Source organism: Frieseomelitta varia, unplaced genomic scaffold (genome assembly GCF_011392965.1).
Source record: "Frieseomelitta varia isolate USP_RPSP 00005682 unplaced genomic scaffold, Fvar_1.2 scaffold_182, whole genome shotgun sequence".
NCBI classification, from domain to species: Eukaryota; Metazoa; Arthropoda; class Insecta; order Hymenoptera; family Apidae; genus Frieseomelitta; species Frieseomelitta varia.
Window position 1 is genome coordinate 1,311,706 of NW_025109550.1, and position 72,089 is coordinate 1,383,794.

A 72,089-nucleotide genomic window follows, 5' to 3' on the forward strand; every position below is an offset into this window, starting at 1 on the left:
GCTGCCGGAGTCCAGGCGAGGTTCCAGAATCTTCGAAGCAAATTTTTCGACAAAGGTGCTTGCCTCGGCGTTTCGGCGAGATTATCAAGACGACCGAGGAGGACATTCAAAGCTCTAAACCAAGTTCTTCGTAATTTATTCGCGACGAATAATTCGTACGAGCGAGAGGGAAGAGTTTCAGTTAGAAAAAAATCGAGGCTCTACCTCGACAAAATCGTACGATCGAGCGGCGTAACACGCGGTAACAACGTAAAATTCCGATTTTACGCGATCGTAAACAGCCGGTTGGTGCACGGTAGCTTGTTACAGTTTATGACGAAGCTCCGAAGACAGTTATGGTAGTGACGGCAACGATGTCACGTCGAATAACGCGTGGGTGCGAGCCAGGCGGCCATTGTTCCAAGGTGTCGCCTTCGTAATTTCTCACGCGCGGTCGCAGAAACACGCCGTTTTCCGATTCGCGGCGTACGTCGATCGTGCATACGACGTCCACATCCATAAAATCGAAAACGAAGGGTACGTCCGTTTGGGATCGTTGTTTGCCGAGCGTAAAATTTTAGCGAACCGCCGAACGGCGAGACGTGACTGTAACATAGCAACCAATAAACTATCATTAGTGTCCTAGAGTGTACGCCAGCCATTCAAAGCGGATCGCAAGGACGCAGAAGCCGACACCGCCGGATGGAGCGGCGAACGCGTCTAACACAGCTGAAAGGAGCAATTCCCGCTCCAGGTCGGCGCCTGTGATCGTCTAACAATACATCCTAAGCACACCGTTCGGGCGATGATCATCTTTCCCTTGCGTATAACCGTAGTATTTATGCCGAAACAGGTGCCCGCTTCGCTTCTACCATCGGACCATAAAAATCAGAATGTCCCGACAGATAGGAGAGAGGATAAGATAGAAACTTAGGAGGGCAGTTTCGTGTTTGCCCTGCGAACGGATCACTTTGAGCTTTCGTCCCGGGATTTTATTGCGACCGTTGTATACGACGAGATACGTCGGAGAGAGAGAAAAGAATCGGAACGGAAAGGAGAAGAGGAAAAAGGATTTTTTGTTCGATTCCGCCGGTCACGTTCGAGCGTTCGAGCATCTCCACTCTCGTTCGCGGCTGCTTCTTCCTTTTTTTTTTCTCTCTTTTCGTTTCAGGCCCATCTCTCTCTCTCTCTCTCTCTCTCTCTCTCTTTCGTGTCCGTGTACATCGTGCTCCGCGATGTTTGACTTAATGTTATCGTTAATCGGCGGATACGGTGAATTTACATGGCGGATTCGGCGCTGGCATTTGATTCCCAGCAACGTTTATAAGGCCTCCGCGGTGAAATTTCTCGTCACTCTCGATCGGATAAGTTTCTGTTACCCCTTCGATACATCTTGGCCACGAAGGTCACGTCGTGTTTCGAGAACCTGCTGGATCGAACTCGCTCACGGCAGCGTATCAGCTTACTTAGTCGTAGATCGTGCCCGCCAGGCCTTGTTCCGAACATTTATTTTCTTCTTATTGGCTATGTACTGTCGATTTCTGGACTACCTAATCGTAAATCACCGGGGGCCCGACGCTGCCTCAAGTTGTGTATACCTCGCATTCTTCGCTGTACACGGCTGTAACACGACGATCGGCGTATAACAGCGGCCATGTGTAAGCTGCACATCGGACCCGATTCGATAAGGACGATTAACGCGGCGCCGATATCGATAAATATGGCCGGAACGGCCGAACCAGATGCATACTGTTAAATCACACGCTATCGCGGCTTCCTGGCTAATTTTCTCTTACCCTCCGTCTTCATTCGAGCCTGCTACTGCCAAGGACCTGTCGTGAAGTGCATGAAACGAAGAAAATCTCGCGATTACGATTTTCATTTTCTCGGCGAGAAATAAATCGTTTTATAATTTACATTCAAACGAGTGGATTTACACGATTTATAGTAATTGAAGTTAAATCCACGCTTGTCCTTACTCCTAAAAAATTAATTCACCGTTTTCCCCGTTGCCACCTAAACCCAAGTGCTTGCAAAAAACAACTCGGTAATAACCAGTTACAAAACTGATAAATTTGTAACCTCGCCTTACGCTCTAAAATCGAGAAATTGTATTAACCGCGAAAGAAAGGAAGAAAAGGAAACAATCGACGATACTCGCGTACAGATGCAAACACAGAAAAACGATAGCGCGATCAAAAAAAAAAAAAAAAAACGTGGCCGAGGTCGTGTTTAAAAGGCCGCGCTCGTTCTCCAAGAATGGCGCGGGTTTTCGCTCTGGCGAGCAGCGAGAGAGCGGTGGCAGGTCGATCTCGATGGTTGGAAAACAGTTTCAAGGTCTGCGCGAGATTTCCGCACGCGAAGTAACGAGGGCGCGAAGCGCGTCTCCGCGCGCTCGCTTAGCTAGGTCAGAACCCTTGCACAACACCTCCTCAGACACGATCTGCGATACCAACGAGGCGATACAACAAGGTACACAGGAAGGGAAACACAGAAGAGACACGACGAGCGAAACGAAAGGGAAAGGTGATGTCAGGAGACGTCAAAGGCAGACAGACGAGGAAAAGAATCTTGGGAGAAAGCCAAGGGTGGTGAACGAAAGGGGAGAAATGAGAAAAAATGGCGGCGAGATTCGCCTCGTTGGCCGCGTTGCCAGGACCCACGCCCGCATTGTGTTTCGCGTCCAACTTGTCGTTCCCTCGCCTGTTTCATTGTGCCTGTTCCTCCTCTGTCAGCCCCCTTTCCCTAGCGCGCGAGTAACCGAGCAACCGAGCACCGGATTAGGTGGGCAGACGCGTATGAGTCACAGTGCTTGCTCGCAGCGCTGAAGCAAGTGAGATTTCCTTGCATACAGGAGAGTCGACGCCCTAACCCACATAAATCCGTGCCATTAGCCGGCCAGGAAAGGCCTTTTCCTCGCGCCTCGGCCGGAGAGAGTTCCGGACACGAGTGGCGAGCGAAACGGAGAGTCGAGCGAAACAGACCGGGCAGAGGTGGGAGGTCGGTCGACCCTTTTGTTCGCCCGCTAGAATCTCTCCACTGGCGTAATCGAAATTCTTTTATTAAGTCATTCAACGGTCGATGATGCACGGCCGAGGGGGCGTTCTATTATGGTTGTAATCGCAGGCGTTACGCTCGCCGTTTCGATATCGAGCGCAGATAGAGCCGGCCGCGAGAAAATTGCCACGACCACCCGAGTATTTATGGAAACGTTCGAGCGTGGCAGCCATTAACGAGACGGGCACAACGAGGTCGGAGATCACTGATCCACAACGGCGCGATACGTGTTCGACGTGCATGTGTATTCGTTCGTGGGTCCATGTGTATCGTCGTGTGGCTCTTTTCCATCGCAGGGTCTTCCATCGCGGGCCTCCTCCTGGTGAAACGCCGGGAAAAAAAGATCGGAACGTGGGCGTGTGTACCGAGCGTCCATTCTTCTCGAGTCGAACGCCAAGAACAATGATACTCTTCCGTCAAGTGCGGCGGAGATCGTTCCAGCCAGTTCGAACGAAATTCATCGTCTCAGTTGCAACGGTCAACTCTCGGACTGACAATTGGACTTGTTGAACCGAGATCAGGAGATTCTATCGATGTGTGAGTGCGAAAGGAAGGGCCAATAAATTGGTCAGAAATATTCATACACGGACAAAAGAATGAAAAAAAGAAAGAGAAGAAAGAAGCATCATTAAGGACAACAGAAAAGAAGATCGAGGGTAAACGGCGAGATTACGAGGCGATCGGAGCAAAAGTCCGGATTGAAAGCGAGCGGGTCGTGAAGGAACCACGTGGAACAATGGGCACCACTGTCAAAGAGTTGCTCGATGCGGCGCAACTCGGAGATTCGATAAGATAGGTACAGCCTCTCTCTCTCTCTCTCTCTCTTTCTCTCTCCGACTATTCATCGGCGCCGCGGTCGTGGGTACCTCTTTACCCTTTTCACAGAGCGCCGTATTAGAGCCATTGTGTTATCTGTCATAGCCGAGATATCCGAAGGGCCAACACCGACGACGGCTTTCGGTGCCTCGGCAAAGGAACTAGTCGTGTCAGAGGCGTGAAAAGCTCTCGCGTGGGTGGCACGAGGCAGCTCGACGTATCCGCCTGCGCCATTCACGATCCTCCGAAAACCTGATCCCTGCGTTTCCTTTACTTCCAATTCCCCGGGCATTAAATTATCACGGCATTTATGTACTAATTAATTGTGAAAGCGGTTCATTACTCATGTAATGCAGAAACGTTTTACCGTGCGCAACGAGGGGTCCGTTGTACGATTAATTACGCATTCGCCCGATTACGTAAGATCTTTCTAGTTAACAGTATCTCAGCGCCGGGATACAGACGTAACGAGCGTACAGTCAGTCTCTGCCAGTCGGCGATCAGAAAAGAGCACGGCACCAGCCTATCGCGCGCCTACTGTCAATCTGTCAGCAACGACGTCAGCGCGGCGTGCTGTAATTTTCACACCGACAACGATCTCGAGCACGACGTTGCTCGACCGTTGCGGTAGCGTAATTCTCGGAACAAAAGACAATCGATACCGATGGAAACTCGGTGGGTCGAATAGTTCTCTCCCTTCCCGTGTTACCGCCCCATTCAGAATTGATTTCAAGCTCGGGCCACCAAGTCCGGCACACACGGCGCAACACACCATGCCACGTGTGCGACTGTTAGGATACCGCGACGATACGACACTCCAGGGAGGAGCGTCTACCTACGTGAACACCTATCTATCCGTACGTCCATCTATCTATCTATCTATCTACCTATCTGCCTACCTACCACCTACCCACCATCTCTCCGTTCCGTTCGTCTATCGAGCCGCGTTACTTTCGCGCGCACCGAATTGTAAAAGGCCGTGTAACACTTGCAACGAAAACCAACTTGCTAATCCACGGCTCTCTCCCCGTCTGACACCGCGTCTCTCTGTTCCGTGGCCTGTGCGCCGGAGCAACAATAGCAGCGCGCGCTCTGACGTTTCTCATGACGATTAATCCGCGGACAATGCGCGATTACGCCACGACAATTAGCGACAATGGTTTAGTCAGGAGAGTGCAGAGGAACGACGCGAGGAACGCCGTGCCGTGACAAGAGCGAGTAAGGTTCGTTCCACACCAAGTGATATAACATCCACCTTTCGTCCTTTCTCCGAGAAAGAAGAGATCAACGGATCCTTGGAAATCAAAAGTTACCACCCTTGTTGAAAGAAAAGTCATGAAGTACGGCTGACGACGTACATTGACCAGTTTTACTCTCGAGTATTATTACAGGTAGCAGCGGTGTTTACGAAGAATAGCGACCTGTATCCTAATACTCTATCCTCTATTATAACGATCCGTGTGGAATCAGCCTAAGAAGCGCACGCACTGCTCACGCACAGCGCGAGCACGCAGAGCAATCACCTTCGCTCGTTCGCCTTTTGCGTGCTACGTCGACTAATATGCACGCGCGTGCCTGCCGTAGTTTGCGTATGTGGAGCATGGGATCGCCATTGTCTATTGTTGACTGCTTTATTGCCGGCAGGTCATGGTCGCTGGCTGACACTTTGCCAATCCGAATCGCGCTGCCTCCTCGCCAGCCACCTCGGCCCCTTTATCAAGATAGAAAGGATTACGCGCTTACGTTCGTTTCGTTTCGTTTCGTTTCGTTCCGTGACTCTGGCTGCCAGCGGTGTTTCGTATCTCGGTTAAATGCACCCATCCTGCCGGCTAGAGAGGATCGCGCGCCGCTGCCACAGCGATTCTCCACTTTCTTCTGCAACGAGCCAACGCGATGATTTATGCAATCCACTTTTCGGTCTGTCACGCAAATGTCGAGCGCCGAACCGTGCGGCATCACCTCGGCTCCTCCGCCTCATCCGTTCTTTTTCCTCCTTTTCGTCTTCTCACGCGAGATATACAGAGGCGTCATATTTTCTTTTCGATTTCCGACCCCCACGAATTTTCTTTCTTTTTTTTTTTTTCTTTTGAGAGAGTCGTACACACCAACGAATCAAAGAATTGAAAAAAAAATACCGCACAAGGAAGGCAAACATCTTCAACGAACGGTTGATTCGCGATAAAGGAAATAAGAAGAGAAACAGAGAGAGAGAGGGATACAAAGAGAGCACTCTTCGCGCGACCTGCCTTTTTGTAGGAGTGGACGCTCGTGATACTTGGGACGGGAGGAGAGGATGAGAGAGAGAGAGAAAGAGAGAGAGAGAGAGCTGACTCCAGGGCAACGGAATAAAAGAAAGAGTTGAAATGGAAGGGCAAAGGGTTCCCGATCGGTGCTCACTCGAGGGCGAAGGCGTCGGAGCGGTCGCCCGCAGTGCCGCTGACTATTTATCATAAGATCGATCGGTATCTCGAAACGATACCGGTCCGATCGGCGCCGTATCGATTCTTCTAAGGGCTTCAATTAACGTTATTAAAGCACCATTAATCTCCGGGTCGACACGACGGCATGCTCGGCATTCCCGTGTCCCTATCTCTCTCTTTCTCTCTCTCTACTCTTCGTGCTTTCCTTCTCCCTTCTTCGTCCGTTCGCGCTCGAGACGAATAATTCGCTGGACCGAGTCCTCTTCTCTGCTCCCTTCATCCTCCATCACGACCGGCACGTGCGAAACATACCAACTCATAACTCGCCCGTCTGCTCCACGAATTACGACGTGTCATGGAACGCATGAAAAAGTTAATCGAACAATGTGGAAGCGGAATTCCTACGCGCCAGAAAAATTTCATAACACACAGATACATTGATCAAACCAGTCTGAACTCTTGGATATTTTTCAAAAAATTGTATATATATATGTATATATATACTTTTTTGGTACAGGTTATTGATTCAGTCGTGTAAAGTGCGTATTTTGCAGAGAGAGAACAGAAGACAAGTACGCCGTCTGGGCCACGCGGAAATAGATGCCCGTGTCTGTTTCTTGCACGACGGAGTTCCGTCGAATAACGCACGGATAATCAACGTTTCACAAAGTCAGGATTCCTTGGAAAGTCGTGAAGAACCAGCGACTGGCCGCGCTTCAAACGAACGGATCTTTTTGTTACATTTACGCAAACGGGACACGGAGCGGCAGGTGCCCCGGCGCGGTTTAATTGCGGTGAAACGCGGTTACGCTGCTCGACCCTGGATCTCGATGCCTCTAATTTGCCAGCGTTGCTACGACCCATCGTAAACCTCTCTCGTAACTTGATTTACGTATCGTTTCAAGAAGCTGTGTCCTTTTACGCTTCTTCTTCACTCGAGAGAAAGCGAAACCGTTTCGGCAAATTTACTCGCGCCTTTCAATTGAACGTTTGTCTCGCCTTCAACTGTGATTGATAGCGATCCGTTGATGATAAGGGAACGTCAAAGTATTAAAAGATCAACGTGAGATCTTAAACGAGAGACAATCATAGTTTCGTCTGGAGACAGACGAAAAAAGCCTCCGAAAGTCAAACGTAGGTGGATGACTCGATTCATTTTACTAATCCAATGGCAACTCATTATCTCTCGTGCAGGTAGATGTTTCAACGAACGAAATATTGTCCGAACGGGGCGAGACGTGGCTGAACGAGGTGGTTCTGTCTAGCTCATGTGGTATGTAAAGTCTTGGCTAAGCGTATACGCTCGGTCTGGCAACGCTAATGAAGTAGATCAGACACCGGGGGCAAGAAGCAGACCCGGTGCTGCACTACCGGGGTGTGGCCGCATACATGAATACGAAAAACCTGAAACCACTCTCCGAACGAGTGCACGGGTCGCAGCAGGTCCGTCAAAAGCGCCACCTCCGAACGATCGGCTGAAAGAAAGTTCGAAGTTCGGTCACCTTGGCCGAGCAAAGAAACGAGGGAATGTCGTTCGCATTTAGGACTGGTTCTCGACGTTTTTAAACAAGCACCGGAGGATTTCTAATCAACAACTCGAAGACTCTCGTGCGTCAGTCTTTAAAAACGTGAAAACTGACAGTGGAAATCTAACGTTTTCCCTTCGCTGTATCTCTGGATCTGAAAGATCTTCTTTCTACACATTTGTAATCGCAAAAGAGAAGATCGACTCGAGAAGTTCTTCTCGCAACTGCTTATCAGCCAGTCTTTTCCACGAGTATTTCCGCCGGTGAACGATTGCACGCTTATGGAAGGAAGAAATCTGCAGTCAGTATTTGTCAGTCGATCTATCTTTCGCGACCCCGTTTTCCCGCTGCGTTACGAAAATCCGCATTATCCGTATTGTTAGCGGCGCATCGTCACGACAGGTCGCACGAGTGTACACTCTCGTGTTCATCGTGCCGCGAAGTTCCGTTTTCCAGCGGCCGGTCGCGGCACGTAAAAGAAACCGCTAGCTTGTGCAGCGGAGGATGCATCTGGCGCGAGGTCCCGTCTCGTCCTTGCCGATTCCGTCGCCGGAAACGCAGCCTCTTTTATCGCGGCCCCTCCCCTCGCGTCTCTGCCGTCTTGCTTCCGGTAACCAGGCGACGGAGACGCGCGATTGTTGGTCCAGGTAAGAGGAAACGCGCGCACAATGCCGTGACTATAACCGTATCTAGGACGGAGAACATATACCCGCGCCTCGTAACACCCCTCTCATCGAATATTCAACCAACCAGCCAGACAGCCAGCCAGCCAGTTTCTTCGGATTCCGCTGGATTTACGATTTTGCTTGGAAAACCGGGCTTTTACACGTGTCGCAGTCACGACTGAATTGGATCCACATACACGATTCCTGTAACGGTAACGCGTTTAGCAAATGATTTGTTACCGGATCGCGGATGTTTATGATTTTATGGAGAATCACAACCAGCGTGTTTCTCTTCAATGGAAGGAAATCGTGATGGGCTTGATTTTAACGCCATTTAAACGGCAAGGAAAGTGAGGTGACTTGTTGCAACACTGCGAGGAACGAATCCTCACAGTGCTCGTGCTTCGCGGCGCAAAAGTTGAAGAAGCGCGATTAAGAGTCTACTGGATTTGCCATCCGATACCATCACCCATCGTTGCTTAATATACACGGCATTAACATTCAAGAGGAGATTCTAAATATTAATCAAAAAAGAAACAATCACTGGAGAGAACTCCTTCCGAGGGAACAACCCAGAAACCGAGTTACGAAATTCACTTTTGATCGCGCGGCTTGCTGATTAATTACCTGCATGCATACATGCATAGGTTGTACGACCTATACCTGTGTGTACGTCGCCAAGGATTTGAATAGAAGTTTACAGAGAACGACGCAATTCCGCGACGGATGGAGGAAGGAACGAAGGAGACCAAAAGGATGTCCAAACGGAATCAGGATCGGCATGGGCACAGAACCGTGCACCAGCCAGCCTCGTCGACATCCTGCCTTTGCCAGGATTGCAACATTATCCGTGCCTTGGCTCGTGCACGGAGAACACACTGGTGCCCCGACAGCGGAAGGAGATCTTGCGCAATCGGCCGCCCATTGTCTCAGGATCCTCCGCGTTCGGGGTCGGCTTCGACGTCGTCTTCGTCGTAGCTAGGCACGTAACAGCATCGCGGATTTGAAAATCGGGCCAATGCTTGACGATCTTGACGATCGCCGGGCAGATCGGTATCTCGTTGCTTGAGAAGCGCAGGATCAGGATACAACAGCGAATCACAAAGTAATTGACGCTTCCACTAGAGTCTTTCTTTTTTTTTTTTTTTTTAAATTGAACGATGGTTACTTCTTTCCAAACGAACGTGAATTACTCTTTCCTATTTTTTCTAAGAATTAGGAATTATTAGTACCCCAAGGATAAAAATTTGCGTAGGACGGTGTTCTGATACCTGGTTTGTTTGCGTTTGGACATAGTTTCAAATTGGGACGGTTCCCCAAATATTGGTCAATTATAAAATCCGTCTGAATCTCCAAAAATAAAAATCGTTTTCGAAGAGTAGGTTTCAAGAGCCCAGAAACAGCTGCTAATGGGGAAAAACGAAATCAACAATGGCCGCGTACACGGTCAATTAAACGTCCGTAAACGATGGAGTTACGGGCTGTTACGCGACATCGTAGGAAACTCGTGTTCCAAGAACGTTTGGCATTAATGCCGTTGCGTAGAACGTGAATACTCGTGTTTCGTACGAAAATCAACTTTGATTGCAAAGGCAGACGCGGGAAGGCGCGCGCGAAACGATTGCCACACGGCTTCCACCGCGTGCAATTTTACATCCGCACGTGGTGGATGCGGATATGTGGGACGTCAGGCAGGGAAGCCTGAAGCGCGACCCGCTCGAAATCTATGAATCATCGGGCTGATACACATGAGCAGCGATACACACGAGCACCGGGCACATCTCCGTCGCGTCGCGGCTAATTCTCCGCTCGAAACTCGTTTTCCATTCGCCGTGCCGCGCCAGTTCGCCGCGTGGGAGTATTACGTAAAAGGCCGGCTCAAGGAAACACGCGATACAAGTAAATGGGTGCAAACCGGGGTATCTACGATGATACAAGCGATCGAATCAGCCGACTAACGAACACGATCCGAAACCGAAAGCCGACTAATAGCTTTGCCATTTCCCTCGTGAATCCCGCCGCCTTTCTAAGCCGGATACGCCAGGGTATACATCCAGAGTTTCGCAGTGTTTTTGACAAAATCGCGAAATAATTTATTTCAACTTAGCAACACCGATCATCGAGATGGTCACTAAGAACGATTCGTCGTCGAACGTGATTCGCTCTAAGAATTTTTGCAAATTTTTGCAATTAGAAAAGTTACACCGACGCAAATGATCCTATCGCGCCGTAATTGGCCACGGCATTCCTTCGTGATCCAAGCGCAGTTTCTTATCTCGCTTATTCGCGGCTACGAACTCTTTTTGCGATACTTTCTCCGGCGAAGACAGCATTGATTGACTCGATGATTTCGGCGCGTACCGTTCCGAGGGACACTCGGCGTCCAAGAGACATTCTTTCCGCTTTTCCCGTGTCGCGCAGCCGTCTCTACGGACGAATCGAACGACTAATTGCCCGCAATCTGTCCGCGACTCGAGCTCGTTACGCCACGAACGGTAACGCTAATTGGACCAATTTGTGACATTTCCTAACGACGTCGTCGCGGTGGTCTCTCCGCGATGGAAGCTGAATCGATCCGCGTGCTATTCGTGATTGAGACGTGCCCTATGCGAAATTATTCGAAAGCGAACGGTCGAACCGGCCGCGACTCCAGCTTGAACTTCCTAATGGCTCTCTTAAATAATAACCGCGACCCCGGAGGGCACGACGGGACTGAAGACGATGGAACAGACGTTTGGATTTCGTGTCGAGCTATTTTCAAACCCCGTGGAGAATTTAAACCCCAAACTAAACTCCAAAACTTTCGTTCCAACACTTTCTCTCCTTTCAGTTACCTAAAACTTTGTCTTTTGTCGTCCGTGAGAAATCCCTTTGGAAAACGTCGTCGAACATTCACCGATATTTTACCTCGGTACCACCATCAATATTCTTAATCCTCGATCGTACGAACGACCCTGTCCCTTCTGTTTCGCTGCACGAGCGATCGCGTGCACGCGCAGACCGAACAGCGTGAATAGCGTGTAATTCGCGAATCGAGCATAAAGTGTCGCGCGCTTTAAAATCAATTACTCACACACGGCGTAGCAGCATGCCTAACGATCTCGCCGCCCATTTTCGCAGACCATCGTACGTGTGTGTGTGTGTATGTGTGTGTGTGTGTAAGTTTTCCCGCGGCTAGATCGCGTAAAGTATCAATCTAGCATAAGGGGAGGGGAAGAGTTGACCCCTCGCACACGCATTTATATTAACCCTCCCGGGGCACCGAGAGAGAGAGAGAGAGATCGCGCTCACCAAAGCCAAAGACGATTCTATTTATGCGTGCAACCGACGGACCCGGGGTTAATGTGATGATATTACTCACGGGATATGCTTGCCTACCTAAGTCGATTAGCGGTCTGGAAAGCTCCGGGACGAGTTTTGCGGTCGAAAGCGAGCGCGCCGCGTGGAACACGGAGCGAGGAGGGTGGCCGTGAAACGAAAGGGACAAAGACGGCAACGAAAACTAGTTTCTCTTCTTGCCTGTTCCTTTCTCGCCGGTCTACGCGCGAGGCTCTGGACCTTTAACCGGTCATCTAGCAGTGCCAGGATTCCCTCGCCACTTGTCCTCGTTGGTTGCCCGTGATCCCTCCCGTGTTCGTGAAATCGTCGCGTTTAATCCCGTGGATTCACGTCTCCGGTTTTCCGTTTTCCATCGATTACCGTCGCTTTTACGAGTTAACGGCCAGACGAGAAAGACAGAGAGAGAGAGAGAGAGACTCGAGTAGAGACATAAATACCTGATCGATTAATAGATTTTCTCTCGGTGGATTGATGAACAGCCGATTTTCCGAGGGAATAAATTGCAAATTAATTACAAGGTTTCTTGTCGTGTACGGCTTGTATAATCGAATAGGCGACCATTAATACGCATCGAAGCCGCGTTAACGCTATCAGAGATTTGTTGCGTACCGTACGTCATCGACCAAGACGGCGTGCACGCAGCTTTTAACGTTACAAAGTGACTCGAGTCAAATTTGCCGCCAGTTGCGGCATATTTTCTCTCAAAATGGATACAAATCCCATACCACGGACATCCTCAATTTCGCACGGCGGAATGCATTCCACTGTTTCTGCTTCGATTTACAGCTTCAACGAAAACGAGACGGCGGGATTTATTTCCTGTAGATCTCTTGCGAGAAGTGTACGACAAAATTCGAGACACGACCGATAAATAAAATTGCACGAGACGTCGATAGTCATTACACCAACGTCTTTAAAAGGAGTATCGTCCCGACGAAGTTAAAAACGAATGGAAATTGCCTTCGTTTCGCTTCATCAATGTTTCCGGGTCCCTGAAAGGGATACTTTCATCGTCATTAATCTTTGTTTGACCGAGCGTCTTAATTATAACCCCCGATCGGCCGCGGTGCGATGCACGCACGTCTCATAATACGCTTTTCATCAGGCGGAGATGTCACGGACACTCCATAAACGTAACGGCCGTACTCCTGCACATGCTCGTTCTTCCTCATCGAACACAGAACTACACATCGTGGCTACATATTACACGAAGGAACAAGCGCACGTTTCATCCGTCCTTGCTTTCGGTACGAGGCAAATGTATACATACGCGGTTGCACCTGTCGAGAAGCGGCACACGTGACGGTGACTGTACGGTACCGGTGGCTGTACGGGGCCGGCAGTAAAATATATACCTTCGAACGGCGTGATTATACTGACGAGCCCTAAATATTTCTCCTCGCACCATCCTTTCGATCTCCTGGAATGCACTGTATCCTTTTCACCAACCGAGATCCATCTATCCTTCCCTTTCTCTATTTCACCACGCTCCCTTTTCTCCGTCCGACAACCGACGCGTCTAAATACATCTTCGCGTTAACGAATTTCGAGACGAGCCGAAGCGCAGCCAGGTAACCCTTCTAATCCTGACTAACGTCGAGTCGAGCATGCGGCATGGCTTAAGAAGGTGCTTGGCTCGCTTTGCTTCTGGAGGCGCAACCGATCCCCGAAAAAGGGAGGGTTGTTGGCTGACAACAACGTCTTTATCGGCTCTCATCTCCGGCCGTTGCCTCTCGCTGCCGCTTAATAGCGTCCATAAAGTTTCATCGTGCGACTACTATGTCGTTTAAATGTATATCGAGCGCCACGGCACGCAGCGTAGCGTGGCGCGCCGAATCGCGTGCGTCTTCGACGATTTATTTTATCGTTCGGCCGCTTTATGCCCTCTTCCGTCCGCCATTTGCATACCGGGCCGCCTTCTGACGTACCGTACACGCTGTACGAAATTCGTTTTATTCGCCAGACGGTGTACTGACGTTAATATCGCTTCTTGCCCTTTCCTCTGTGCCGTCCCTTTCTCACCACGCGGCCACGACCCATTGCTTTGATGCATTAACGAAGACGAGCCACGGGCCGATATACTCTCGTATAAATGCCGCGAGTTTTAAACGCCGCCGGTTATCATGGCGCTTATTAATAGGATTCGTGCACGTTTTTCAACTTTTTATTGGCGACGTAGTATCGTTCTTCGTTACACCCCCACTGGCTTCGTACATGCCGCACGCTCGTGTTCCGCACACGGAATTACGAGACCACGCCGTTACTCTTTAATTAAAAAACGGAGAATGTGTTCGCGAAATACTTTAGACGCAGCCGGAGAAAAAGTGTCAGAAAAGGATGGAAAAACGACTCGCGACGAGACTATCTCATCCCGCTACATACGTGTATTCAGCAATGTCGTAACTTTGAGAGAATCTTTCTGCGAGTAACTCGCTTTGCATATTTCTCGCACAAATAAGAAGGACGCTATCGTGCAAACAGACTAGAACCAGTTCAGTTTCTCCACTTTGTTGGCGAATTCAACGTGAACGTGACAAAACGAAAAGCAGAGGCTAATCTCACGAGAACGGGCACGCATGTGCGTGCCTACTTTCCAATTAGCCAGCCGTGAACCTTCGTTCTCCGTGAACCCTTTCTCTTCTATACAGTTCCGGTAAACGCTTCATATTTCCGTCGGTATCTGGAGGCAAGGTGTATGAATGGAAATTCATCGGGTTATCCTCCCGTGTGTGTTCTCTGTTTTCGGTGTCGTCTGCTTTGCATCACCATGCGCTCGGCTTGCATCGTTGCAACGATTGTTGTGTCGCAACATATTCGCACGGTAGCAGCGAGCGACTCCTTTGTGAGGACACTCGCTGCATTTTGTGGCGACACAATGGCTCGTTCCGACGACCGGATTTCGGGCTTCTTCGCGTCTCCGTCTGAATGGGCCATTGGAGCAGAAGGGCCAGCCCTGGCCGACTAGTCACATTAAGGTAATAAACGTGCATGGGTGTCAACGTATTAGCCGTGATTTCTGTTACATTGTTACCCATCCTTTTTCCATCGTTTCAGCGATCTGCGCGAGCCAACTCTCCAGGCACGCCCGCCACATCTTCTTAATTTTGCGCGCGCAAAAGAAGAAGAAGAAGAAGAAGAAAAAAGAAGAAACAAAATCGCGACAACCCGCGACGAACGAAAAATTGAGAATCACTTCCGGCAGCCTCGTCGTAGTCCACGTAGCGAATATGTGGAACGAACGATTTGCGTGTTTCGATGAAGAATAGCATCCGGGGCTATCATTTGTTTCTCAAGGAAAACGCCGTTCTCCTTCCACTCGTGCGTCGAACATTTCGCAATCTAATTAGTTCCCTGATAGCAGTTGTCGTCGCTTTTACGACGCCACGCGAGCGCGCGCAAATATTCATTTCAATCCCGGATAGATCAATGAGTTTCACAGAACGGTGTAAAAGTCTAGCGAGCGGAGTATAATAAACTAGGAGGTTTGTAACGTTGTCGTCGATGTCTATTGTTTGAAAGGGATTGCGGCAAGCAACTGGATAACTTGTATGCGATTCCACGTACATTTGTACACTCCCGTTCGTAAATCACGGGACGCTTACTAATTTTAAACAAGAGCTTTGGTAAAATAGTATCTCCGAGACACGGTTTAGGATCGATAAGAAATAATTTCATTTTGTGACTGGAATATCTATGTAGGACCATCTCAGGTAGTATCAAACGCGCTGTGACTTATGAACTTTGAATTAAGAAGGAATTGAAATACGCAGAGGGTGAAAGGCGAACAACCGAGTGGAAAATGAGATTTGATAAGTAGTAGAAAGTTTCGTGACGCATTTCAACAGAGAAACCTCGAAAATTCATCGAAAATTCCTATTCATCGTACAAAGTATCGTCTTGTTCAAAAAAAAATGCGCTTAGTCACTTAATGATCGTTCTACCTCGTACGATGCATGCTAAACTACAAATCGCTATCCGACGTTCATCTAACACGATACAAATTACCCTAATAAACAATTCGAGATACGGACTGCTATTATCGTCGTCTGCTAATTGCTCCCGATGTTACGTATCCTTCGAAACAATGAACGACATAAGCGCAACGAATAATGAATGTAGACCGTGACCATTAAGGAGCAACGTAAGACTTGTCTACTAATAACCATGTTCCACAATGATTTCGCGTTTCGTGTGGAAACATAGAAAAAGAAGAAGAAGAAGAAGAAGAAGAAGAAAAAACAGTGGAACTAGGTGACCGTCACGGCCGAAAGTATCGTGTGAATCCACCGTCTGAAACGTCACGGATCAACTCGACTTCCTACCGGAGAACGCCCACGCCGATTAAAAAGGAACAGAGGATGCTACGTAATGATAATTGCATTACGCAACTTTGATATCGTTTCGAGGAAAACGTTGCTCGCTGGCCAGGTCGATGTCAACAACAATATAAATCTCGCAGATGTCTCGTACGAATTCTACGAAAAATTTCAGAGAACTCTTCGAGCCGTAATTTTTGAAAGTTTAAAGTCTATGATCTACGAACCTTGTAGTAAGTAAGAAGCTACGCAGTGAGCTTGATTTGTACAATTTGGTGGACACACGGGAACAGTTACTACAGTTCGACCTGACGCTTGTAAATCACCAATCCGGGGACTCCACTCCGATTTCTTCGTGCGTCTTCGAAATTATCCCGTCTGGGTATTATCGCGGTGATTTAGTGACCGGTTTATCCGAATTCCTCCGTGGCCGTGGAATCCACGAAGCGGCGATTTCGAAAATTCGAAATACATTAACGAATGATATATATTTATGAACGTCTTCATATTCTAGCCGGGCGATCGGCCTGCCTCTACGTGCTCTCGAATCCTTGAATTGGAAATAAACGTTAATATATTAGCACGAATAACAGCGACGCCGTGATAAATGTTACGCTATGTCGTCTACACTATGTTGCTGGAGGATGTTTTAATAATTTAAAGACCAGTCACGGACATCGGCGTTGCAATAACGATTACGTAACCGGTGTCGTGTCGTTCGGCACACTCTGTATTTATTGACGTAAAAGCAATGCCGGAACGGTGATTACTGGCAGAGAAACTTGTCGAAGATATAGAAGAGCGATATTTTGCCGATAGTTTAGTCCTGCGGGGCCCACTCGCATCAGGGTCTCTCTCTCTCTCAAGGCGCGCGGCAACACGCGCGTTTATAGATCCTGCCTCTTTCTCCTCTCAGCTGATCGTCGGATTGTAAATCGTGTGGATCTTGCGTTAAAAGTTTGAGAAATGGCAAATGCATGCACGCGCTACATCTCCTAGATGCTCAACGAGTTAACGCTCGTAAGGTAATAATCTGTCGTGGCAAATGACGTGTTGAAACGCCCTGGCAGGAAAAAAAAAAGATTGACATCGATTGAATTTATTATCTGCGAGACTTCCACTCGGGGAAATGATACGATTTCGTTCTCCATCTTCATTGCGACGAGATATTTTCGCGGTAGTGGGGACTCTCGAGTGGGGACTCTCAGATTGGTGTACCAACGATTAACACGACGCGATTCAACAGGGGGAGATAATTGATCGTGTCTACGACGCAGACTTCCTGCAGAACAAAAGCTGAAACGATCGATGAGTATCGGAGTAAGTGGAAAAATGAGAGACAGGTGTAATAACAATACGGTCAGTCTCGATTTTTCTTTTTTCTTGGTGGTGTTCTGGTATTAAAAACTCGTAACGCGTTTTAATAAACGATACGTGACCGGTTGCGGCGACGGTAACGACCGAACGTAGTCGAAAAAACTGAAACGTCGGAAAGGAATACGAAATGAGAGGAGGTTCGAACGAGAAGGGGAATATCGTAGAGTTCCCAAGGGAGGATCGCGTTGAGAAAGGAGAAGAAAGAGAACAAGAGGGAGGGGAAAGAGAAGGAGGAGGTGAAACGTAAAGGAGAAGAAGAAAAGAAAGAGGGAGAGGGAAGGAGAAGAAGCGCGGTCGCGGTAGCAATCGACAGACCTGTCATTAAAAATCAGTTAACCTCGCAATTACCGTGCGAGTCCGAGCCTATTAACTGCGCGTAATCGGAAGGTACTTTTTTGGAATAATCGCTTGCAGAGAGCTCTCGCGGTGAAACGAGCTCGTAGGAGCAGTTGCAATCAGATCTGCGACTGTTAAGGGGGAACGGTGTGCTTTGTTTCGTAGCGAGGCGAACGGGAATAATGGGACGATGCTACGGGTTCTTTAGGGAAAGGACACTCTGCGAGGAAATACCTGCGACAGCTCGTCTCGAAATGGGAAATGCCCCATTCGTTAAAAACTCTCGAGAACGTAACACGTGTGTACAATTGTAAGAACTTCACCGTGCGCAGTCGAACACGACGTGCTCCGTTTTCCCGGTCTAATTTCGTACATCGTACTCTACTCTCTTCGCTTTTCCTAATTAATCGAGAAATAAATATCGGAGAAAAATGTCAAAGCGAGTCAAATTTCAAGCGAAAAGGTACACCCAGTGTGCACACTCGGCGAGATTGGAGAAGAGTTGAAATACGAATAGGCGGCGTCGATTTTTCAATTTAACAATTGGAAGCTCTCGATATGGACCGTTAGATGGGGAGGCTTTCATTTACCTCGGCCTAAGTGGCCACTTACGAGTCTATAACCCTTTCTTTACCTACGTTATTGCTTCGTTAAAGCATCATTTTCCTCTCTCTCTCTCTCTCTCTCTCTCTCTCTCTCTCTCTCTCTCTCTCNTCTCTCTCTCTCTCTCTCTCTCTCTCTCTCTCCTGATTTCCACTGTGGCAAGTCCGAACCGCTCGATAGTCACACGCGTATATATATATATGTATATGTATACGTATATATGCCCATTGCCTCAGAGAGTTATTCCCAACTGCGTTCCAAGTCCGTACTTAACTTCGCCTACCATATAAGACTTCCGGAAGAGCCGTTTGCTCTCGATATGTTGCTTCGCGTTCGGCCTGTAACCGCCAGAGGAGAAGTTCAAGAGAGAGCCGATCCGCCGGAGTAGTTACGAATAAGTTTGTCGGCGCTTAAGTGGCGCCGAATACGGTCCTGTAAGTACAACCTGCTCGTGGCAGTGTCCGCGTGTGCGCGCGTACGTGTACATACATACGTACTCACGGTTTAAGCGCCGTCGAATGATTACGGGGCACTGGTTCGAACCGTTGGGAATCCTCTTTAACGAAGCCCTTCCAAATTCGGCCGGTAATTTAGCCGTGTAATTGGTGCACGCGAGACTCGTCGAAATTCGGAAACTGTGCACACGCGCACAAGATCGCGCGGATACACACATCGAAGCGGATCGATGGTGCATACGATAGGCAGAGGCTCGAGAACGACTTTACGAAAATGTAAAAACGCTGCTTGTGCCGATTTCGAAGTCGACCGAGGAGATCGGTGGAGACGGCTCGTGCCTTTCTTCCTCGTGCATCCTCCTCGCACGGAGGTTGGAATTTCACAAGGTTGGTAGGAAGAATCCGAGAAACGAAGGGCGAAACAAATAGTTACAAAACTGGCCGGGGACAGAAGACAAAGTATTTCAGCGGAGAGACGTACAACCGTGTAGCGGCGTGGCGAGGCAATGTGGTTCGTTTTAAGGCCCGTTGCCATTATCTCGAGAAAAAGGGACAGCCGGAGAGAGAAACCGGTCGTGCAGAATCCGGGGTTCGCGATAATATTTGCGACACTCGGATCCGATGGGACAAGGCGGACGTATATAAGGCTAAAGGATAGGGCCAAGCGAGGGCTAAAAAGCGAGTGATTTGGTCGGTGGGGCTCCGGCTGATTAATGTGATCCACTATGCACGCCCGCTATATGGGCCGACCCGGCTCATTTGCATTTGCATCGGCACGGACCACCGTGTTGTCTGCTCTCGCGGACTTCTTTCGGAACGAACAAGCTCATGTCCGGAGCTCTCCATTCAACCGCTACCACTTCAACCGCGCCTTCCACCTAGCTGGCTCCGACCAGGTCGGATATCTCGAACCGAGAACGATCATCCGACCTGGAAAAGAGAATCTCCTAAAAAATGACGATACCGAGGCGAATCTAAATCCGCCTGCAGCGCTTCTAATCGTTTTAATCGCCGCAGCCACGCGGAGATCGTCGACAGAACGTTTCGACGATTCGGAAGGTGTCGTCCATCTATCGATCGATCGATCGTTCGCAACCGCCGGCGATTCGCAACCGCGTGGGCGTTCATTGGCGACCTGCTTAACACAGTCGACGGTTAGTGGATTCAATGATCGTGTAATTGCCGGCAGGAAACCGGACAGTTGCTTGCAGCGGGTTTTGCCTCGCGACGTGTGGCAACACAATTCGAAAAAGTTTCGTTGCTTTTCAAAATGTGAAATCTTTTGTTGCGACATGTTAAAAAAATATACACACCGTCGGTGTATTATCGCCATCGTGCGTAATAATTCCTTTACGATTCTAGAAACTGCACAATCGTGGCTACGCAGGAATTTTTAGAGCGAAGAAGAAAAAGAAGAAATGGTCGTGTGCTCGACGATTTCCTACGAATCGTCGGCGATACGAAAGTTCGATAGAAAAGAATCCACCAGAAAAGAATTCTTCCACAAAAGGACGTATCTTCGCGCACACCTATGCAAAAGAGCACACGCTCGCGTATGCAGGTTGCGCGTTAGACGATGGGTTCGCGAGGGTTAACGCGCCGGGTAATAATTAAAACGCCATTTCCCATAGGAGAGAAAGGCGAGACGAGGCGCGTTCGTAAAGGCGCTTGCCGCGCCTATCTCGCTAACGGTTTAAGCAAATGGATCTTTTCGTGGACTACGATATTATATCACGGCGTGTCTGTTTCCCCTGGCAGCCTCCTCTGTCGGGATCACCGAGGATGATACATATAAAATATGCGCGCGGATTTTAATAAATTGCCCGTTAATTCAGATAATTTATGAATTCTCGCAGCCACAGTCACAGCGCTTACGTGTACACGGTTTCACAACACGCGCGTTCCGCTTTTCAGGAATATCAAAGAGATTCGACGGTCGTTCGTCCGACGACGAATTCATTCTTTCGAATTGAACGAGCCGACCGTGTCCGGCTATATTTTATTTTGCGAATCACCGATCGCTTGATTAACGACACCTAGACACTTTGTATGTCCTTGTAACGCTCCGAGGATGGCATATGCAAGGAGGCTCGTACAAAATTCGTCAAATCGGCACACGTACCTAAGCACGTGCGTGCGTATATCCGATTGTAAGTGGTATGTAGTTGCATCTCGGCAGAGCACGAGAGCATACATTGTAACGAATTATCGCGCGTTGAGGTGCATCGTAATTAAGAGTTGCGCAACAGGTAATTGAGAAACCTGACACCTTTACAAAGAGCTACCACGTCGACACGGTGTATCGAGAAGCTTAATAATAATATGGTTTCCGCGATGATCGAACGCGCGCGAGCCCGACAGATCACGAAGCGTAAGTCCTCGCGTCGCTCGTTCTCCTTAAACTCTCCTCGATAAATTCTCTGACGTAATCCTTCGTTCCCATGGTTTCCAGTCAAACCGAAGAAATGAAAAGCGCGAATTTATTAATTATCCATCCTCGTTTGCATCGATACTTCCATCTTTCTCCTCCTCCCCTCCTCTCTCTCTCTCTCTCTCTCTCTCTCTCTCTCTCTCATTCTATCAAGCTGTTTCTAACAACTCGATTTTAATAACTCGACTGTCTTTCCGAGAACCGTTTAAACGCATCAATCACCGTGGAAAATCGCGCTTGCAGAACCGCTCCGCGTATCGCGATCCATCTCAATTGGAATTACGCGGCCAGTTCCACCGAGTGAAATATAATGTCAGCCGTAATGAAAACGTAGCCGCAGCGGCAAAAGGAGCGACGCGACGTTAAACGACCGGGATAATCCTGTTCGCGGTGGTGGGTGATAAAGATGCCTCGATTCCACGGTCTAATTACCGGTGATTATTCGCGGCCCTAACGGACAACAGAATCGCGATCGTTGGCACGTACAGCCGAGAAATAAGGGGACGACGAGAGGGACGCGTACACGCACGATGAAGAAATGAACATTGACTGTTAACCGTCCTGAGCAATTATTAATCGCGTCTCGAGCTAATGACGAGCGTACCATACGTACGAAAGGGTCCGAAGAGAGACAGAGAGAGAGAGAGCGTATGCTAATGAAGCGGCGAGAGTAGCCGTAGCGAGAGGGGTTCGTTTTATTTTTCACGCGGATAATATAACTTTGGTTGGCACCGCGGCGAGCAGCACCGCGCGCCCCAGTGATTAGCATCGGCTCCGACTCGCCGTACGATGAGGCTATTCCTCAAGAAGGCCACGGGATAGGTGCAGAGGGGAATATTCCTCAATGTCGCGGTAGCCGATGAAGACCTCACCGGGGGTAGCTGCGAGCCTTGACCGCGTGCTGCACGCTTGATATATATCTCTATCTTGGAGCCGAAGCCAAGCCAACCCGACTAGCGGTCAAAGTGCGAAATCCAGCTAATATGATCGTGGAAGCTAGCCAACAGCTAGGACGAGGCGACGGCATCTCGCATCGGTGTGTACAAACTAAACTTTACCGGTCTCAAACGGTTTTTTATCTTTCTTCGACGAAAAACTTTTTTTTAAATTTCTCTTTCACTTTGTCAACATCAGATTCGGCAACGACAATGCGGATTACTATATAAATTCTAGTGTTTCGATCAATCATTTGGATTCGAAGTTAAAAGTCGTACCCATTATCGTACGATTGCCACGTTGCAACGAATTCACAGAGTGTACAAGTATCACGGTCACACAGAGATCGCGATGAACTCGTCCGTCCCGGATTGACAATCGAGGAATCTATCGACCGAACGAATTCAGACCGATCGGATACCGAAAGCGTTGATCAATCACGCCGATTAACCGAGTATCGTTCAGCCGATGGTTTACAGACCGCGAGCTTTTGCGGGACGTGCGTGAAATTGATTTAAGATCGACGCGGTTGTAAACAGTTATTTAAACGGGAAGAATATCGGGACTCGGTCGGAGGTGCGAATGAACAGCTTGTTACGCTGTTCGGGCTTCCCGATGCCAATGGAAAGTATATGGTTATTGCAAGACAGTTGAAAACGTCCCCCGGCAAAAATACCATCGCTAATCACGTCCGATCTAATCGCCGAGCCTTTCGGCGTTTTGCCAGTAAAATCGAGCTATATCGTTTTAGCTGGAACGCATCGGCGTTACAAGCTTCGCAAAAGTACCAGTAAAACGTACGAAGTAATTCCAAAGTGAAGATACGTTGCCACGGACGTGTCAGCCGCTATTTTACAGACGAACCATCGTCGTTTCACCAGCGTTCAACGCCGCTACTTTTACAAACCATGAGATACACACGCCGCGCTACCAGGGCGGCAACTAAAGCCACGTCCTCACCGAACCAAACAACTCCAGTTGAATCTTCTAAAAGTCAATTCCTCAACTTCTTGTCACTGGCTTGATTCTCGAAAAACAAGCAAAGAGTTTCTCGAGCACTCTTGCTCTTGTTTCCACTTTTTGAGAGTCAATCCTCGGGATTGTAATTTTTGAATATTGAATATCTCTCGTTTGGGCGATGTAGCGAAAAATTCGTTCAGTGAGGATGCAGCTTAAAGCTTAGCAGTGAGAAGTAAGAACCAAGCGGCTTTAGGAGAAAAAAAAAAAAAAAAAGAAACGCAGCAAGAGAAAAGAGAGAAGATTCGCAATTACGAATAAAAGTTTCAATTAGCTCTGTCAGGCTAAACGTGGTGATCGCGGCTTCGTGATTCATAGGCCATATAAACTGTGTGTACAGCCGTGCGGGCAGCGTCGCCGTGCAAGATGATGCCGAAGGATGATGATGCTACGTAGCACTACCTTTCACTTTGTTTTCCCGCGATGATGCCTCGGCTAAATATTAACCTCCGTGACAGAGATGCTTTTCCCGTCTGTCGCGTCCCATGACCATTACCGAACGTTACGCCGCGCGCAGCTGAAAATTCAGGCGGTAACCTGAAGCTTTCCAACTCGGAATATATATAGCCTCTCCCGTAAACTCTTTAACCCCGTCGTGTATTACATTGTAACGCTTCGCAGTCGCCAACGACGGCAAATTAAACGAAGAGATACCGTTGTTAAACGTTTCACCGTTGACGCAGCATCTCGCCGTTTCCACGCTTTTTTCCATTCTCCTCCACTTTTATCACGTTTCAATTGCCGACGATGCCGTGTCGTTGCCGACCATGGATTTTTACCGCGGTTAAATGCCGCTTGTTCCGCGAGCGTTGTACGTAGTGTTGTTCGTCAAAGAGGTGAAAAACGGTGTAAAAACGATCGTGAACATCGACGTCCACCGACGATTCTTCGCGGCATCCTAAGTTACGAGGTGTGCGCGGACCATCGGCCAAATTACCAGATGCCGAAGCTGTTATTAACGTTATTCAATCATCGCCTGAGTTTCAACGGAAGGTTCTACGACCTCGTTCCTTCGACCTCGTTCCATCGACAGACCACCCGTGCTGAAAATTCCTCGCCGATGCATACGGAGATACGATGCGAATCGGAGGGGCGAGAGAGTACGGAGTTCTCGTCTAGTTTTGGAACACGGTTCCTCTCGTCGACGATAAAAATTTCCGTTGGTCACGGATGTAGCTAATTGCGACCATCGGCCGCTGTTAAACGCCTCTGAAAGGCTTTGCACCACGCTAACAGGTAAAAAAAGCAGGATCGCGGTATATCGATTCTGCGTTGTCATCGCTCGACCACCTAGCTAGCTTCGACTTTTCTCACCGCTTTCGCTATACGTATCGTGTGTATATCGAATATGTTGAATCGTTTCTCTCTGTCCATTTATTCCTGAAAATTCTACCTTGCACAACGTTGTATTAGCGACAAGAATCCGAGATCTCTTACCATACGAACTACTCGTTTCCTGATAGATTCAGACAAACGATGTTCCATGTTTGTGTCGTAAATAAAAAACAATGAGTAATGACGAAAGCGGAGACTATGAGTTCTGTTAGGGATAGATGAACTTGGGTAGGTTTTATGCAACAATTACTCTCGAGAATATTATTCTGAGATCGTAAATCGAGAGTTTAACGGTTGAAGAATTTCATCCCTAATTAAATGTGATTGAAACCAAACTAAGACTTGGTTGTCCAGCTAAAGAATTTCTATCCGTAACGTGCCGCACACGTTTATGGATTATAAAAACGAACGCGATCAAAATATCTTTTCCCCGTGTCGTCTCCGATAGTATTTTCCTAAATAGACGCGTATTTGCCGAACCATAGTTAAAACGTATGTATGCGTCAAAAGCCGGAGAAACGCGACGCGAGTGACTTTAACGATCGACGCGACCCGTAATGGGATTACTTTACGTAAATCACAAAACTGACCGGTCGTACCGGCCTTCTACACTTATTACGCGTACGTTCGACGACTTCTCCCTTTTGAGATACGTTCGACATTTAACCCCGGGGTCCACGCCACGCTGGAAACCCCGATATATCGATCCTTGACCAACCGTACGGAACAAACCAACATAGACACGCGGATGCGGACGCGCACGCACACGCGCACACCGGCAAACCAACTCGAAAGGCTCGAATATTACCTGGAACTCCGGGAATTCTATCTTCCGCGATGGCGATGCACGAACATCGCGGCAACAACACGGCGAACGAACGAACGAAAGAACGATCGTCCGGTCTCTCGTCTTCTCTAATCGGGACTTTACGAGCACCCTGTATTCCGGCATGCGTGCCTCGTGCGCGACCTCAGCCGACCTGCGCCGACCTCTCCCACATTACCTCGTCCACGCACCTCGCTCGCTGGAGATGCCACGACGAAGAAACTCCATCCAGCGGAGCGCGTCCAGCGTACCGGGATTACCCCCGAGACGACGTCTCTCGCCAAATTAGCTCTCGCTCGTGTTTGTTTCCCGTCGATTCCTCTCCCCGTGGAGAGGAATCGCGTCTTCGCGTCTTTAACTCGCCGTATCTCTCCTAGGTACGTCGGCCGCGTCGGCCGAGCCTTTGAAACTAGCCGGAGGAGAAATTTTCGCGGGCACCGGCGAAGATTACAGCCGTGGCTTTATCCGATAGGTAGGCTCTCGCGAGATGGCTGACTGGTCGAGACGAGTACACGCATAGCGCTGAAACTCCTCCTCGGGAATTCTTCCCGAGCTGAACCATCTTTAATTAAACTCCTGACACGATATAGCTCCGAGGAATCCAACCTGCACGAGACACCGGGCGAACGATCCCGGGGTGAAAGTAACGCGACGCACGAACAAATGTTATGCGCTAGTCTCGGACGAAATGGAACGCGGTGTATTCTCTTGGTGCGTTCTTACGCCAGGCTGAAATTCTTTCCGCCGAACCGGGAATACACGAGAAATACTCTCTCTACGAGTCTCTACGTCTTGTCGTTTGCCGTCGCTTGTTCGTAGTATTATTCCTCACCTTTCTTGTTTGCCAGAACGTTTTCGTATAGATCGTGGAAACTTTGCCTCTCCCCTTCACAGACTGCTCACAGACGCACAGGGTTCGTTTAACCCGTGTATTTCCTGTTTGTCCGCTTTTGCCAGCCGAAATCCACCGAAAAATTTGAAACTAGATTGCCACGTTTGCCCTGGTGATTAGCGAGCCATTGGTGGCTCTCTAAATGGCGAGACAAACGGTGAGGTCTGTTTCTTCCTGAAAGCAGCAAAAATTCCTGGCGCGCGTGAGGGAAGAATACGCGAAGGAGAGCGGGGGGGGGGGGAAGATTCCTCTACGGAGATTCCATTGGCTCGGTGTCGTTACTCGCTCTCGTCTTAACGAAAGCAACCGGTGTTTGACTTGAAAATATTCCAGCAGCCGTTTAATTGGCCGATAAAGTTAAGCTGCAAAACATGGCCGCTTGGCTAACGTGGCCAACGGAGGATTTCGTGTCTGTAAAAAGCCGTTCAACGTCAACGCGTCGATATTTTATCGTTGTATAATCTGCAACGCCAGCTCCGGAGCCTTCAGAGCGCATAAATGACATCGACCTCGGGCTGACCCGAGTAATTGAAAGAGGTGGCCGCGAAGCGACTGCTAGTAACCACAAGCAGCTCGGCCTCGTACGTAGGTGCAGGTGCGCGAGCCTGTGCGCTCCACCGTCAGCGCATACGTGATAACGAGTGTGCGGTCGCACGTAGATTTTTGCCATCAGAATCAAAGAAATTTCACCGTTCGTTTACGTATGGTAGGTAAACGGGGGATATCGTTGCTCAAGGGACAATGAATAACGTTTGACGGAAAGACGCGTGTCGTCTAATTAGAATGACAGCAAAGAAGAAAGACAAGCGAAAAGAAGCGAAATGGCTAAATCCACGAGGTGGCATGTGCTAAATGGTAATTGGAACGTTGTTATGCACTTTTCTTTTTGTTAGAGTACTATGAATTGAATTAACTAACGAACGCGCGTTAAACTTTCAATAAAAAGTAATTAGAGAGGACTGATTGATGCGTTACGCCAGTAATTAATTTTATAATCATTGGACAAGCTATCGAGGAAAATGCCTCGTTTTATACTTGCTTTTTCTACCTTGTATCGCATCGATATCTCGATGATATTAGAGATAAATTTGTTACTAAAATCATCGACGTCTACTCGACGATTGTTAGCAACACCTTTTGTCGAAGGTAAGGCCGCGTCTTGTGATTCGCGTCTCCGCGATACAACACCACGGACAATACGGGGACAGCGCTGAAAGCATAGGCCACACGTAGAGAAAAATAAATTAACGACTTGGCCCTAATTGCACGTTCAGAATTTTACGGCCGACCCTGTTGTACGTGTAACATAGACAGCATTACAAACACGCATGCACACACACACACACATATTCAAGAAACTTACTGCCATGGCCGTGCCAGGGGATGCGCAGAGGGGGACGATAATTACTTTGAGCGTGTTCTTGTGCACGATAAAAAATCAGAATGAAACGGTGCCTTTATTAATTACGTATTACTTAATCACCGGCACGAAAACAGGCGTAAAGAATGGAAGCGCATCCTGGTTTTTTTTTTTTGGTCGAACGTGCTCTTTTCGTCGTCGATGAAAGAACCCACGGAACAGGATCGCGAAACAGTTGTTGCTCGAGTCGAACTATGACTCGTTTGGCATATAGGGACGCCGTGGCCCCGATCTACTCGTACATTTTTGGCCAAACATTCACTTTTAGAAGCAAGGATGGCCCCTTTCGCGTCGCACGTTGTGCAACGTCGCGCGTGTGGATTCTTTTTCTGTTTTTTTTTCTTTTTTCTTTTTTTCTCGCTTTCGTCTCTTCGTTCGCGTATCTGGCGTCTGTCAGGTGTCGAAACTTGTGCCCCGAATTAACTACGATTGTACCACGGGATTCACAGGTCTCCTGAATCCAGCGATGCACAATAGCCACACGGGCTCTCCGAGGCTGTTTCATTATGTAAAGACAGGAAGAAGAAAAAAACGGGAGAAGAAGAAGTAGGAGAGTAAGAGGGAAGCGTAACGCAACGTCGTGTATTCAAATTGTTTGCACAGTAAACATAAGCGAGCCAGCATGACCAAACGTTGCGAAACGGACGTATTCGAATACGCGCTTGTACCTCGAATGTGCGACGACGCCCGTTGCTCTCTTATCTCACTTGCACAAAGTGTCGCAAAAAAAGATAGACTTTTATCCCGTCGTTAATTTTATCCCGACTTTCCGTAAAACGTCGATCCGGCAATTTCATCGTCTTTGATAATCGCCAGTGGCCAGTGTCGATTCGACCATCCATAATGAGCCGGCCTTCGTAAAAATCCTTCGAGGCTACAGCCTCGGTCAACGGGATGGCAATAAAACGTGTTTCGGGAACGCGTGTTTTGATACGGTTTATTTCCGTCGTTATTTCCATCGAGGCTCGCGAGAGAGAAAGGATCGGTCGCGACAAACCGACACGCCGGCAGCGAGCGTTGATCATCTCGTGGATATTTGACACGCGATTCAGCGGAGATTTCCGTGATCTTAGAAGTGGCGTCATCGCTAGCGGGTCTGCTATCGATCAGCCACGATCATTTTATAAATTCTATAAGCTGGTTCTTTCCTTCGTTCTGTTTACTCGTGGCTTATGCCAATCGCGCGGCAGCGATTTTTCTTTCCCCCGTCAAGGATTTCCAGCGCGTCGCGTCGCAATTTTTCAACGCGCTGTTTACAAGCGCTGCGAAGGGAACGAAAACACTGGCTAAATTATGAAATAAAAATGTCGCACGGGAATGGAATCGGAGTGCGCGAGACTGGAGTGATTACTCGAAAGTTGCGCGTGTTGTTGGAATTGTTAGATTTATTAGAGAGGGTCGCAGTGGAGAGGATGGAAATGCACAGGAGCTAATGTCGTGGGAAGAAATTGAGCTGAAAACAGGTTCCAAGAGACATTATCGAATTGCATCGAGGGTGTTCAAAACAAGAAAGTGACTTGCGAATTTGATTAAATAAAATTGATGCATTCGCTCATTTACAGAAGTAATTTCGCAACGGCCATTCGCGACTCTCGACTTTGATGCATTAATTTCTGAGAAAAATCGACGCAATCGCATTGGAAAGCACGTGGGACGCAAAAGTTACGAGAAAAATTAATCAACGAGCCAATAATCAAAAGGTTCCAAGGCAAATAAAGTTTAGACCCAACCTAAAGTGAGTGTTGCTCGACGGAAATATTACAATTGACCCACCAAGGGGATCATCGACGTCAGAGAAAAGACGAACCGTCCAAACTGACGCGCGACGTTTGAAAAATAAATAAACAAGGACAGCGCACGAGCCACGCACGCTCGCCGAAATTTAAAATCGCGTCGCGTGAAAGTGTCGTAGGCGCGCGTTTGTAAAAAGTAAAAGTAAAGAAATTCCACGGGCTCGTCAGGGATTCAAGCCCGTGATCTCTTACATTCGAAGTCCGAAAATCATATCCCTAGACCAACGAGCCGACTTATTCGCTTTCTTTAATTTTTTATTTAAAAAATGAGCTTCGATTAACACGTATAATAATTCGTATCGCGTTCGACTGGTTAAAATAATTTATACATTCGCGCGTACATTCTATCTACTCGAGCAAACTGACACCTGTGAGATCGGCCTATGAGATCGGTTACACAGATAAATTTCTGTCTTCCTCTAATAGTACAATTATTACGAGACGATCGTAACAATTATGGAATTTAAAGGCGGGGAAAACAACGACACTGCAAAGCGACAAAAACAATCGATAAGCAATCCTCGCGGCTTGTTTTCCCTAATTAATTGGATCTAGACGCGTCAACATCTTAGTTTTTGCAACGACAATTGAGAATGCCATTTACTCTGGGGAAAAAGAAGCACGACTGTGCAGCGGATGAAAGAAAAAGCGTTAATTGGCTCGTTTGAATGAGAACCGAGAGATTCGAGAGTCTCGAAGTTGGTGCACGTGGCGCCACCTGTGGTAGAAACGTTGCATTCGTGATTATCATTGCGTGTTGCATTCGTCCTCGCAATTGCCCTGCCAACAAGATGATAATCCTCCGTTTCGATCTCTCGCAACAAAGTTGCCGAAAGGTCAGAAAGTGCGTGATTGCTTTTCATCGCTGGAACGTAATTACGGTCGCGTCAGAGATGACAAGCTAGAAACTTGACGCGTTTTGGCGTGGGCCAACGAGGAACCGTTTGCGTTTAATTCTCCTTGAAACGATCAAGCACTCGACCGGAAGTAAGAGGAAACGAAAACTACCAAGTTGAATCTTTTTTCACGGGATTATAACAGTGTGCGGGTTCTAATGGCCAATCTTTGTTGCTCAAGGTGAAATCCACGTCGTACCCTCGAGGCGAAGAAAACACGCTTTTTTCTTTCCTCAGAGAAATGACAAAAATTGTTTGGTCTGTGAAATACGACCGAGGAAAAAGTAGATAAAAAACATTTCTACCGTTTTTTGTCGTTGCATCAAAATGTAAGTCGTGTTTTTTTAACGACTACAGTTCAATTTTTTCAATCGACAGGCGACACTTCACGCTCGTAAAGAACAGTCCCTCATAAAAAAAAAAAAAAAAATAAACAAGAGAAACGGCAAAAAGCGTGCAAACTTTTGGCACAGCTTTTACAACGTTGTATTTTTACGGTGTTGCGGAATGGTTGCGCGCATACCAATTAAAACTTAGTTCGATAGTGAAGTAGCCTAACTGAACAACTCCGTCACCTTCATCATCATTTTATAACACTCTTATTCTTTTCCTTCACGAAACACAATAATGTTGTACCTGTTGTTCCACCCTGACCTTCACCGGCAACTGAATGGCTTTTTAACATTCGAGGAACATCTTTATACCTTCTTTATACCTTCTAATATTCCGGAAAATTAAGGTAAAGCCTTGGATTGATTAGAATTACCATGCCAAACAAAAACGTACATAAAAGGGGAGCGACGCACCTTTACATCCTGATTAAACATTCGTCAATTATAAACAGTGATTTTAAAAATCTTTTACAAATTATTTAAACGTTTTCTACGAACATTAGTCTTGCTCCATGCCTTTTATCGTTCGAAAACAAAGGGAACGATAATAATAGAAACAATATGAAATATAGAGAAGTTATTCGTAGAGTAGCGCCTCTGGCATCGTTCTAATTACCATCTTGATAAGAAACGCTTGGTTAATTACGTTGTTGCTCTTGGATGTGCAACGTCTACTTAATTACTACAAAGATGACACTGACCTACGTTAGTTCCGGTGAAAACTACGATTTTCGAAATATGTTTTGTTTGCCCAGAGGTTGCGTAAACTCGTGCGTGATCTCGTGAAATTAAACTGGAAAAATGTGCGACGCAAGATTCAATACATCGTCACTAACACAGAAATCCCCAAAGGTGTTATCGATCATTAAGATCTCTATGATCTATGAGCTGCCATGGTTGGATCTTCAAGGACGTGTGCAACGAGAATCATGTTACTCGGCACAAGTACAGGGGATTTCTTTTAACTAATTTTAGCGATCAGCTACGAGTAATTGCGAATTAGTACCCAATATCTCGGGTGTGAAGAAGAAAAAGCAAGAAAGAAAAGGAGAAAGGGACTTTGCCACATGGATATAAAAACGCAAGGTTAACCGCAACTGATTATGAATACGTTTCCTTTTTCACCTCTGAGATGTTGCTTTCGCAGGTAAAATTTACGACCGCCATTCTAGATCTCTCTTAGACTCGATACATCTGTTTTTTTGTTTTATTAACAATTTCGATAAAACTATTGCCAATGATAAAAATTGTCGAAGAACTGTACGAAATGACTTTAGGATTTTAAGTAAGCTTACGCAACTGATCGCTGAAATTTTTGCATCGATATACTCCACAACTGTAATCGAGTGGACACGGAATTAGGGATTCGTGGCACTAAGGGAAGAAAAAGGGGTGGCATGGAAAAGGTGTCGAGAAGTAGAAGGATCGTTATCGACACCGTCAGCTCCGGTGTGTAAAGCCGTGTAAGTTACGCGTCGCGGGTCCAGCGGCTCTTCGAGAGGATAGGAGGTCCGAGCAAAGGAGGAGAAAGAGAGGACGGAGGAGAGGGTAGAGTAGTGAAGCCCCTCCCTTGGGCCCCCTCCCCGTGGGCCCGAGAATCCCTCCGGTCGTCCAGCAGGACCCCCCACCAAAGGTACGAGAGGACCCGCGGCCCACCTGTGCCGCGGATGGACCCTGCACGCTTCTCTGCTGATCCGACGCACAGTGTGCCCATAAGGCCCATTCGAAGTATACTTACGAGAGCGCACGAGCCTCTAGCCAGCGACCGAACAAACAACGAACGAACGAACGAACGAACGAACGAGCGGTCGACCGATCGAGCGAACGAAGTGGGACCGTAGAAAATAATTAGAGGTGGGGGCTGATTCAAGAATCGACGTGGACACCCTCGCCTTCCAAAGTCATTCACCTAACGGTCATCGCCGCGTCAAGAATCTTTCTCTTCCTCCTCTTCTTTTTCTTCGTTTTCTTCCTCTTCTTCTTCTTCTTCCTTTTTTTTTTTTTTTCTTTTGCCATCTCTTCCGGTTATCCGGTTCGATCGACGGATACTTCGAATGTGGCGTGCTCTTTAATAATTTGTTGAAAGAAGAAGCCTGTCGGTACCAGTACAATTGATTAAACTTGAAAACAGTGGACTTGGATTTCATTTTCGTGAGTCGTTCGAAGGGTCAAAAGTGACGTGAACTGTTTATCTGTTACTCGCGAATTTACGCAGTCGAACTGGAAGAGTTACTATCGGTGGACGATGCAGTGACAAAATCTAGCTTTTGGTTCTCTATGAGAGAACAAGTGAGTTTACAAGTGAACTGGATGGAACTCGACTTGATCGGAAGACTTTGGAGGAATCGTGGTACCCGACGCTGCAAGTGACTGCGTACAAGTGATCATCAGTGTCGCGGATCTGTTGATACATCGTAATGACAAAGTGTCGGATGCTGTATCCGTGTATTTAAGGAAAGGATCATTCTGTCGTTGATAGATCTCGCGTGATCGTCTCGGTGTTCAAGGTATGCGATCACGTTGATCTACGAAAGGCAATCGGTTAAGACTTGAAGAAGCGATTTCCGAATCTGACAACTGGCAATTACGGGTTTCCTCATCGCGTTTAATTCGAATGGTATCGCGCTGTCGCTCGAAGTTAATAACAACGATCTTACTCTTTAGATCTGCTCGCTGGGTATCCTCGTTCGCGTTTGTTTCGCGATACATTCGTCACGTTTAGAAACGGATCGCCCGGTACGCCTACGAGTCGAGCAGAAGAACCGAAGGACGAGCTCTGTGTTTCGTAATTCGAGCGCGTGCTGTTGGCCGATTTCTTTACCCTCGATCGCGACACGGTACGAAAATACCGTCATTGGCTAGATCTTTGGCTAGACTTTGACGATAGTAAAACGTGTTCGACATGAGAATTCATTGCCGATAAGGTCGACCCAACTGGAAAGCCTTGCGGCGTCGTGATTAGGCTAATTATTTGATTCATTAGACACTGCGCGAGGAGATCGTATCGTTTCAACGATATCGCGTCTTTTGTTCGAGATAAGATTCCACGTGAAACTCAATTTTGACATCTGTCCGTTTGGAAATATCCTGTAATGAGGTTACGTTACAGCGACGAGATGAAATCGTAGAGATTCAAAGCTGATACACACGGAAAAGAGACCGAGGACCTCGCGTTACGTGCATCATGTCGCGTTTCTGGCCGAGCATATTCGACGGCGATACAATAGGCGTGCGTACAGCGCGTTGCGCGATAGTTTGATAGGAATCTGAACGAACTGGCTATCGAAGAGCGATAGAATAATAGCATCGGAAACAAACGGTCCAGGTTGCATCGCGCGAAGGCCGATCGCTGTAGCACGCGTTGCGGAACGCCGTTTCGTTTCGAAAGACCGGAAGTCGCTCTCTGCAAACTGGATCGCGATGCCTCGCGAAGATGAGGCCGAAAAGACGCCACATGATAAATAAACTTGTGCGACGATTTGGCAATCGTTACTGCGTTTTGAATTGTTTTTTATGGATTTATGAAAAATCCAGAGGGATGAACGAAAGCATAAGATATGGGGAAATGTACGAAAAAGAAATATTTCCATATCATTGACTAGTTAGATCCAAGTTACCATCGATTACCATAGAGTCGAGCTGTTATCAATTAGATCTAAAATGTATTGAATTTCGTGAAATTTTAATAATACGTTTTTTTAACAATTTAATACGTCTTTTTAAAGAAGAAAATTGGAATGAAACGTTTCAAAAACCACGTAGCATCGCAACGATCGTTGGTTTTTTTTTTTAATGCACGTCGTCCTTGATAGTAACGGCTCCAGCGTATCGAACAGTAAAAAAGTGACCTGCCCGTGCCTACCCTAGCATTCGCTCGACAAACTTTGCTACAGTACCTTAGAAAAAGGCGAGCTGTTTTTCGCCAATAAAAAGGTAAACAACGGTCTCCGAGTCGAATTCCCAAAAAGAACCTCTCTTTTTTACAATCTTAGAGGGGTAGCTTAAAAATCGCCGAGCATAAAACATAGTTAGGAGAATTTAGAGGAAATTTTTAGCACGTTGGGTCGTTGTTTGTTCGTAAAGCGGCAGAAAAAAATAATCCAGCGGGGAATCCGTGTTCTTGAAAACGGAACTAAACACATTTCCGTAGGCATACGCGTCCGTTCGTGGGAAAACGGAAAATTCTACGGTCGTACTTAGACGACGTGCCCCGACGAAAGTAACGAAGCGTCGGTCATTTAAAATAGTTCCGCTAAAACAGCCGTGCGACGACTTTCACGCGCATGCAAATGAAGAAAAAATCCACCGATTCCGAAGAGACCTCTTCTAACGATCGATTGGCCAGCACACGGTGTCGTTGTCCAATTAATACTCGAAGCAGCGTTGACGGTGACTGGTCGCTTTTAGCAAAATCCTCGTGCAGATTGTGTGCGTTTGTATGTGTGTGTGTATGTGTGTGGCAGGTACAAAGCGGAAGAGCAACGTGGTAGGTGTTTTTATCGAGAAGGTCAACTGTAGAAAGGAGGACAATCACCGAGCGGCAGCGTAGGAACTTCGATTGATCCCTTTGAACGTTTGAACGGTGCCGGTTGCACCTTCTCGTTCAGTCGACTCTCTGTGTCGTTCCATGGAATCGAACGATGATCGCCAGCACTATTGGCGGGAGAGCCGATTGCGCTGAAAGTTACGAGCAGCGGCGCTCGTTACGATTCTCACGGCTTCGAACGACTAGCGCAACAATTGCGCCCGCGAGAATCTCGCGCCTCCTGGCGATCCCCGAGTGATCTTGACGACGATCGTTATGTTATTGGAAGGTGATCGTATGAAAACAGACTGTCGCATCTGCTCGTTGATAATCGGTCGAATTCCCCTCCAATAGCCTTTTCACATTCGTAACACATAATAATAATAAACACCCGCGTGAACTTTCTCTCCCTTTGTAACTCGAATAACTTTTCCTTCGAATAATGGACGCAGTCTTTCCGTTATCAATCTCCGCGCGATCAGGCACGTTTACCTGAAATAATTATCGTTCGAACGTCGTACATTGTACGGCCATTAGCCCGCGGAGGGTTACGGCGATTTCGTTAAGTAACATCTAAACAGGATCTATCGACGCAAATGCGAGGCCGTCTTAATTAATCAACAGTTTTATTGTGGCCGCGGAGGAACGATAATTAAAAGTCATTTGTTAAAGGGGAACGTTAAATCATCTATCATTCTTTTCGCATCTTGTATTCTATTAAGCCCACAAGAGCCGGGTATCCGTTGCGACACACCGACGTAACAATATGGCTTAAACGTTGGCAACTCGCGTCGAACGCTCGAGTATGCAGGCACCCCCTGAATGGCTCACCGGATGCACACCTGCAATCAGTGCAGGTTGCAATAGCTCGGGCGCATCGTCGACTCTGCCGAGGATCGATCGGTCCAATAGCAAACATCTATCGGTAATTAATAGTACAGAACAATCCTGCCGAGCCCAGCACAGGCAGAGAAGAGATATCTCCCCTCTTAAAATATCAACGAGGCCTGGAGGCTACGTTTAACGAGAATACGACGTCATTTAAATTCAATTAACCGGCCATCTGTTACTCTTTGTTTATCCAATTCTCCGCGCTTAGCGTCCCGTTGCGATATTACCGCGTTCGATCGATTTCGCGAGGGTAATCGTCGAGGTCCGGCAAACAAACCGCGACGATTGCTTCACGTGGATACGCCAGTTTTTCCGCTCGATTCGAAAATATTCTGTAGCAATACTGTTAGCACGAACCCGTGAAAAGATCGTTCTCTTTCATCTCTCTCCGCCTCTCTTGCTCTTTTTATATTTTTCTAGTAGAAAACCGTCGTCACAGAGCGAGGAGGATATTCGCATGCTGTTATAGCTCATTTGTCCCAAAGAAAAAAAGTTGTACGGGTCTAGTGACAACGAGCGTGCACCGTTTATGAAAGTGGCGGGCAACGAGGAAGAGACGAAGAAGACGAAGGAGACGAGGAAGAGGTTGGGACGCGCGCGGCTCGTATCTAAACAGAAAAGAATCGAACGCGGAATTAAGAGTATGCATAGGCCTACGTCGAGGCGTCGTGCGTCCGCGAATGAGAAGTGTCAACGACTGTGGGGTGTAGGTCAGGAGAGAGAGACTCCGTTGATCAAACAATCGATGTCTCTTCCATTAGCTGAGATTTACTTTCCCATTTAGCGACAGTCTGTCATGTATGAAAGTCGCCGCAGGTGACACCGGCGAGCGAGATACCCTTGGGCTGCGTATGTGGGTCACCGCTATTGTCCTATATTCGCTCCTCATTATAATTCACCAGATGCAGAGACGGTCGTAAGTAAAAAGGACGAGAAAGGTGAGAAGGAAGAGAAACGTATGGAGAACAGCGTAATCGGTTTCAAGCGGCGAGGAAAACTCGATCGGTCGAACAATTAACGAACAAAGGACACGCCGCCAATATAAGAAAAAAATTTTTAAAGCGTGGAGTATTATGCAAGCGGCTTTACGATTTACGGGCGTAAGGAAGACGCAGTAAGGGAACAGAAGCGGCGAGGTGTGAAAACGAGACCGCAGCGATCTGTTTTCTGGACGAGCGGCCAAAGAAGGCGAAAGGAACTAGCCAGACTGGAAGGAGACCATCGCGAAAGAATACAACGAAAGAGGGAGAGGGAGAGAAAAAAAAAGAAGCAAGTGCACGAGGGTTTTCCGCTCGTTGAACGTAACACGCACCGCTTTGCCACGATCCAGCGATTCGCGCGTATCGCGCAAACCGGCGAATTGCGCAACGAGCTTCTTCTCTTTCCCAATCGCGCGCGATCGGTTGTGGGCACACGATAAGACTCGCATTGTGATTTTGTCGAACGTTTGAAATGCACGCGAGCGCATTACGCGACATCGATTCGTTGTTTTCCCCACGGTTTCGTCATTTACCGTAACGGAAGCCCGTAATCGTCGGAAGAATTACGAATTGCTTGGAGGAACAAAGTTTCGTTATGTCGATATGGATGGAATAACGCGCGGAGCGTGTCCTTTTCAAATATAACGGGACGAAATCAAAGGAGGCTGTTGTCTTTCTGTTGCAGATGAATCAACAGTGCAAGGTGTGCGGAGAACCCGCGGCAGGCTTCCACTTTGGAGCGTTCACCTGCGAGGGCTGCAAGGTGAGTCCGCCGCGGATCATTTCCACGAAACGACATAGGTTTCATGGAAATCCGAACGGTCGAGATAGCGATCAAATTGAAACGGGGATAATTGAAAGGCGATCATCGTCTTGTAATTCGGTTGTAATAAGTTTCGTCGTTGATGGTTGCCTCTGACTGTCGCGAATGTACCGATCCGAAGGAAATCGATACACGTAAGAGAGAGATCGTGAAAGAGAAACGACGGAATGCCAGAAGTTTTCTAGCTGGTTCCATTTTTTTCCCCCCTCTTTGTTTTTTTCTGCACGCTGTTGGCCGGCGATCTTTTCCACAGTTTCGCAAAGCTGAGAAACGTTGATCGCTTTCACGAGCCGCTTCGTGGCCGAGGTTAAACGTTTGACTAGGCATGCGTGTCAACCAGGTCCCCCCAAAAGTAACAGCGACCATGTTTGGTGAACCGGTCAGCGATCGCTGTGTAAGGAGAGCTAAATTTCTAGCTTCAAAGGGACGTTTGAAGAGCACCGATCGATCGTCCGACCGATTTCTCCCGATTAAAACGACCTACATGATTTACAATTTATGCGAAGATCCGTCTCGAAAAGTAGTTCGTTAGAATCTTGGAATCTCTAATGTTCAACATACATATATTCAATCTGATACAAGTGTAATCGTAAATGTAGCGTTCAATTTTCTCCTGAAATTGCCGTACCTCGTGAAAATGTCACAGATTTTGTATTTAAAATCTCAGAGTAGAACTACGAGGTCTCTCAAAGAAAAAACGAATAGCCGCGTATTGTCGAATCGTAGTACGCCGCGAGTCGAGCGTAAAAGCAAACGATGTCGAATAGAATAGTAAGAACGCCGAGGAGGGGAGAGCTGACATGCTACGATGGGCCTGAAAACGAAAATAACGAAACGAAACAATGTCGAGCTGACGTAATCGTGAACTAGGGCGGAAACAATTGTGGCAGACAAGTGCGAAGCGCCGGAAACGCTGCCTCGAAGCCGCTCCGTGATCAGAACTGAATTGACGAAACGCGCGTGCACGTGCTCGCGCGGTCACAATGTCTCCTGTTACCATAGATCTGTCTCACGATCGAGATACACATCATTCACGGTGAAACCTCGAAGAGCGCGACTTGTCACGGCCCTTGACTTCGTACAACGATCGACGTAGCCGATATAATTGACCAATGTAGCGGATTGTCAAGTCTTTGAAAAAAAAAGAAGAAAAAAAAAAGAACAAGCATGAAACCGGTAAAAATGGCACAACGGTTCATTATCGCCATCCACCACTCAGAACGAATTTCAACCTTTGTCGCTCCTCTCCTCCTTTTTAGTCTTCTTTTTTTTTTTCACGGCGTGAGTCAGAGATACGTTTCTTAGCACGAAAGTTCAGCCGTGGCGTAATTAGCCGGTCTATTTATCGAGCAGTTTTCGAAAGGAAACCGTAATACAATCCAACTGTGGAAGGTTTGACGATGAAAAGGCGCGAGCCGGCACTTTGAAGTTTCAGACCCCGCTGTTGCCCCGTTTGCATAACACAAGCCCGTGCGCGCCACGAAGGAGGCATGTAATAACGGTAGCATTTTCTCGATTGTGTCATCGCTTCTGAACCGTCGCGCATATCCTCCTGATCTTCTTAGCCCTTCGTTGCGAGCCAGTCTTAAATCCTCAGATCCGCAACGAATAAAAGATCGCGGGATCAATCGATAAGATATGACCTTGCAACATCGTGGCTCGGGTAATGTACTTGGTAAACGTGAAAGACAAGTGGAACACAATGTGACGGGTGGTAGGTCTCGGCAATGCGCGCATTGGGACCACTGGGCCGCAGGAAGAGCTCGTTTTCAGAACAAACGAACCAGAAACGATTAATAATATAGCGTGCGTACGAGCAGAAAAAGCGAAAGTGGACGTCACGTGCATGCGCGAACCTGCGTCTCTTTAAAGACTGATCATTAACCGCGAAGGGCGAAATTTTCTATCAGGTTACACAGGAAATCGTAGGTGTTTCGGGGCGCAATAGTCGGCTTTAAATGCATACATCATTCGAGGCTGATTTGATGTCTGTCATAAGAAACGAGGCCTTAAATTGCGCGCGTTTCGTAAGACAGAATTTGCCATTTGAGTTTTTTTTCGCTATCTGCGTTATCCGTGCGATGCTGGCGAAATAACTCTCCGTGTAATAAGTTCCATCGGTATCGGAGGTATTTCTCGATTCAACGTAATTGAGTGGAAGTAGAACGCATCGACGCGTCGAAGAAGCGCGATGGGTAGATCGGAAAGAAACGGAGTGAGAATATGTGTAAACGAAAGGAGACCGTTTCGTGACGCCGACACGGAAAGGCAACGGTGTCGGAATCGTGAAATTGCACCATTTGGGCAATTAGCACGAGCACAGTAGGCCGCACGCGCCTACACCAGCTGACTCCCCGCTGTACAACATGAATGAGACAACGAGAGCACACTGTTACCGTCTAACAACTTTACCGTACTCATTATGAGGGGCACAATGCCGTTGCAGCCGCGTCGGATCTCCCGAGCGAATCTATGACCTCTGAATTTGCATTCTAGATTTTGTCTCTCTTTGTAATCAGCTGAAGCTTGATTCCTTTTGTCGGGGTAATTAACGTGAATAAAGCTATCATACCGCATTAACAATAACGAAATATTCCCTTTCTCTGTTTCAGTCCTTCTTCGGTAGATCTTACAACAACCTGAGTAGTATTTCCGAATGCAAAAACGGCGGAGAGTGCGTGATCAATAAGAAGAACCGGACGGCCTGCAAGGCCTGTCGTCTACGAAAATGTTTGCTCGTGGGTATGTCGAAATCTGGCTCGCGATACGGGCGCAGATCGAACTGGTTCAAAATCCATTGTCTGCTGCAAGAACAGCAGCAACAGCAGCAACAGCAGCAGCAACACTATCAGCAGAATCTGCCCAACCAACCTCTAACGCAGCAACGAAAACCCATGAGCCCACCAATTGGAATACATCCAGGTCAACGAAAAGACGACGCGCTCATGCTAGGTTTGGATGACTACAAGAACTCGACTTCTCCTAGCATCAGTTCTCCGGAATCGCACAACAGCGACAGTTCCGTAGAAATATCGGAAAGAAGAGCAGCCTTCTCAGGACACCCAGGCTTCAGACCGTTACACTCACACCTGCAACCCTCCGTGGCCGACCTATCGGCGCTCAGCAAAGAAATGATGAGTTTACCCCTTGGCTTTCACCTGAGTGGAATGTCCTTGATTCCACCAGCGTTTCTACCACCGCCAAGTCTCACCATGTTCTCGCCCTATCATTTGTACGCGACGTCTCACGGAGCTCCTCACCCTTTGGTATCGAACCATTCATCGACTCTGCTACGACACTCGCCTGTGATCGAAGACACAACCAGTCCAATCACATCTGCAACGGCCATCACGACTAGCACGACAATTACCATCGATGGCAAAGACTCGTGTGGAAATAATAACAATAATCATAGTAATAACAACAACGACAGATATGCGCATAATAACAACGTCCAGACGTCGAGGCAAAGTTCCTCGCCGAACGAAGAAAGCGGGGAAACGTATAGCAAAAGATTCTATCTGGATGCAGTGTTGAAAAGTCAACGAGCACACCCGGAAGGATCACCGATGGTGAAGGAACATTCTCGAAATAATTCGCCACTGTGTAATGTAGGATCGGAAACGGAGTGTCCTCCTCCTCAAGATAATCCCATGGATTTGTCCATGAAATCAGTCGCCACTTCTGTTAGAAACAAAGCGGAGGAAGACAAAACAGATACCGAGAACGTGAGCGATCGAGATAGTCCTCCTGCGAAAAAGAGGTCAACGCCCATAGATCTAACGACGAGATCTTAAACGAAAACTCAGATTGAACCTAAACGGAAGAATTACGTTCGGAAAAGTGGATTGAAACATCGTTTGTTCGCTGAAAGTCAAACGAAATAATTGGCTGCGAGCGTGGAAAATAGTTAATCGAGTGCCAAATACGGCACGTGAGAAAGGGACGCGTGATATCGTAATCAATTACGCTCCCTTTTCCGTAAATGGTTGAATGTCAGTCAGGAAGACTCAGCGGGCGCTCTATTGTCGAGCAAATTTCCCAGAATCGTACATTATCTTTAATTGCGTTCGCCGGTCAAGCAGGAATTACCGGATTGGGCTGTGATCACGGAGACAAATCATTCGCGCCGAATAGTTAAACGCAATTCGCAGCGAGTCTGTAATCCCGCATAAATATCCACGGCGGCTGAAAGAATGAAGGATTAACGTCTCAATTCCGGGTAATCACGGCGAGGATCGCGAGTCGCCGATCGATGGCTGGTTGCGCAAAAGCCAATCGACTTTAACGAGAGTCCTCCGCTTTAATTAACGAGCGCGCGCGCGCGCGCTCCTACGGTAATCACGTGAGATAAAGAAGGACAAAGAGAAGGAGAGACAAGATGGTAAAGAGAAAAAGAAGAAAAGAGCTGAAGAACCTGGTGCTGACGCGTTTGCAGAACCAGGAGAGCAACGACGGAGTGCAACCGTGGTGCATCGATTGATAAACACGTCAAACTGCAGGGTGCACGTGTTCGGAACGTGCGTTACAAACCGACGTACACGTGTAGAACGTTGCCAACCGCTTTATCTTACAAGCGTTCGACGCCTGCCAATGTAAACGCCTCCGTCGCTGCCGCTTTGCCGCCTCTTCTTTGCTTTTGTCCCGCACCTATTCATACATTCTCGCGTCTGAAGAATCTCCGTGATATGAGAATCGTACTCGCGACGGGCCTTGTTCGCCGGATGTCCATGACGAGTCCGGCGAACATAGCTTGCCAGAAAATTTCGGTGAAATACCTGCGCCTTTTACCACGATCGAGGGATCCTGCTCTCGCTGAAACCACGTGGACGATACTTTTCCAGCCTGAGTTGCTCGAACACAGATTTGCTTTTAGTAAGACATTAGGTCGTGCGCGATTTACGTCACGTCGCTCGAAATACTGTTTTTTTTTTTTAATCCTCTGGAGGTGCTTGTGTGTCGGGTCGGCCTTCCGAGGGAAATTTTCACAGGCCCGACCGTAACAATATTTCGAAACAACGAGGAATACTACGTATTTGAAGTTCGTCGGGCATTCGAACGAGATAAATGAAATCGTAAACAATCGTATGCAGAGAGTACATAAATATAATTGAAACGATTGCGTTTCGTTCGTTAAGCTCGAACGGTACAACGAAGAAATATTATTAACAATTTTCTACCCTTATGCTTCGTTAGATACTTGTTATCGATGGTTATGAGAGTAGTCAATAAATGGCCAGTATTTCGTTCAGTGGTTAATATTATTGATTGTATTGCAATTCCGAACACGTGCAATTATAGAAATATTTTATTTAATTGATACCTAAGTCTGTACATGGGTACATGTAATTCTATTTACCGAAGTTAGAAGATAAGGCGGTAACGAAAGTGTAAATAATAGTTAGGCAAGGTTTGCGTGAACGGGACCCGGGCCAGTAAGTACTTACTTGTATATAGCTAGTAGATGATAGTGACTAACGAATTACAATGCTCGAAATAATTAGAAAAATGTGATCAGACATTACTATGATAGTAAAAGATACTATATATATATTCCAAATTACAAAGAGTATCGGTTACCATATTCTATTAAATAATGACCTAATTAATTTGAGCAGTGTATTTCACGAATTTAAACAATTATATAAATCATTCTTCATTGAAACAAATGAATTGTGAATGAGTTATAATATACTTAACACAATTCTCAACGACAACGTTACAAAAACCAATACAAAGCCATGCTATTTCACAAGTAAAGTACAAATATATGAATCCCTGGGCCCTCATATTTGTAAATATAAATTACTTTTAAAAACTATAGTATTGCAGTTCCAATATCTAGCGACCTAGATTGATGAACTGAACAATTTTTATCAAAAAATACTTTTTTTTTTAGCAATGTTGACGAAAAAATACTTATTTTGTTGATCAATGAACACTCCTTCAACTGATTTTGCGATATTTGTAACGCATTAAATAATAGAATTAGCGATTTCTTAGAATTACAAACACCACTCACTGCCACATCAAACTAGTTAAAACATTAAAATAAAACGAGCTATTGTACAGAATGCTATGGTACAAACAAATGCAAATGATAACGTTAACAAAAAAAGTTAAAGGATTGTTACAAATATACAATTGATTAATCGAATATTATTTTCAATTCACTTACGTTATTCGACGATATCTCCAATTACATTTTAGGGTCGCGTGATTACATGTCCATTGACCGTTGGTGATTCCTAAAAACATTACATATTTTGATAAAAAAATTTATAAAAACATAATTTAGTTATTTTCTGATAATTTTTCAAGCTACTTCGCTTCGGGAAAATTTCATGAAAAATATACAAATGATCAAACAAGAGAGATACTTATTTATCTAAAAAATATTTTAGAAGATACGAAAAGTCACGTGATACGTTTAAACGTTAAAAAACATGGCCGTGCATACTTGCACCATTTCAATGCAAATATTCAACATAACTGTGGCATAAATTCAAAAATATATACACGTATGCAAATTGTCCAAACTATCGCTATCAAATATTAAAAGTTTGTACTCATAGTGTCAAATAGTTTCAGTGGAATATATTTTTACGACCTTTGTTGTGTATATCAAATAGAACGGGCGCCCGTATAGCTCGCACGTACGAAAATCGCATAGACGTGAACCAGGTAAAATTTTCGTAACATCACCGCGAGAACCGCAAATATTACGTGAATCGAGTGGAGTAAAGTCAATATTCTACATTATTACGCAACTCACCTGCAAAGCAATGTGTATCCACGAATAAATAGGAAATAATCAGGCACAATTACCACTACGATACACAAGCGTTTCGCGCCACCGCTTTACTAACCTATCGGAAAACACGGAACGCGGAACAGAATCCGAAAAATGGAACGTTCGAAATGGATGTCTCAACTACGTTAGTCACGCATGAGTAAGAAAATATTATATTCAAAATTAAAATAATTTTTTCAATTAAGATATACAAGCAAATCTTCTTCATTATTATATACGCTGTTTGACATTTAAAAATTACATCCATTGTTATTAATAAATATTCGAAGTATATCATGAATTAAAAATGACAAGATATTGACTAGTGACATTCAGTTTGAATTTTGACCAGTAGCAACCTGGCGTTAGGTTTGTACAATTCGAATATCAATCGCGTCGCGTTAAAACGTTCGATAATCGGTGTTTATGATAAATTTTCTTGTAAAATATATCGAACAAAGTGTAGTTCTGTGAAAAAATTATATTCTTCTATCGGCAAAATTTTGAGACAATGGATAAATGTGTCAAAATATGCAGTTGCAAAAATGAAGGGAAAGGTGAGTTTTCTGTTTGATTATTTAAAGAGAAAGTGCCAAATAATGCATTGTGCGGTGAATAAATTTTCATGTTTTGCGTACTTAATTGGAATACGTGATTCGAATTGTCACACAGTTTTTCATGTAAATTGAAATTTAAATTTCAACCAGGGATAAGTAGAATCAGTACGATTTTACTTATCAAGTATACATCCGTGTCATCGGCGCCTTTGATACTCTAATGCATACTCAGTAGTTCGCATTTTTCCGTGGATTTTCACATTTCACGTTTACTTTCGAACGCGCCACTGTAATACAGATTAGATTTCATTCGTTCACAAGGCAATTTAACGTGAGGCTTAGACAATTTAACGAGTTCCTTGAGACTCGGTCACCGTAACATATCAAGCATTCATTATGCAAACCACGAAGTATCGTTTGGCATACTTTAATTCTATCGAGAGCCAAATTGCAATACCAATATTGGACGACTTCTTATTCGCTGCTCATTACACATTGGAAAGGCTAAAAGTAATTCTGATTTATTCTTTATTTTGAACAGCATAAAAAATTACATATTTCTTTGTGCCAAAATTTACTCACTTGAAAACTGAACAACTTGTGCTTTCAACTTTTATGCTTTCATTTTTTAATATCTAATGCATTTCTACTTTATATTATACTCGCTATGTTAAGTGAAATTTACTAAAAAAAGTATGCAGTAGTATATGTACAAGCTCATTCAGCTCATGGAATGAAAAATACTTATATTGTTAATGAGTAGATTTGGGAACTTGGTGGCTGAGGGTGAAAACTTCGTAATCTACTACAAAAAAATGATAATCTCCCATGAGTACAGTGTTAGAAGCGTGTTCCCCATCGTAGCTATGGGGAAGATTACTGTAGCTTTCCTTGTTCACATTACAGTTACTAGAAATTAACAAATCAGCTCCTGCTCCGAAAATTGGTCCAATGCTGTAAAAGTCAGTTTCAATCAGTAGAATTCATTTCATGTTTTATAGTAGTTGGTGAAATGATATTTACTCTGGATGATAACAAATTGCAAAGGGCTTCTTTACAATATCATATTTCGTTGGAGGTACATCTTGGTTGTTAGTCAGGGTAAATAAAAAAGCTTTCTCCGAGAAGATATAATGTCCTTTAGCATTCGTTTTACCCCACGGTGCATCACTAAACCCACCACAGATTTCTCCTCGAGTGCCCTAGAAAGTTAGGTTATTGTTTGCTAGTTGTAGGCTTATTCGCTTTACATATATAAAGTATTTACCAATGCAATTACATATGTTGGACAAACTCCATCGCAATGTCGGTGGAACGCTGTTGCAGAGTAATCGTGATTAGAGGCTCTGAAACATATTCGTAGTTACTATACATTGCACTGATCTTAATATTCATGTTTCCGCGACATGGGTTAAACGTACCGATATACTAAACGCCAACTTTGCTTTGGTGATCCATACCACTGATTGAGAAGACGTTGGAAACCCATCTTATCTCGCGATAGGATTTGTGACCCAGGAAACAAGAATGGACTTACTCTTGGCTGTAGCCGCTTATCTGCACAGATTTCTGCATACTTGTTTGGTAGGGCTGCATACCTATATCTAAAACAAAATGTAAAAATCGAAAGCCTCCAAGAATAAGAAAATTTCCTGGCAAACCATACCTTATGGGTTTTGTGCCACTTGATCGATCGGGATTGAAAAATTCGTACCTCTCCAAGGAAAGTTCTATGGGCACTGCTCCTGTTGGTTCTACCTCCTCCGCAAAGACCTGGCTGTCGATTAGAAGCAGGCGAACGTGGTTTATCACTCCTGATAAATGTTGGCAAACCCGCACACGTTCCTCCTCTGTCCAGTGTTGAGTAGGCTGCGTCACCCCTGCCTAGGAGCGTGGTCCGTACGGTTAAGCGTTCCTTAACTCGTAATTCTAAATTCCGATCCAAGAACCTAAGGACCCAAGGACCCGGTAATAATCGTATGCGATATAAGGTCTAAGACCTTGCACGACATACGCACGATCAGAGCGTTAAGTCTTCTTGGAATTTTCAACGGATTCAAAGTGGTCGGAAACAGAATAAAATGTTCAAAAAAAAAGAACCTGATATTTAGCCCAGTTCAGTACTGCTCTCCAAACATCTTCTTCCTCCAATCCTAGGTAGTCGGAAGATATTAATTTCACCAGAGCGTCCTTTGGAAGATTACAAAATGCTGTAGTTTTGACTGTATCTACCGCATTCTCTCCAATGAAAATGAAACATCTTTCAATAAAGGAGGAGCAAGCCCCTTTACCACCTGTGATAATAAAAGATATTTTGTTAGTATTATATCTTCTATTGACGATGAAATTAAAGTATGGTTTAAATACTTAACTTCTATGCCCTTTAAATTTAAGTTATAGTTTTTTCAGATAAAATAACTATGTAATTCAGAAATTTGGCAACAGTATAAATATAAACACAACACAAATTTTGATTAAAAAATATTTATTAAATGCTTATCCGCTTCATATCTATTACAATTATTCAATCGTGTAAAATTTACATCTGAAATTCTTTTGAAAATTAGAAATATACTGAAATACAAGATTCATTACAAATTGTTATCACGAATATATCATATGGATTTTTCTCTCAGAAATTTAAAATATTCCAAGAATAATCTAGATTACAAAAGCAAACAAATTTCCCAATAGAAAACAATACTCTCACTTTATCATAATGGTATGTTCAATTATAACTTGTACTTATTAATTTATCATTGTTCTTCTCAACTATACTGAGTTACTTGCATCACAACTTGTACAACTTGGAAGATGGTGACTTTGTCTTTGTTAAACGTTTTTAAATCACTTTCAGCACGTATAATCGCACAAAGTATGAAACAATACGCCTTTTTGTTTATCTTGAAACATCCTCCGAGGTTATGTTTTAACATTTTAATTTGCTCCTGGATTTGTATTTTGTATTAATGTTATATTATCGCCTTTCAACATAATTCGTCCAAGTGGTTTTCTGTTTTTTGTCTTCATATGATACTCCTCTGCATCGTCTAGTACTAAATTCATATATTCGTCGAATCCAACGATATGACCCTCGATTCGTAGATTGATGTTCTCGAATAACCACACTTGCACGCGTGAACGATTTTGGAGGTATCGAAATATAAGGTTGATGGGTTGTACCATCACCTTTTGAACCTTTTGTGGTCCTTTGTACGACATTTTTGTGATGTATTTTCAAAAATTAGTAAGTAACGTTTGATAAATGAGTGCTTGGCAATGAAACGCCGGAAAATATGGCGTCGTGGTTATACCAACTGTACGCTTTCATTTTTCCCTATCGCTTTCGTTTAATTAAACTATGACTCAAAATTGAGTTATCAAACTTTAACTGAAGAAATTTTGATATGATCCAGAAATTATAAATCGGAAAAGTTTAAAATATTTAATATATTTTTAAAATATTTAATATAATTTTAATATATTTTTTAATATTAAAGATATCTAGGGAAATTCAAACATAGGGATAAAATAGAAGATTGATATAATAAAGAAGGTTGAGATAATAAAATTCCCTATGTAGTGCTGCCTTGGTGGCAGGCACGTCAATTACACAATGAAGAGCGCGGCCGATAACTAATCACGTAATTACTATATGAATATGCAAACTATGATTTTTTAAATAAAAAATATTCATTTTAATTTATTTCTTTACCTAATGTATAAAATTGAGCCATACGTGGCTTCTTTAGTCGGATATCGTATTATAAAAATATATTATTTCAATATTATTCATCATATTATATTATTCATCATTTTATATTTTTAATTATTGAAAAATTGTTTTATATTTCGATTGAACATATTGCATTTTTCATTTTCAAAACGTACAATCGTTATAGATTATAATTGTTGTTCTATTTTCTATTATTCGAGATATTCAGCAAATTCAAAAACGAAGTTCGTTCCATAGGCAAACTTTTAACAGTATGTCATGAACAACTTACCGGGTACTCGCTCCTGGGCATCGAGAGCCGCAGTCAAAAGAGCACACGCATTTCCTGGACTGAGAGTAGCGGAGACATGTTCCTCGCAACTTCTCCAAAGTTCCTCGACTCCCAGTTCTTGAGCAAGTCCCAACATTTCGAAGATGCCACTGTCCTGTAGCATGATCTATGGAACAGTTATAGGGGTAAAACTCAGCCATACCGTTAGGTCAACGTAAAACTTTCTTCGATGGTTTCTTCCATGTCAGAAACACGCTATAAATTCTGAATCTGCTCGTGATGTCATTTACCTTGCCAGTGTATATATAGTGGATGAATTGTCGGAAAGTCTCCGGGTGGGCGTGCGGCATACGCATAGATGTTGGATTTGCAGGCGTACCGATTCTCTTTGCAGCTGTGAAGTTTTTGCATCTGGGGAAATCGAAACAGTGTGGCGTAGTATTGATTTCGAACGATAATTACCATGGCATACGGGTTACAGGGAAGAGAAGATAATGAAAGAAGAGCACTGCTTTGAATCGTGCTCTTCTTTGAAATGTGCTGTGAGTGCATGATCCTTCTAACGAACACCCACCACTTCGCCTTTCGCCATCTTCTCTACTACTTCTGGCAGTGTTTCTTGTTACAAAAGGGCTTAATTGACTTCGTCAGGAAGCTCCGTTGCCACAAGAGTATTCGCAATGTACGCAGCGGGGCTTTAGTTTTCGTTCCTCTAGAAATTAATGGCACACCTTCGAAAAGTCACTTCTAGCCCTTTTTTTCCCTACGGTGAGCCCTCCAGATATGATACGACAGGAATTCGTAAGAACAAATTTTTTCTAGTATCTCATGCTGAAAGCATGTGACCCATTGGGAGAACATTCGATCTCGGCTCTACACCCTCTCGTACAACGCGTACAATGCAACAAGATACACAAAAGGGAGACTTTTAATATCGGCGAGCGTAGAAACGAACAGAACTCTTAGTTTTGTCCTGGAATCATCGATGCATTTTATATACCCTTCTTCATGTAACATCCATCATTATATCTTTTATCGACTTAATGCTAAGAAATAACAAAATTTTTAACTTTTTAATTAAGAAAAACACTGCCACTGACAAAGAGCAAAGTTTCATTTCTAAATTATTCCAATTTCGAAGTCGCAAAGGTGCAAAGTCCGAAATCACGGATCTGTTAAGAGAGGAAAAGCAGGCAAATCCTTAAACGAGTACTTTGTGGATCCAGTGAAGACACTGGTGATGAAACGACCGTAGCCTTGTAATACCACTAAGCTGTGAAACGTAAAATGATTTCGTGCTTGCGTGCTAGGAACGCAAAGGTCGTTGGTACGAGTTTCAGCGAGGTAAGGGGGTAAAGCGCGTTCCAACGGCATCCGTATCGAATCAAAAGAAAATCCATCAAAGAGACCGGGTGCAAATGGAAAAGGCATGCACGCCAGGTGCTTTGATATTATAACCGACGCGTTAACAAACGCTCGGCTTCGTCGACAGGAGAGCGTGCGAAAGTTGGAAAATCGCGAGGCCGAGCCACGAAACATGGTTGCCGAGAGAGAGAGAGAGAGAGAGAGAGAGAGAGAAGGAGAGAGAGGGAGGGAGGGAGAGAAAGAGAGTGTCGACAGGGGAAAACTAGTGCTCAAAAAAATTAAAAACACCAACCTCGCGTACAGGAAGCCAGAGGTGTACGTGTAGATGTGGCCCTTGCCACGGGTCGACTTTTAACGGACCGAAAAAACTCAACCTTTATACTTTCGCCTACAGTTCGGAAGCGATGCGGGCTCGCGCAAATATCAAAGTGATGGCTCGTATATTTACTTCCGCAAATTAGAGGGGAAATGTTCGAGTATCGAGGATATTGCGCGATTTTCTCGTACGTTTAACAGGCAAACACACAATTGCGCGCACGCGGTATAAATTTTTTTTACGAGGCAAGCCGATGTGAATTTGATATGTCGAAAGCGCGTTGCAGGGTTCCCTTCGTTTGAGAATCTTTTATTCTGTTCTGAGAAACGTGACCAGCAATTCTCGCTAGAGTCACGATAATATCCACGTGCAAAAACCGCGGAAAAGAAATGAAAAAACATTAAGAGGAAAAATAAAGGCGGCAACGATAGTGGTGACGGTAGTGGTAGTGGTAGTGGTAGTGGTAGTGGTAATGGTGGTAGGGTTATGTGATGGATGGTACGTGGCGAAACGAGGCGAAAAAGGAAAGAAAATCTAGAAAAGAAGAAGAAGAAGGGGACAGAGGAAAAGGGTGAAAAACACGAGGAACGAAGTCGTTGCCGGAGAGAGAAGCTTTTCCCTAATCACAGGCGAACGCCGCAGCGGAATCAAAGAAAACCAAATATCAGCGAGTGACGCCGAGAAAAGAATAGAGCACCGCGCGCACGTCTGGTGTGACGACGAGGTGTCACGGGGGTGGTAACGTAGGTTCACGAGCTCGACGTGGAAAGAGGATGTTAGGGGGTAAGGGGCTAGGCGGTGGTGGGAAACGAGGGTCGTGGCTGCTTGGTTTCACGGCAGCAAGGGTTGAATGTCGCCGCGGGCTCCGCTACTAACGACCAAGCGTGCGATTATATAGCGGCTCCGTCGATCTCCGCGCAAAAACCGCCTCCGTTTCCGGTGCACGAGTCAAATTCGCGCCACACCTCCTTGTTTCCCGTATCGGGTGAAACGCTGCACCCGGCGTCTCACCGCGCTTAGGTCCATTATCAGATCGTCTCGCCTCAACTCGCTGGATTCAAATGTATAGCATTGTCGTCGAATGCGTAATTACTGGCGAAAAGCGTGCCGATAACGAACGCTCCATTTTCTTCCATTATAATAAGCATCGTTTGAAATTCGGGGGAAACGGCGACGGAATTCGAGCTGAAATTTAGGTCTCGTTGATTGCACTTCCATTGGCAGTCACTTTCGGTCTCTCTATGAACCGGCAATATTGCCTTTTCCATTAGCTTAATCGTCGAAATCGTTTAATCGTTTAATCTCTTGTATTTTTACGTGCAAATTAGTGTTCTTTTGACGGATCAAATTCGAAAGAGCAGATAAGAGGATATATGGTACTTGATAGTATTAATAGCGGTCAGTTGCACGCGGAGTTCAATAGAAACGATGGGATTATGTTAGAGTGCCATCGAACATCAGCGAAGCATGAGCTTATTTTTCAATTTCTTTTCTCTCGTTGTCAAGCATCGTTCTCATCTGCGTCGCATTTCGAAATGACAAGGACTACAAGAGCGGGATGGGCAGTGGGACGGGGGGATCACGACTCTTTGTCAGGATTTTCACCGGACTGGAGAGCGCCGCGTAGAGTTTTGAGTGCGGTCGCGTATTGTCCATGCGTTTCTCCTACGGACGCCTGTCACGAGCATGCGTAACTTAATTTTCCGAGGCCGGTGTCGGCAAAACGAGGCACGAGATGAGCGACAGAACGAGAGAAAGAGAGAATCGGAGGAAAAAGGGTCGATGACAAAAGGACCGACGTTCCCTTACACACCCTGATATCAAAAGGGTTCACAGGAATATCGTAATTGACTTTACAATTAGCATCGAGCCTATCCAGTGGAATGTCGTTGCCTCGAAAGTTAAGGCTCCTCCACCTAATATCAAACCGAGCCCTTCTTACAGCAATTAGAATTTCGTCGAGTGAAAATGCGGTGCCCTCGTACTGGCACTCGTCACGGATAACTCGTCTCTGAGAGAAAGAGAGAGAGGAAGAATGCGCCTCTCCTCTTATTATCCAACTAATTAGAACGTTCGATCGATTCATTTCACCGTAACAATCGGAGTCCCTTAATTAAAATTCATCGCCGTCGCGAACTTCGTCATCCCCCCTCTCTCTCTCTCTCTCTCTCTCTCTCTCTCTCTCTGCTCGTTTCGAAGAAACTTTGATGACTTGGCGATTTTTCTCCCGGGAACCGTTCATTCGACCAAGAATTTTCATAGAGTCTCGCCCGATCGAGCGAGTTGTTTCGCGATTGGAGTACCCTTCCGACTGGATACTCCTTCTCCCTTTATCCGGAACAGAAACAGAAGGAGGGATGATATAAAGCGTGCGGCAGGAATAGGTGAATTATGTATAGGTTCCTTCGGTGACTTGGAGAATTTAACGAAGTTATCATTTCCCTCCCGTTGGATTCGTTTGCAATTCCGCAGGAAAGTTAACTTTTAGCCAATCTTTTCGTTTTTCCCCTCGTTCCGCTCTACTCGTGGTTGCGCGACTTCGGCCTCAACGACGAAAGAAAAGTTTGTAACGCAGTTACCGCGAAATAAGTTCGTGTCTCGTGGAAGGCGACCGAGGTGAGTCGCGGTGTCTCGCGGTATCTCGCAAGAGTTTCACGAATCGCAAAAATATTTTCAAACGCGAATTCCCTTCGTTATGCTACGTACGTACGCCTCTCCATTTCCATTGCAAAAAGTAACCGGGGATAAGACGGAGCGTAATGCACCACGTTCCACGTTAATTCTCTATTTTCTGGGAGACGACGAGACCCATTGTCTCGGTTGTCTCCAACTTTCCTTTTTCGCTGGTTGCACTCTGAAAATACCGGGGCCGCGAGTATTTTCCGGGCTTTGTACGGGGTAAACGTGTTTGTCACCGGTGTGATTTGCCTCGCACGTGCTTCCGGATGTCAGGTCTCCAGGGAAATCTATATCGGCTACGAATCGATCGACCAGACACGAGCTGTTTTAATAAAAATTACGATTAACAATTAATTCGATCCCAGGATACGTCGCTCGAACGGTTACCTCTCTCTCTCTCTCTCAATCTTTTAATAAAATTTTCCCTCTCGCTTGCGCCGTTCATAGAAACTCGTCGAGCTCGCATGCGTCTCTGGAGACGTTGAAAGATATCAGGAGCAAGTGAAAATAATATAAATTGTCTCATTGTGAGTTTCTCGGGTTTAAAATGTTTCCCCTTATCGACTGGGATATATCGATGAGTGCATCAGCAAGATGGATTCGATTGGTCGGAAATGACCACACACACACACACATAATACTGACCTCGCTTGAAGGATAATTCTGTGAGCGTACACTGGCGTTTCGTCTCTTCCTAGCAGAAATATAATGTCGGCTGTATCTTTGTCTTCTGAAAGTCGAGCCAGATCCTCCAGAAGTCTAGGTACCCCGGCTAAACCTGCCTCGCCAGACATCCCTGCTGCTCCTGACGCCGCCCCCACAACTCTACTTCCAATGACGCCTTGTAACTGCGTGGCAAACAGAACTAGAAGTTAGATAATGACATATTTCGCAGTGATCAGTAAAAGTGATTCTTAATATTTCCCACATTTTTTATATCAAATGTAAAAAGTACGTACTCACGATTCAATAATTGTGTGCGACGATATTGAAGATGTGCTACACAACAGATTAAATGATTTTACAATAAAAAGGTAAAATAACTTTGAATAATACAATTTTGTACTTGATTGAATTTATGAATTGGTATTACAAAAAAGGCATTGTACGAGTGATTCAAATATCCTTATAAATTACATCTTTTATGAGACTTCTAGTTACGGTTCGTAAATTTAAAAAATTATACAAACTTCTATACGCCTAATAGGGAACTTCCTCCGATATTCTCTTAAACTTCAGCCGACTTGCCGAGTCTTTTAAATATTTCATAATTAGCGCACAGTACTTCATACTTGCGGCTAGTTAAAAATCCAACGTTACTTCCTCTACCGTACCTAACCTCTCTTAGGTACCGCGAAACTTTTACTCATTAACCTTTCTTCGGAAACAATCAAGCCAATTAAGACGGAAGAGCGGCGGAACGAACGCTTCTTCCAGTGTTAAACGCGTGATCGCGCGAGAGTTGCCGGCTCCCGTGTTGGGGGTGAAGTTTGTGCAATTTGCGATAATCCGAAATTAATGGAGGTGGAAGGAGGAGAAGGAAGGTGGGGAGGGGGGGATGTCGACCAGGAATAAACCAGTGACTGATGACAGGGAGAGGAACGTGTATGCCAGAACGTGTGTCATCGTCTCGAATGTTTTCCGATTGCATCCGCGTTACCGGCTGACGAGCAAAGTTACAAAAAAAAAAAAAAAAGAAAGAAAAGACAAAACCGATTAACGTACAATCGGCGCTAATTGCGCGATTAATATTTGATTTGCACCGCGTCGCGACGCAGCGTTACTCTAGCCTCGTCTTTCTTCCTCTCGGCGCTCTCTCTTTGTTCGTGTCGTTCAGCCACGGCCGGTCGATCGACACGGAGGATTTTGTGTCACGGCGGCTGGCTGATTCCCTTTTAATTAGTTCGGGTTTTGTAGTTTTCGAACGCGTGACGAACGTCAATCGCACCACAGCTCGAGGGCTCCGCGTGATTCCCGGTCATTTGCCCTTTCCTCGCTACGCCTCCCGTCATCCCGCATTCCAACGTTGCCTCTCGTTCGATGAAAAAGTCATCCGACCCCCGGCTTCTATTTATCAGTTCGGTTGCATAGATTGCGCGCTAGAAAATTTATTAACGATGCGGCAAACGATCCCCGATACGCGCGCTGTTAAATTGTCGAATTATAAGTTAACGCTGCCATTCTGCTCGCGATTAGGTAATCCGGAACGAACGTTACGTCTCTTCCTATAAAATATACAGCAACTCACACAAGTATTTGAAATATATCACGTCTGTACGAACGTTTCTAATTTTCATTAGTATCAACGTTAATCGAAAATTTGTCTCTTAACGTCTGTACGAACGTTTCAAGTTTTCATTAGTATCAACGTTAATCGAAAATTTGTCTCTTAAATTGCGATCATATTTATGTAAGTGACTCTATATTATATTCACTGTGATACCCAGATTTTAATTTAGATTTTGCATAGATGTTATTTACATACCTTATTGAACTCTTGAAATCCTGTCATTGCGTCTCTATTCGCGCACAAACTACGACTGCGTGCTCGTTTTGAATTTAGCTGTTCGAGTTTATACGTAAATAAACATACATCTATCAGCATGAATTATGTACGTGGAATTAAATGGTCGTTACACAAAGTCGTTAGTTAGCTGTCGAATGCGATCGAGAGAGACTCGCCCGTTTCGAGAAAGATGAATTATCGCGATATCGAAATACGGGAAGCTCACCTGAGGAACGCGGAATCGCTTGTTCGTGTTGCTCTCAATTTCTTGTCGGTCTCGGCGAGAGCGAACGTACCGTGGAACGTTCGAAAGTGGAGTCTAAGCGAGCCGCGACGAGCAAAATCGTTGTTTTCGTGGCACACGTGGACGAGTATTCTGTTCGCACGTGAAACACTGCATTTTCAGTCGATCCACAGCACCTCACACTCCCACGGGGCGAAACATTGTTTCGTCAAAAACTTCCCTCCCGCTTGTCTTTCTGCCGTTTCTCCCTTCGTTTTTTTTTTTCTTCTTCTTTTCTCTGCCGGGTTCCCGTTATTCTACCAACGCGGACGCAATCCCGCGAGTATCGCGCATCGATGGAAAAAAAATGGCGAGAAGGAAAAGAAGAAAAACGCGACAAAAGCCGAGGGAAAACGCGCGACGCACCGTGCTCGGCCGGAAGTCGATTCGACGTTGAACGCGAGCTATTTCTCCTGTGCGAAAGACGAGTTTTGCGAACGCTGGACCAGACAGGCTTGCTTCGGTACTGCCGCCTTCCTCGGCTCTTCTCCTCCCGTTCTCTCCTAAGGTGAGATCGCCGACTTCTTTCCACCAACGCCGGTTCCCTCCTTTCTTCTCGTTCTCGCCGTGGCCAATGCTCCTACAAGATCACTCCTCCTTCAGCCGTTGTTGCCAGATCTTCTCTGGGGTACCGATCGCACGGTCGAAAAGGATACACGCGTCGTAGCTAGCAACGAAGCTTATAGCTGTCCCGTTTAACCTCCGATCGACACCGATCTCAACTCTCTCGCCATAGCTCTACGGCGCTATCCGCCACGATTCTTCCCCGTTTATCCAACATTCTTCACCCTTTGTTCTTCTTAAATCACGGCGAAGCCAACATCCAGTTGTTCGTGCACACTCTTCTTTTCGAGCCTCGCTCTCTATCCCTTTCTCCCAATGGCGTCCCTTGTTTTCAAGACGAGCTTCCCACTCGTAGTTTCGCTCGGTCGCGCGATATTGCCGCAATGCGGTGCTTCCTAGTATCCCTGACGAAATAAGATCATCCTTTTATTCGCATCGCTCCTTCAGACGCTTCTTTTCGACTTTACCCGTGATCCTTATCCGTCGTACGGATGAGTCGTCGCTAGTGCTTCAACTTCTATTGCTAATCACATCCAGTCGAGATTTTCAGCTTGAAACATTCGTTTGGGTTTCATGCACTGGGATGTTGGATGAATCGAGAATCGAGAATTCCATTTTCTTTCCTATGGGATCTTAATACCATTGCAGAAATTCAACGTGAGAATCTCACGCGATAATGTAATTACGATGTAATTACGATCATTTAACAGAATTTCCTTCTACAATCAAATTTACTTTTAGATTGCGGCGTAATTATCAGGGATACTCATTTTTCAATCGTGAAGTATAATTACTTTGGAATTTCAAATGATCTTTACAATTTGTAGGCATTCGTTTTCACTACCATTTCACCAGGATGTGCTTTATCTTCTCAACATTCTTATTTAACTTCTTCGTATCCGCTCGCAATATTATACGATTGGAATGATAAATCGCAGGTACTTTACATCACCACCTGCTCGCGAATGTAGTGATCCACGGTAAAGTTTCTCGTCTCGAAATAATCGATAGACGGTAAGGCAGACGTTTCGCTCCGTTGGTGCAGCCATATCGATCGTTGGTGATCACGATATCGATCGATCGACGTAGCCTAGTATCGATAAAGAGGGGAATCGATTTTTCACTTAAAAACAATTTTCATCGCATTGCCATTCAAATGCAAAAACGAAAAATCGTGAAATATATAAAACATGGTAAAATCATGTTCAACAGTAAATCTAAATATTAAAAAACTATCCTTTAAAATGTGACAACCATTTCTGGCGATAGAGATGCAGAGGCTGACAGCAGTTTTAAATTTTAATCGTAGATGCATTACGCGCTATTAAGAGCAAAGTTAATTTCGTTTCGTTTTTAATCGATTTAATTTCTCCTAAAGGAAGAAAAGCTGAAAAGCTTGCGTGAGAGGTTCGGCTCGCGCGACGCGAACGTCTCGATCGGTGTTTGCCACGGAACGATGGCCACGAAAATTCGCTCTCGTGCACCGGCTGGATCGTACGTAATTTTATATAATGCGGCACACATTACGGTAGGCTAAAGTGTCCTTTCGTCGGCGATGAGACGCGAATTTCCAACGCCGTAATATCCGAGGCAGTTTTTCTCCTCGCAACTGCTGGAAATGGAATATCCCTAGCTGGCAGTAATAATCGGGGAAAGATCACTTAATGGCCCTCTAGGATAAGAGCCACCGCCATTCGCACCTCCGCGAATTTGCTGCCAGCGCCTAACAAAATTGCCGCATTATGTCGTTTAACGCCCTCGGAAATACAGCCCGTGCATCGGGAACGAGAGAGAATAAAAGTTAGCTGAGCTGCGTGGGTGGCTGACGGAGGTGTGCGCGCGGAGGGTGGCGCGGCGTGGTGCGAGCTGGGGCGGGCGTGCTGAATGAAGCGAAAAAGAGACGGGAAACAGCCGGGGAAGGGAAAATTACACGGGATGTCCGCGTGATAGAACGATGTGACGCGACGGTGTAACACGGGGAAAGGTGTCAGAGAGTGCGCGAGCACAAGCATGGGCCGAAGGATCGCGCTGCATAATAGATGCGACGGCTGTGCTTTAGTGCAAACAGGAACAAATTCCTCGATGCACTCGTTGCAACAATTGAATCGGTAATCAAGCCGGCCTCGATAATCGAATCAACCTCTGGTACACGCGTAATTGAAATTTCGCAGTCGACCACTGCAAATATCCTCCACGTCCCACCCTCTTTTGCCCATCTCTTTTCCCTCGCTGTGACTCTCGTTACGAGTGGCGGAATTGCCTCCACGAATTTTCGTTCCGTCCGAAATGTTCCCCGGTAACAAATCGGCGATCTCGCAAATTGTTCCGATAGAGAGATAGGAAAAATAGCGTGTTGGAGAGAGAGCTGAGAGGGAAAACTATCGGCGGCGAATAGACGATCGATGGCAACGTCGATGACACGCGTTGTACCGTGTCACGGTACGGTTGGTAATTCGACGCGATACGTATGCCGCGTGGAATCGTATTTTCAACGTCGGCAAGTTCCCGCGATTGAACGATAAGACTCGGCGATGTCAAAAACAGACATGACCTCGGGCCATCCTAGCTAGAGGAAGTATGATATTCGTCCATTCCGGCTGCCACTCCGATGGAAGAAATTTCTCGGATGGTGGAAAAAGAAGAAGACCCAAGACGTTTCTCATTTTCGCTATCGATATTACGATCTCGGCGTAGAATACTTGCTTAAAAGAGGAATATCAAGAACAACATCTTCACTCGAATCTTGCAGAATCATTTCTTTCGTGTCACCTTTGTTTCGCAATGAGTTACAACAAGTTCGCGAAAATGTGGAGAAAAGACGAGAAAACCTTGAAAAGACGTTACGTAAACGAACTATAGATATCTATATAGACGTAACAAATACAACGGTGTTGCGAAACGATCGAGATTTCTATTGCTTTCGACATCCGATGCGTCGATGTCCGCGTTAAGAAGCCTGGTATTCTTCGCGATTTCATTTTTCTAACGCGCACGGCCGGAAGTGAAAAGGAGGGGTGTATTAATTATCGCGGGGCAGAGAAAAATGGACACTTAATTAACGCGGGTGACCGGATCAGACGTTCTTAGTCGTGCAACGGTGTCACAGACGAAAGAATTTCCTTCGAGCGGACTTCATTTCGCGGAGCGTGAATAAAGGTGGCCGCGGAGAGCAGACGACGACTCTCGCGCTGTTTCGCGTAAATTGACCCTGACGAAGAAAGCATTTCTGTAAACTACTTTCATCCCGTTCCTTTTGTGCCGTCCCGCCGTGACGTTGCTTGAAAAGACCGGCGATATCTATGGAAAATGCACGAGTTGGCGAGTCGCGAGTCATTCGCGCGCCGCTCAATATCAATTGTACAACAGTAATTATTAGCAACGCCATTGTCGCTGACTAGGGACCGCCTTAATAATAGACACGCCGAATGCTGGCTCGTTTTGTGCCCTCGAAGAAATCCGCTCTTTTCGCTCGACGCGATTCCAGGAAATATTGTCCGAGTCCAGATTGTGGAACGGGATTTTCCAGAACGTGGAAATCGCGTTTAATTAGAGGAAGTTGCAAGCACGGCACGAAAATAAGGTACACCAGGCGATCAAGGGACCGGAAATTCTTTACAAGAAATAACTGAATTCAATCAAGGTTTAGAGAGATTCGATAACGTTTTTGGTGGAAAATATGTATATATATATATATATTCGTGTATGTTGAATACGCGCGTTGACAAACAAGGAAGTGAAAACACAACGTCCGTGTTTGCTAAAATTTGCTCTTTCTAAACACACGCTGCTCGCTAATGCTCTCTCAAAATTCTCTTTCTGGACTTTAAACTCTTTTTCACCACTGTCCACCCTTTGAGAAGAGCCAGCTCTACATACAAAACAAACACACACTCTCCACCGCCACTTAGCCACATTGACGCATGCCTCCGCTCTTTAAAATTCTCGGGCACCAAAACACGTGCTACGCGCTTCCTTCTCAAGAACCTCCTTTGATACTTTCGCTGTTATTTGCCGATCGAATGCATTGATTCTCCCTGCTTTCGTCGTTTTATTCCCGAGTTGTCGTCTCTGTGACAGCCTTGTCTTTGAAAATCACTACACTGTAGCCCTCTCCTTTCCAAATCCAACGTGACTCATCGTTCACCGTTTCCTCCCTCTCCTATTCCGTAATTCATTTACACGATACAACTGGTTCGTGTGTTCCATCGCTATCGAACCTCGATTGGAGGCTGCCCGCCGAAGATTAGAATCTCTATTTTGCTCGGCTGAATTGAATTTGGAAGCCTGGCGTTTCTTTTCCAAGCAGTTGGAACTGGCAGTCGAACCGGAAACTCGGCGCATCCTATTCACCTTGTGTCGGTGGCGGCGGTACCGCCGTACACCAAGCGGCAGCATCGTTTCCCTAGCAGTTTTTGCGTGATGTAAACACAAAACTTGCATCACGGAAGAGAGATAGGGAAAGCCGTATTGCGGACCTTCCGTCGTGTACACACCTTATCCGCCTTACGAACGCAGGCGGAGGGTTTTTCTAAAGACGCGACACAGGGAATGTGTAATACGGGGAACAATGCTCGACACGTTTTCCCTGCGACTCCCACTTACATTCACGTATCCGTCCGCTCCATTATCTTTTCACGAACGTCCACTTTGTGCCGTTTTCTCTCTCTCTCTCTCTCTCTTTCTCTCTCTCTCACACACACGCACACTCTGTTTCCTTCTCTTTCTCACCCCTCTCATAGTTTCTTTCTCCTCTCTCTACAGTTTTTTTCATCTCTCCCTCGTAAATCCGCATCCGACTGCGTTCCGCGAGAGAAACTCGCGTTAATTTTACGCAGCGAGATGCGTTGACCGCGATCGCGTTGACCACGAACGTCGAGCCACGGGAAAATTCAAGCAGCTCGCGCTACAAGCAGCCTCGTGGATTTATCAGCGACGTAAATCAGCCAACGATACCGTGAACGTTTAACGCGACGGTGGAATTTATGCACGGCCATCCGGGACGGACAATTTATATCGAGCCCGATCGGATGGCTGGCGAAATAAAGCGATCACGCGTAAATTCGTTATAAACCGGCTGGTTATGAATTTCCCTGTACCCGACGTTTTCAGCCCGCAGTCTACGCGGAACGAGGAGTGGGGGGGGGAGGGGAAAAAAAATTGAAATTAATTTTATGGAAATACACGGTGGCGCGAACAGGTCGGTTGATTGTTGAAATTTCGTTAGAATAATGGCCCGTGGCGCGCGAATATGTTTTATTTTCACTCGAACGGCGGTTCATCCGGTTCAGCAGCTTGTGAAAATAATATTTTATCGTCAAATGCTTTTTTCGTGTAACCCGATTCGTTACGTGCCGTTGGTATTTATTCCGCTCTAACGAAACGATGAAATATAACTGAGTTTCGAGGTAACTTTAATTCCGTTAAAGTTGCTTTTTCAAATGCTATTTCGTTACGATAAACCGATAAACGATCGTCCACATTCCGCAGTGTTTTGTAGTGAAATGAATAGTATTACGAGAGCAGCAAAAGTACCAAAAATACTTCGACCACGATTCTTCTTCCTTTTCGAAAGTTTCGTTCCGACAGTGGCTTGCACCCCGACAGAGAACAATAGAGATCATTTCCTTGGAGCCGAAACTCGTCCCAATAACTAAACTGGTATACTGATAGACGCAGCTCGTTCACACCCTCCGACAACTGATAGTTAATAAAGGATTTAACAGAGACGTAAACAGGAAATTCAAACGGAGTGTACGTCAACGCGGGTTTCCGTTTTTGCGCGAACAGGCGTCGGCGCGGGGTTTGGTGGACAACTCTACACGCTGCCAATGCCATGGTGTCGCAAAAGCCCTCCTCTCTCTCTCTCTCTCTCTCTCTCTCTCTCTCTCTACTGTCACAGCTCATATACACACAGAGAGATATGCTGCTCGTACATGCGTGTACGTGGTCCCTCCATTCTCCTTCGTAGCCCATTATGCTCCCGTGAATGGAGTCCGCGTTCGAGTACGAGATTCGAATCGGCACCCCGACCATCGTCGACACTTCGCCTCTGTTCGAACTGTCAATGGTGAGAGAGCAGAGTCGGGAGAACGACACGAACACGAGCACGAACACAAACACGAATACGAACAGGAATACGGGAGAAACGAACGGTTTCACGACAATGGAAACTCGCACCGCACGCAGACCGAGCCGCCACTGGCTTCGCGTTTTTTCCTCCGCTGCGACCGGCCGGTTGTCAGTCTCTTGGCTGACACGTACTCCACAGAAAAAAGATATTGATGTCTGCAATGAAATAACAGCGGCAACGGGCGACTTCCAAGCTCTCTCCGGCGAGGGAGAACTTTGCCTCTGCCGTCGACCGTTTATCGTCTGTCCGCGCCACGAACGCGGACGAGGTATTACATGTAAGACAAATCTATCAGTCGACGTAGATTTGTGTCACATCGGAGGGTGTAACGGTGACGTGTGGCCCTTGATACTCGCGTCAGGTTTAATTTCGATGATTTAGTGTCCGATTGGATTTCGACGTTAGTCGATGGCAGACGACATTCAGTAATACTGCGCGACTGCGAAATTGATCGACAGATAAGGTGTATTCTACGACGGTGTTTGTCCATTCTTGTAGATTGCTGCGACACGCGTGAATGAGACACGTTGTGTCGATAAGATAAGAACATATTGAAAGAGATATCGACGATGATTGTCAAAAGATTGCAACTGTTACGATCTGCATTCTCGCAAAAACTTTCTAATCTCAGTCACTCTTTCCCGAATCGCTTTCGGGATTACGCTGCATAAATTTGATTTGCACGCCAGCAGACAGTAGACACATCCAGCGAAAATATTTGTCGCGCGCGGCCGAGCGATCGACAGAATTAAACCATCGGAACGAATCGACCGGCAAATGAGTCATTTCGTCGGCGTTGCGACAGCGGCGCGGCAATTGGATTTTTGTCAAGTTGCCCCCCCCCCCCCGTTCGTGACACACGCGGACATCCGACAGCTTCGGAGCTTCGACAATTCGCGCGCGCCCTGTCTCCTGGACCAAAGTGACTCTTATTGCTTTTCTTTTAATTTGCGACTGCTCACACGTGCGGCTCTCCGAGAGAGTTCGCTTCCCTCTCCCTTCGAATTCGCGCGAATCGTTTCGATTGAGAGTCGAGCTCTGTCGAACGATTTCGATTGTCGGCTAACGTCATAAGGGGGGCTGGGAGGGAAAACGGGCCGGTGTTCGGGTCCTGCGAAGCCCGGTGCGGGCCATCGTCCTTCGAAACTCGGTGCTCGAATCGTCGAAACGTATAACGACCGTTTCGACGGGGTAACGAAGAGCAAGTTCACCACCCGCGGCGACCAATTACTCGAGGGGACGGCGGCCAGGAATTTTCAGGGGTTCTCGCGGCAGCATTGTGTCTGCAAGATCGTTATTTCTTGTCGATTTCCAGAGAGTACCACTGTCTGCGACCATACTGAATACCGGCACAATTAAGATCCCCGACGGAGGTAATGGGGAACGTTTATTCCCTCTTCTTAATACGTCAATATCCTGAACCAGGGGGCTTACGTATTTTTCTCATGATCGTCCCTCCTCGGCTCATTGAGAGCAACTTTATCGTTTGTCATCGATTTTCTCTGCCCCCATACTGCTCCGCTCCTGTGTCGTGCCCGTGTCGTTGTGTACGTTCGTTGTTGCGTTTTTTGGTTATTTTGGTCACTGTTTAAAAGTCCCCGTTTGCTACCAACTATTAGAAATCAATACTCGCTAGATTGCTGCATCCTGCGGTTGTTTGTCTGCGTCTTTTTCGCCCGATAATATTTCAACGTCCGCTGTGCGTACGTTGGATGCACGCGGTACTCTAATTTCAGCTAGGAATATCGGCTCTTTTCCAGAAACGGTAATTACCGAACAATCTTTTTTATCGACAGGATACGCTTCAGCCGTAACGTGAAAATATCTTCTTGCTATCGATTTTCTTCAACTTCAGAACGTAGTGGAAATTGAAGATCGATGGTAAACTCACTCCGACACCTTGAAGGATTTTCAACGCAGAAACTTGTGATCTTGTGATCATCCTTTCAATTGCAAATCATGATCCTTCGCTGATCACCACTGGCCTTTGCCAAACCTAAATCCTGCGACGAACAACGTCCCTGGAAAACAATCACTGTAAATCAAACCTATCGTTCGAATAAACCTCGCCAATCGCAATCGCGGAATGGCAAAAAAATTCCCGAACGATCCGACATGGTGTTTATCCAAGGAAGTACAAACAACGCGTGTTTCCCTGGCTGGGAAAACGCGTTGCTTGCGCGCGCGAAGGTAGCTGCGAGCGATTTCCATCGGCGCGTTTTCCCCTGCAATTCTCATCTCGGTCGAGCCGGTAAAACCGCTAATGCCGCATCCATTATAATGTCACATTCGATTTGGCATATCCGCGGAGGTATTCGAAAATGCGAACAACCGTGCGCCGCAGGCTCCGACCCACGAGGGGTGCATGTACACGCGCTCGAATTTCACAGGCGTAATTTCAAGAGCACGCGAGCCGCGTCGCTGCTTTCATTCATATTCATCGCGCTCGAAGTTGATCGCGCGTATTTACGCTCCGTTGTCGGAATAGAATTGACTTTCCCTACCGATCTTTTTCGACCGTTTCGGGCGCGTCAACCGATTAAAAACCAGTACCGATCGAGCGCTATTAGTCTGTAATTAATCGGTAAGTAAGTGGACGCGCGTCGAGGGTTGCATCTAACGTGTTATATACCTGCGTGTTATATATGATACAAAGTTTACGCATGTGCTGCTTAATTTAACATGGTTGATGCTCGAATTTCTACTCGATTCTTAGCCGAAGCGATATTGCTTCCCAGAGAGTAATCTTTGGAAACCGCTGCTAATTACCAAGTCTCACCACCGTACTCTAATCCCAAGTATTCTCCGTTACGCGAGTATTCAAGTTAATATCTCAGGAGAACATTAAATTCTAACTTTAGTCATAGAGATTCGTACTCGCTTCTTCTTACGAGAGTCGACTCCATCTCCTCCGGTCAATCCGAAAATATAAAATAACAATATTACGCGTGAAACAATGAATTGAAACTTGATTTCCTTCTGACAGAATCTTGACCAATACGCGAATTTTGCGACGAAAACCACCAATGTCACAGATACAACGTGGATACAACAGAGGGACTGGAAATAAATTTTCATCGATCAAACGGAAACTTTACTTCCGGCGGCCATCGGCCGCCGTCGACCTACGCGTTAATAAACTAATTAAAACGCGCTCAATATTCAAGGGTGTATAGAAGATATCCCATGCGAAAGTACGCATCAACTCGTGTGTATCGTAGGTGCACACGCGTGCACGTGTGGCGAGAACCAATGAAACGGTTCACGACTGACGCCTCCTCGATCGAGGGGATCCCCGGCGTTGCCCTTAGGCAATGTCCCGATTGGATCCCACATCTACCACTATTCCCGACCGCAGATAGTAATACGAACCGTGTACGTATAGGCGCACGGGCCCTCGAATACGCTCGACAATGCCAGGTATTTAGCCAACCGACTGTTAATACGAATTCACGTGGCTGACTGGCTGGCTGGCTGGATCGGCTCGCTAATTATCCTCCCGGTTAACTTTCTCGCGCTTGCTGTCGGCTCGGCTGTCGAGAAAACGATTTTCTACTGGGATTGGTAAGATGCCTCGAATAGTTTCAAAGACACGTTGCCGCAAATTTTTGCCTATTCTCGTTGGCTCTCCTCGGTATGCATTTACATATCTTTAGTAATCGCAAGTAATAGCAGTCCAGCAATGTTCAATTAAGTTGTCTCGTTTGAGTACTTGTGAGTACTATTGCTGGCAAAATTCCTTTTTCAACGTGGCGCTCTGTCGAATTTTTAGCAATCCCGAGTCACCGGATCAATTGGATTTATTCCGCTTGATTCCAAGTGATCGACAAAGTGATTGCAGCTGCTCGAACGAGCAGTTTGACGAATTTTTATGCGTACCGAAGCCGTCTTGGAGATTTGCCGTTAAATTGGGCGCGGCCCTCTCCGATTTTAAATAACCAGTGGGAATTAGTCCGATACCAAGACGAATTATCTCCCTTTCAACTTTCTCACCCTTGCCCCGACCCGACAAAAGAAATTCCATCCAAATTCCCCATTCTGGTTCTTCCGTCGAACGTTCCGTCCGCGGCATTCCCCGGCTTGATAGCAGTTCACGCTTTGTAGGCGCAATTAAACGTTTAATTGCGCGATCGTTTGTACGGGGATCTGTGTCCGCCTTTGGCAACGTCTCGGCCCTTTGATCGAAAGACGCGACCCTCTGTCACAGTCGTATTCATAAAGCCGTTTCCATATTCTCCGCCGTTAATATCCCGGTGACCCGGCTTGCTGATTGGACGGTTGAACGCCAACGGTAATTAACAGGGGTAATTATCGGGGAGGGATTGCTGGCGAAAGAATCGGTTGTTAGCCGAACGAGTGGATTTTTCTGCGTAAGAATCGTCGCAGTGGAGACACTTCCCGGCGTAACTTCAAAAACCTTGCAAATCAGATCCACTCGACCGCTGCGGAATTGATTATCAATCTTATTGAAAACGATCCCGAGCGTAAGATCCTCCAAGGTTCACTCGACTGCCTTCCACACAACAGCAATACGAGTCGTCGACTCGTTTATTAGCCTTGGTCGCGGTATAAACTCTCTCTCTTTCTTTCTCTCTCGCGCGGAGCAGAGCGAAGGAAGAGAAGCCGCGTGTTTCTCAATCTGCAATTCCTTTCGCGTCTGCTGGTGCGATTAGCAATCGTTTTGCGAGCCGAAGAGCCACGACGCGGCCCTCGACGGTCTTCGTCTCCTTTGCGCTTGATCGTCGATCTTTCATCTGAGGCTGAAACGGAAAGCATCAGCTAACGCGCTTCGTTCCGAGACACGTGTTTGCACGGTTAGTTTTCCTCGGATCCGATTCGTAGCGCCGCGTCCCACGAGGGATATGGATCGCCTCGTTTCGGCACGAGGGAAACGAGCAAAGTCGATCCGCGGAGGAGAGAAAGAGAAACAAGGTTCAAAGGGATGGCAAAGGTCGAACCACCACCGACGTCCTGTTACACGTACGGTGAAAACGCGGAGAAATAGGCAAGTTACAGGGTGGCAAGATGCCGAAAGAGGAGAAGAGAAGTAGAAGCAGAGTGGCGAGGTAGTTACGGGGTGAGGGGGAGAGAGTTGGATGCCAAGGTAAAGAAAAAGGGTATTTGGAAAGCGATGCTCCTGTCGTAAAACGCTGTGGGAAGCGAGATACGAGAACGTCAAAGCCCTAGCACGCATCCTTTAATCCCTTAATCCACCCGTTGCCTTACGAGAATTCTCTCTCTCTCTCTCTCTCTCTCTCTCTCTCTTTCTCTCTTCGACACCGGAACTGTGAATTTTCAAGATCTGGCTTTCTGCTGCAACGGCATCGGCGTGGGAAAAAGACAGCGATCAGAGAAACGAAAAGAAACGGCGAGGCGGCAAGAATCAGGAGTGAGAAGAGAGAGAGAGAGAGAGAGAGAGAGAGAACGAGAGGCGAGAGAAAAGGAGAGAAACATTTTACGGTTCAGACTTTTCAGGGCTGCGATGCGGGAATTACCGACACGCTGTTTGAAATTAAAGCAGGGACGCCAGGGCAAAGGATTGTACACAGGCGAGGCTTGCGCACATACACCCACACACCTGACTGAGAGAGAAGAGAAGTAGAAAAGAGAGAGAAAGAGAGAGAGAGAGAGAGAAATGTGCACAGGCCGACGCAAAGGTTCTTCAAGATATTTCACAGCTGCGATGTAAATTTTTTTTAACCACCACCCTCTTTCATTCGACGCCTTTACCACCCTCGTATAAGAATGAAACGAATTTAACGTTTATACGTTTTCCTTATTTGTCCGTAACTCGCCTTTGCTTTGAATTTCGCTACCTTTCACCCTCTCTCTGTGTACATGCCTGCCCCCCTTCCTTTTCTCCCCTCTCCAACTTCCCTGTCGTTTCTCCCTTTTCGCGTGCCTTTCCTGAACTATATTGCACTCGCGAACCCGTGCACGGCACCGATATGAAAGACGAAATCTCCGAGGGCTTTTCCTACACGTTCGGCAAATAAAGCCACGTGGTATTATGTTACCGTGGACATATGAATCGGCCGCGCGATCGAGGGACCGCGCCAATATAGGTGAACCACAGTTCCTTCGTACTTTCAGCCCTTGGTATTTTTCTATTTCTCGGGTTCGCTGTGTCGAGCCGAGAGACGAGAGAGCGTGCAGCCGTGTAGACTGATATTCAAACTCGTTCCTCGGTCTGAAAGTTTGCAAGAATGCCATTATCCAGCGGCGGAACGGCCGAGTTCAAAGAAAACAGCCGCGGGATCGTAAAGGCGTCGGAGGAAAATGACCTACAAGGAAGTCGCTTCCGGCGCGACGCGTCTCGATCCAACGACACGCCAACTTTCTTTTCCGTGAGGAAATTTCCTCTTGCTCCGTGTATTTTCATAATCGATTTCACGTCGAGGGTAGGTGCATACGAGAAAAAAGGACGTGTGACAATTGAGAGAGAGAGAGAGAGAGAGAGAAACAGGAGCCACGACGCGACGCAGAGATCGATGTGTCGAGGCTTTAGCATCCGTTTCCGTGGCAGAACTTTCCAGCGTCGACGCCATGGAGAAGCACCAACTTCTCTTGTTGCCGGTGCAACACTCGATAGACAAACCAGTCGCTTTGAATCAAAACGAACAAGCGAAACAATCGCTCCAACCGACCGTTTCACACCGTTCCCACCAGTGTTTCAGCAAACGATTCGAGCCTTTAGGCGTCTTCGATTTCACGTTTCAAGAGACTCGAATTCGAGATTTACAGTCTTACAGTTGGACGAAGAATTATGCAGGCACTATTTATAAATGTGAAGCGCTCTTGCACAGTTGAACCGTATAGTTATAAATAAAAAAAAAAGAGTCGTTTCTAATGCATTAACGTTACAAGTTGGTAAATCATCACGCAAGATTCGCTGTTCAGAGAAAAAATCGTGTTTCATCTCTGGCAGTGAAACTCGCAATCAGCTCGGCTGTCGCAGTGAATTTTCGACGAGGCCGGCCTCGTCACTGTTTTTTCACGTTCATCAAGCCGCCAATCCCTGGTGTGAAAATACGCCCTGACCAATGGTTATTTTCACGATTGGAGAATCCACGCGTTGGCTGGGTGACGTGATGAATTAGCTGCATCAATTACCATGTTCCGGGGTTACAGTTCAGGTTCGGTTATCGCGTGCTCAGACAGCCGGAAACGGACGCGGCTACGTGCTGCGAGGTTCGACAGCGAATCGCAAGCGAAAAAATAAAANTATACAATATACAATATACAATATACAATATACAATATACAATATACAATATACAATATACAATATACAATATACAATATACAATATACAATATACAATATACAATATACAATATATAATATATATCAAATATATATAATATTGTTGAAATTACATAAGATATATTTGTTAGTACGCAATAATATATCAAATATATATCAAATATATATAATATTGTTGAAATTACATAAGATATACTTGTTAGTACGTAATAATATATCAAATATATATAATATTGTTGAAATTACATAAGATATACTTGTTAGTGCGCAATAATATATCAAATATATAATATATCAAATATATATATATCAAATATATATAACATTGTTGAAATTACATAAGATATACTTGTTAGTACGCAAAGGATACAAATTTTAGCCTAAAACATATTTTAGTTTAAAGCAATGTTCTTCGAATATATCTTTGACAACATTTATTTGTTACTTACAAACTTATTTACATGTTACGTGCAAAGCAAGGAAAGTTTTTATCAAAATTTTCTCCTAAGTGTCAATAACAAGAAATAAATATAGAAGAACTATACTCGAGAAACGACTGAATTTTTCTATCAACTGAAAATGATATAACTAGAACAATAAAACGATTTGCATATATGAAAATAAATACTCATTTATAATATATATATATAATATATATATATATAATACTCATATATAATATATCAAATATATCAGTTATATATAATATATATATATATATATATATATATCAAATATATAATATTTTTTAAATTATAGATCCAAGAATTCTTGGATCTCTCCCTGACGGTTATTAAAAGATTTAACAATGTCCAGTAACTAATAAAACAATTTAATACTTATTTAGCTAGATGTTCCTTGAATAACTTGCTAGTTTGTTTTAAGAGGAAAATGATTTATTTATTATTATTATGTTTCAATTAATACATTTTCTTTATTTACTTTAACATATCATAGATATGACTCATTGTTACGATATTCTCAATGCTTTTACAACTATTTGAATTTGTCATTTCAAGAATTTCGTTGTTTTCACTTGCGAACTCAATCTCAGTAGCATTTTTCACTGTTTCACGTCGTTATGGGAGGCAAGTGTCACATATTTGGAGCGTTCTGTAGGAATAAAAGGATGGTAGATCATCACATCACATTAGAAAAGAATCCTGAATAGTTTCTTTTGTCGATGGTCGTGAGACCATTATCGCACAGGAATAGCATTTGTCATCGTATGTAAGTACATGTTTGATCGCATTATTGAAACGTCAGTACAGAATCTTGCGTCGAAGAAAAGTTATTGAATGATCGACGGGCAAATGTTACAATTTATAAAAAAAAGAAGAATTTTAATGTGATGCAATTATCTGCCAGGTTCAAAGATCTTTCAGCAACAGTTTGCAATGTTTCACAGAGTATAATTTATAATTTATAATTTACGAAGTTTACAGAGCCCAGAGTAGATCATGTTAATCAGTCAGAGAATTAACAAAAGTGTACTTATTCCTCTACGTGCGTTTTTTTTCTCTTGTAATTGTTACTTTTTGTTTCTCAATTATACATTTTATTTCTCAATTTCTCAA

At 45.7% G+C, this 72,089-nt stretch overlaps 3 protein-coding genes across 10 annotated transcripts; 1 reads left to right on the plus strand and 2 right to left on the minus strand.

The window, feature by feature from the left end:
* Nucleotides 1–32,527: 32,527 nt before the first annotated feature.
* On the plus strand, nt 32,528–44,203 carry LOC122538864 (knirps-related protein-like). 6 transcript variants are annotated; one of them, XM_043673333.1, is made up of 3 exons: nt 32,528–33,334; nt 37,909–37,986; nt 40,659–44,203. In XM_043673333.1, exons 2-3 carry the CDS (start codon nt 37,909–37,911, stop codon nt 41,841–41,843), a joined length of 1,263 nt encoding a protein of 420 aa, XP_043529268.1. In that variant the 5' UTR covers nt 32,528–33,334; the 3' UTR covers nt 41,844–44,203. The 6 variants fall into 6 exon arrangements, with proteins under 6 accessions (XP_043529268.1, XP_043529269.1, XP_043529270.1 ...); XM_043673334.1 differs by having other exon boundaries at nt 32,528–32,681; XM_043673335.1 differs by lacking the exon at nt 32,528–33,334 and adding an exon at nt 33,683–34,760.
* Nucleotides 44,204–45,907: 1,704 nt separating this feature from the next.
* Nucleotides 45,908–57,103, minus strand: LOC122538862 (BTB/POZ domain-containing protein 9). Of its 3 annotated transcripts, none has more exons than XM_043673332.1 (10): nt 56,496–57,103; nt 54,409–54,611; nt 49,694–49,814; nt 49,404–49,569; nt 47,497–47,690; nt 47,063–47,280; nt 46,818–47,000; nt 46,664–46,742; nt 46,420–46,598; nt 45,908–46,350 (listed from the first exon to the last, which is right to left on the minus strand). In XM_043673332.1, exons 2-10 carry the CDS (start codon nt 54,555–54,557, stop codon nt 46,149–46,151), a joined length of 1,491 nt encoding a protein of 496 aa, XP_043529267.1. In that variant the 5' UTR covers nt 54,558–54,611; nt 56,496–57,103; the 3' UTR covers nt 45,908–46,148. The 3 variants fall into 3 exon arrangements, with proteins under 3 accessions (XP_043529267.1, XP_043529266.1, XP_043529265.1); XM_043673331.1 differs by lacking the exon at nt 56,496–57,103 and adding an exon at nt 56,249–56,290 and having other exon boundaries at nt 47,111–47,280; XM_043673330.1 differs by lacking the exon at nt 56,496–57,103 and adding an exon at nt 56,249–56,290.
* LOC122538865 (probable small nuclear ribonucleoprotein E) lies at nt 48,243–48,712 on the minus strand. Its single transcript, XM_043673340.1, has one exon. It carries the CDS (start codon nt 48,616–48,618, stop codon nt 48,334–48,336), a length of 285 nt encoding a protein of 94 aa, XP_043529275.1. The 5' UTR covers nt 48,619–48,712; the 3' UTR covers nt 48,243–48,333.
* Nucleotides 57,104–72,089: the final 14,986 nt, after the last annotated feature.

Excerpts from the sequence above, each read along its gene's own strand:
- LOC122538864 (XM_043673333.1), top strand. The coding sequence starts at position 37,909 with ATGAATCAACAGTGCAAGGTGTGCGGAGAACCCGCGGCAGGCTTCCAC. Across the intron at positions 37,987-40,658 it reads TCACCTGCGAGGGCTGCAAG|TCCTTCTTCGGTAGATCTTA; the intron begins GTGAGTCCGCCG and ends TCTCTGTTTCAG.
- LOC122538862 (XM_043673330.1), bottom strand. The coding sequence starts at position 56,275 with ATGACAGGATTTCAAGAGTTCAATAAG. Across the intron at positions 47,691-49,403 it reads TGCCCAGGAGCGAGTACCCG|GTGGTAAAGGGGCTTGCTCC; the intron begins GTAAGTTGTTCA and ends TTATTATCACAG. Across the intron at positions 47,001-47,062 it reads AGTGGCACAAAACCCATAAG|ATATAGGTATGCAGCCCTAC; the intron begins GTATGGTTTGCC and ends ATTTTGTTTTAG.
- LOC122538865 (XM_043673340.1), bottom strand. The coding sequence starts at position 48,618 with ATGTCGTACAAAGGACCACAAAAGGTTCAAAAGGTGATGGTACAACCC.